General features: G+C 43.8%; 2 protein-coding genes across 6 annotated transcripts in view; both read left to right on the top strand.

Annotated features, from left to right (window-relative positions):
* The window catches only part of polr1a (RNA polymerase I subunit A), a 67,398-nt gene extending 58,112 nt beyond the window's left edge, over positions 1-9,286 (top strand). The window contains exons 30-39 of the mRNA XM_083786361.1: positions 230-384; positions 1,846-1,969; positions 2,930-3,040; positions 3,481-3,513; positions 3,556-3,637; positions 4,158-4,288; positions 5,689-5,889; positions 6,996-7,113; positions 7,873-8,037; positions 9,180-9,286. Of these exons, the coding sequence (XP_083642487.1) occupies positions 230-384; positions 1,846-1,969; positions 2,930-3,040; positions 3,481-3,513; positions 3,556-3,637; positions 4,158-4,288; positions 5,689-5,889; positions 6,996-7,113; positions 7,873-8,037; positions 9,180-9,280 (1,221 nt within the window). The 3' untranslated portion in view covers positions 9,281-9,286. The remainder of the gene's footprint in view (positions 1-229; positions 385-1,845; positions 1,970-2,929; positions 3,041-3,480; positions 3,514-3,555; positions 3,638-4,157; positions 4,289-5,688; positions 5,890-6,995; positions 7,114-7,872; positions 8,038-9,179) is intronic.
* Positions 9,287-23,798: 14,512 nt separating this feature from the next.
* On the top strand, positions 23,799-64,323 carry st3gal5 (ST3 beta-galactoside alpha-2,3-sialyltransferase 5). Of its 5 annotated transcripts, none has more exons than XM_083785538.1 (9): positions 23,799-23,922; positions 39,295-39,406; positions 50,945-51,062; positions 51,462-51,482; positions 55,601-55,813; positions 57,123-57,256; positions 59,234-59,420; positions 62,724-62,882; positions 63,976-64,323. In XM_083785538.1, exons 2-9 carry the CDS (start codon positions 39,375-39,377, stop codon positions 64,240-64,242), a joined length of 1,131 nt encoding a protein of 376 aa, XP_083641664.1. In that variant the 5' UTR covers positions 23,799-23,922; positions 39,295-39,374; the 3' UTR covers positions 64,243-64,323. The 5 variants fall into 5 exon arrangements, with proteins under 5 accessions (XP_083641664.1, XP_083641666.1, XP_083641663.1 ...); XM_083785540.1 differs by lacking the exon at positions 51,462-51,482 and adding an exon at positions 51,234-51,254; XM_083785537.1 differs by lacking the exon at positions 51,462-51,482 and adding an exon at positions 51,120-51,140.
* Positions 64,324-72,089: the final 7,766 nt, after the last annotated feature.

Here is a 72,089-nt window from a genome sequence, read left to right as displayed (position 1 = left end):
TTCTGTACCCGTGATCTGTATCTGAAGCACTTGTTGTAGAGTTTTCTCAAGTTTGCGCATCCACTATTGTTTGTGTTCAAGAGGTTTCTTGTAAAATGTGAATACAAATAAAGATGGTGTGTGTGTGTGTGTGTGTGTGTGTGTGTGTGTGTGTGTGTGTGTGTGTGTGTGTGTGTGTGTGTGTGTGTGTGTGTGTGTGTGTGTGTGTGTGTGTGTGTGTCCTGTCTAGGTCCTGCAGAAGGTGGAGATCTCGGAGAGGTTGAAGCTGGAGGGTTACAACAAGACCCGACTGTTCAACATCAAGTTCAGCTTCCTGCCTCCGGAACGCTACAGCGACGACAAGCTGTTAACACCACACAGGATCCTCCTCTTCATGGAGACCAGGTCTGTCTGTCTGTCTGTCTGTCTGTTAACACCACACAGGATCCTCCTCTTCATGGAGACCAGGTCTGTCTGTCTGTCTGTCTGTCTGTCTGTCTGTTAACACCACACAGGATCCTCCTCTTCATGGAGAACAGGTCTGTCTGTCTGTCTGTCTGTCTGTCTGTCTGGTGCTGCCGAATGCTTTGATAATATTTGGAATTCATCAATGTCACTCCAGTTTAGCCGCTTAGATCACTTAGACTTAGAAATCACACTCGCGATCAATGTTTAACTGCTGCTCTGAACAAACATTAAAAGTCCATAGACTTGGCTGCCATTCACTTTAGTTAGTCAGTTAGTTAGTTTAGTTACTTTATTGACACAAATGTATAAAACATTGGGTCCAAACAATAATCGAAAACCCATGACTAAAAACTTACAAAAAATACATTAAAATATACAACAAAATCAGGAGCTTTCTATTGCTCCAAAAGTGACAGGCAGGCCATGTAGCATACGCAAAGTCCCTCTGTTAGTGCCCACAAAGAGTGAGCTCAAATCAACACCCTCATGTCCATATTTCACTCTCTGTTAGTGCCCACAAAGAGTGAGCTCAAATCAATACCCCCAAAGTCCCTCTGTTAGTGCCCACAAAGAGTGAGCTCAAATCAACACCCTCATGTCCATATTTCACTCTGATGACGTGTGTGAGGTTAGAGGACACACCAGTATGTGCTGTTCGTTTTCTATACCAGTCTCACATTGACAAAGCCGCTGTTCAGGTGGTGCTGTATGCGGCTCCATCTTCCCATTTCCACACGCAGTCTATGAGCGGACAACCGGAAGCGTGTAAAGGTGATCCTCAGTGTAAGGTGTACTGCTGGTGCTGGTACAGAGTGGATGAACGGATAGGTCTGGGTTGATGGCCCTGGTACGTCTTATATCTTGTTCCCTCTTTGGATTGTAATTCATGAATCATGTCCCTTCGGTCACTCTCAATATGATCTTGTTTTTCCATTATCTCAGATAAATGAGAATACATGACTTGGTTGTCCTTCTTTAGCAGGTGAAGAACGTACCACTAGGGGGCATCACGCATGCCTTTTGGCTGCTGTATGTTGGTGAAGAACGTACCACTAGGGGGCATCACGCATGCCATGTGGCTGCTGTATGTTGGTGAAGAACGTACCACTAGGGGGCATCAAGCATGCCATGTGGCTGCTGTATGTTGGTGAAGAACGTACCACTAGGGGGCATCAAACATGCCTTTTGGCTGCTGTATGTTGGTGAAGAACCTGGCTGGCTTTTCTCTCACCAAAGCCCGTTTACATCAGTGGTTTTAAACCCTTTTCGTATCCAGTCCTGTTATTTTTGTTTTTTGGTATTTGAGCCACGGACCACCATCTCATGATGTCTCTCTCTCTCTCTCTCTCTCTCTCTCTCTCTCTCTCTCTCTCTCTCTCTCTCTCTCTTCTCCTCCAGGTTCTTTGACCTGCTTCTGGAAGCCATTAAGAAGCGCAGCGCCAAGCTGGCCTCCATCGCCGTGGAGACCCGGAGACAAGGACCCGGAGACAAGGACCACGACGGAGAGGCTGAGGCTGAGGCGGTGTGTGTGTGTGTGTGTGTGTGTGTGTCATTATTAACCCATTCTGACCTGAGATCAGATTCTAAAAATGTCTTCTACATCCCGACAGTTTTCTGAAAAAGCTATGTTTCTATGTCAGTCGCTCTTTGATTTTTCAAAAATAGCAGACCTACAAGCTCAAGCTCTGCTAAAGCAGAGCAATGCTTACACCAAAAGGGGTTCCCGCCAAAAGTGTAGGTTAAACATTTTAATCATCAGGTCATTATTACTTTTTAACATTTTAATTTCAAGAATGGAGCCCTAACAAGGGTCCATTTGGTTCTGTACACGCCCCTTTTCCACCAAAATTGTTTTAGTTATTATTATTTTTCTCGTTCCAGTTCTCCGTTTTGTTTCTGAAACAACTTTTAGGGTGTTCTGAAGTTGAACCAATTCATTTTCAGTGGAGACACTCCCACTGGTTTACAATTAGGCAGGAAAAGGCGGTTCAACCACGGTGGAGAAGTGCAAACCGAAAATTAATTCAACCTGTGGACATTGATTTATGTTGGTCTGCGTACAGCCAGAGTCTGGGTGCACCAGTGATTTATGTTGGCCTGCGTACAGCCAGGGTCTGGGTGCACCAGTGATTTATGTTGGCCTGCATACAGCCAGGGTCTGGGTGCACCAGTGATTTATTTTAACCTGCATACAGCCAGAGTCTGGGTGCATCAGTGATTTATGTTGGCCTGCGTACAGCCAGAGTCTGGGTGCACCAGTGATTTATGTTGGCCTGCGTACAGCCAGAGTCTGGGTGCACCAGTGATTTATGTTGGCCTGAGAACAGCCAGGGTCTGGGTGCACCAGTGATTTATGTTGGCCTGAGAACAGCCAGAGTCTGGGTGCACCAGTGGCTTTGTTGATTTGTTTGGAACCGACAAAAACGCCATTTACATGAGGTTTGATATGTTGATGATGACATGACATGTTCTTGACCAATAGGAGGCGGCCGATGGAGAGGGGGGCGGGGATAAGGAGGTGGTAGACGACGAAGGAGACGAGGGAGACGCAGACGCCTCTGACGCCAAGCGGAAAAAGAAACAGGAGGAGGAGGTGCGCGCACGCACACACACACACACACACACAGATACACACACAGACACACACACTGCCCTTAACCTCAGTTTGTCTATTGTATAGCCGTCACCGTTAGGCAGTTGTTCACATTTCAGTTTTTACACAATGCTTAACTCCGTATTACTTTAAGAGCAGGCAAACTCCTGCTCTTAAAGGGAACGCGTATGGTGGCACTGGGAACTTCATAAAATGCTAACAGCTAGCCAACAGAGAAAGAATTCAATAACATAACATTTTTACATTTCTTCATAAACTTTATCTTACTTTCATCTCTCTCTCTCTCTCTCTCTCTCTCTCTCTCTCTCTCTCTCTCTCTCTCTCTCTCTCTCCCTCTCCCCATATATCTCTCTCCCTCTCCCCATCTCTCTCTCTCCCGCTCTCTCTCTCCCTCTCCCCATCTCTCTCTCTCTGCGCAGGTGGACTATGAGAGTGAGGAAGAGGAGGAGGAGAAGGGAGATGAAGGGGAGGAGGGAGAGGGCCAGGAGGGAGGAGGAGTGGAGGGGGAGGAGAACAGCCTTGAAGACATCGTGGCCGCTGCTGCTACTGCTGCTGCTGCTGCTGCTGCTGCTGGAGGTATGAAAGAAATGCCCAATCTCTGCTATTTTATTTCTTTATTTTGCATAATTGTAACCCATTTAGACCTGAGGCCGATAAAAAAAAAGTCTTCTAAATCAGTGGTTTCTGTGTCAGTGGTGCTCAACCTTGTTCATGTCCTTGAAGGACCCCCATAATGATATGTATTTGACCACGGGACCCCCATCTGAAAATATGTTGTTCCAGAGACCCCCGACCCAGAAGCAAAGATTTGAGGCTCTGAAAGAATATATTCAAAGATTTGCCCCACATTTTCACGATATATATATATTTTTAAAGCAGATCTATAAGCTACGAGCTTGTAGGTCTGCTATTTTAGAAAAATCGTGAAAATGTAGTGCAAATCTTTGAATATATATTCTTTCCGAGTGAACGTTTTTAACTCAAATCTTTGCTTCTGGGAGGGTCCCTGGAACAACATATTTTCAGATGGTTACAATTGGAGGCCAAATACATATAATTGTGGGTGTCCTTGACATGATGACAACTGTGTCTGCAGGTGTGGAGGAGGAGCCAACGGGGGCTGCAGGAGGAGGAGCCATGGATGACATGAGAGTGAACGCCGTGCTGCTGTCTCACCCCTCCATACAGAGCTACTCCTACGACAGCCAGGATGGCCTGTGGTGTCAGGTCTGTCTCCTAGCCTATAGTCCTAAAGCCAGCATGGACTGTGGTGTCAGGTCTGTCCCATAGCCCTAGTCCTAAAGCCAGCATGGACTGTGGTGTCAGGTCTGTCTCATAGCCTTAGTCCTAAAGCCAGCATGGACTGTGGTGTCAGGTCTGTCTCATAGCCCTAGTCCTAAAGCCAGCATGGCCTGTGGTGTCAGGTCTGTCTCATAGTCCTAGTCCTAAAGCCAGCATGGACTGTGGTGTCAGGTCTGTCTCATAGTCCTAGTCCTAAAGCCAGCATGGCCTGTGGTGTCAGGTCTGTCTCCTAGCCCTAGTCCTAAAGCCAGCATGGACTGTGGTGTCAGGTCTGTCTCATAGCCCTAGTCCTAAAGCCAGCATGGACTGTGGTGTCAGGTCTGTCTCATAGCCCTAGTCCTAAAGCCAGCATGGACTGTGGTGTCAGGTCTGTCTCCTAGCCCTAGTCCTAAAGCCAGCATGGACTGTGGTGTCAGGTCTGTCTCATAGCCTATAGTCCTAAAGCCAGCATGGACTGTGGTGTCAGGTCTGTCTCATAGCCTATAGTCCTAAAGCCAGCATGGACTGTGGTGTCAGGTCTGTCTCATAGCCTATAGTCCTAAAGCCAGCATGGACTGTGGTGTCAGGTCTGTCTCATAGCCTATAGTAGGGCATTAACGGGATTTTTTATAGTCAACTCGACTACCATCAAAATCGATTTTATAGTCGATTAGCCGGCTGTAAAATATGATCTTTTTTCCATCCAATCAAGCATTAAAACATCGTGTTCTGAAACAGCCAGCGAGTGAAGGATTGACTGCAAAACAGAGCCGGTGAATGCAGGCCGAGTGGAATAGTAAGAGAGTGGCGACACACTTTGGGTACCTATGGGCTATAGTTCCAAACATTGGAACTATCCCATTGAGATAGAATGAGCACTTCCTCATTCCATTGTTACAGTGGGAGTCAACGCTAGTGTCGCTACTCTCTTACTAGAGTACGCTGAATGCCGCTCTGATTGGCCGAAATTAGTTCAGCTGTTTCAAATCAAAGTTGCAAGTCCACAATGACTCACGGATGGACGCGTTGTGAGCTTGTAGATCTGCTATTTTTTGATGCCCCAATCCTTTCTACGGAGCAGCATAGCATGTTTCGTTGTTCACAATGTTTGTTCAGTTGGAGACTGGAGCGGGGAGGAGGAGGAATGAACGATGCGATGTTTTTCATACGAACCCATTTGGTTTCATTTTACACTCAAGAGTTGAAGATCTAATAAGGGTCCATTTGGTTACCAACTCAACATTTAACTTGGCAACCAGACACCACGTCGACCCTATTCTGATTCTGGTATCGGGGATTAACATTTAGAAAGTAATTTAGTACCCCGCTGTCTGGTCTTCCTACAGGTGAGCCTGGTCCTCCCGGTGAGCAAGGTGCACTTTGACCTGACGTCGGTGATGGCGTCGCTGGCCCAGAACGCCGTCATCATGGAGACGAAGGGCATCGCCCGCTGCCTGCTGAGTGAGACCACCACCAGGACGGGAGCCAAGGAGACCCTCCTCAACGCCGAGGGCATCAACATGCACGAGATGTTCAAACACACAGACGTACGTTTCATTTCAACGTGCACGAGATGTTCAAACACACACACACAGACGTACGCATGGATTAAAGTTCCCAGTCGCCACGACTGATTTCAGTCATTTGAATTCCATAGAATAGAAGTGTCTTCTGTGAAAGCATGCTGCGCACCGACAATTACAATTTACAATTTAGGCATTTAGCAGACGCTATATGAAAAGTAGTTATCATGAAACATGTGTAAGCTAAGGACTAGCCCCCCCTTTTTGTTTCTTGAGGGGCGTCCTTGGAACAACATACTTTCAGATAATTCTGGGGGTCTTTGACATGAAAAAGGTCGAGCACCACTCACATGAAACATAGGTTTTTCAGAAAACTGTTAGGATTTAGAAGCCTCTTTTTTATGTTATACATGGATATATCATGTTGTTATACATGGATATATCATGTTGTTATACATGGATATATCATGCTGTTATACATGGGTATATCATGCTGTTATCATGTTGTTATACATGGATATATCATGTTGTTATACATGGATATATCATGCTGTTATACATGGATATATCATGCTGTTATCATGTTGTTATACATGGATATATCATGTTGTTATACATGGATATATCATGCTGTTATCATGTTGTTATACATGGATATATCATGTTGTTATACATGGATATATCATGTTGTTATACATGGATATATCATGTTATACATGGATATATCATGCTGTTATACATGGATATATCATGTTGTTATACATGGATATATCATGCTGTTATACATGGATATATCATGTTGTTATACATGGATATATCATGTTGTTATACATGGATATATCATGTTGTTATACATGGATATATCATGTTGTTATACATGGATATATCATGTTGTTATACATGGATATATCATGCTGTTATACATGGATATATCATGCTGTTATCATGTTGTTATACATGGATATATCATGTTGTTATACATGGATATATCATGTTGTTATACCTGGATATATCATGTTGTTATACATGGATATATCATGTTGTTATACATGGATATATCATGTTGTTATACATGGATATATCATGTTGTTATACATGGATATATCATGTTGTTGTTATACATTTTTCAGATCCTGGACGTCAACAGGCTGTACTCTAACGAGGTTCACACCATGGCCAACACCTATGGCATCGAGGTGGCTCTGAGGGTCATCGAGAAGGAGATCAAAGATGTGTTCGCTGTCTATGGTACGTGCACACGCACACACACACACACACACACACATACATGTGTGCACACACGCACATGCACAGACACACACACACGCGCCCACACACACACACAAATACGCGGTTCCGGAGGCACGGTGGCACAGTCAGTAGTGCTGTCGCCTCACAGCTAGAAGGTCCTGGGTTCGATTCTCACTGGGAACGCTGTGGGCTCTGGGGGCGTGTTCTCTCCTCCGCGTCATCAGTGCCCATACCCGAGGCGGGGTTGGCGAAAGGGCCTTTCTGTGTGGATGTGATGTTCTCTCCGTGTCCCCTAGGGTAGGTACCCTCACAAAAATCATGCAGTAATCCTGGTCACTAAACTACCTCCCCCTGGCCAGCCGGGGTCGCCTGATGGAGGGGAAGGGAACTGGTTGGAAATAATAACGTGTTCCTTCCACGCGCTACGTCCGGCTGGTGAAACTCCCCCATGTCAGGTGAAAAGAAGCAGCTTGGACTCCTCATGCATAGAAGGAAGCATGAGGTCAGTCCACTGCCCCCCCCTCCCCCCAAGTTGACAGAGGAAGTGTAGCGCCCAGGATTAAATTAGATAATTGACACTGGGTGAAAAAATGGGTTGCAAAATTGTGGGATATGAATAAAATAATTTAAAAAACACACGGTTCCATGTAAATGCTGACCCTCTGTGTGTGTGTGTGTGTGTGTGTGTGTGTGTGTGTGTGTGTGTGTGTGTGTGTGTGTGTGCGTGTGCGTGTGCGTGTGCGTGTGCGTGTGCAGGCATCGAGGTGGACCCCAGACACCTGTCGTTGGTAGCAGACTACATGTGTTTCGAGGGCGTCTACAAGCCTCTGAACCGACACGCCATGACCTCCAACGCCTCTCCTCTGCAGCAGATGACCTTCGAGACCAGCTACAAGTTCCTCAAACAGGCCACTATGTTGGGTATGATAAGAATACATTAAACTGTACTGTGATGGGTATGATAAGAATACATTATACTGTACTATGATGGGTATGACAAGAATACATTAATGATGGTTGTATAATTGCGCCCGAGCAGGGAGAAAAATGTAGCAGAACCGAACGCCAATATAAAATATTATATGCACACTTATATTCTCATTCTATAATAATATTTGTTCAATCTATTTGTGAGTTATCTGACTGAACAATAACATATCAAGCATTGTGAGCTGGTAGATCGATCAGCTAGCTGTGTGTGTGTGTGTGTGTGTGTGTGTGTGTGTGTGTGTGTGTGTGTGTGTGTGTGTGTGTGTGTGTGTGTGTGTGTGTGTGTGTGTGTGTGTGTGTGTGTGTGTGTGTGTGTGTGTGTGTGTGTGTGTGTGTGTGTGTGTGTGAAGACAAAGATAACACATAACCTCCCACTTCCGTGCTGAGCAAAACCACAGTCTTTTAAAATGTAACAAATGGTTATTTCCAACCGCAGCAGACAATAATAGGAACAACACTTCGACCTTGTGGTCTTTGTTAAGTGTGTTTTGTTTAGTTTCGTTTATTTGAGGAAGAAAAAAAGGTTACAGCATTTCGAAGAGAGCAGTCCTGAGAATTTCTGTATATCAGGTGTGGGCAACTTTGACGATGGAGAGGGCCACTATATTTCCACACTCACTCCCTAGGGCCATATATTACTGTCGTAGCAAAAATAGCCGATCTACAAGCTCAAATCGCGTTTTGAGCTTGTAGATCGGCTATTTTTGCTATATTTGAATTGAAATCTTGAAATTTTTTTTGCTATTTTTTAATTGGAATCCTGAAAATTTACATTTTTACGTAATTTCAAATACCTTTAATTATACTTGTGTTGAGCAATGAGCTACTAATTTAGCTCATTGCTAAAGTAATTAAAGCAGGTCATGTTTGCATGTTGTGGAATTGTAAACAGCTGAAACCAATATTATATCAGTGTTCTGACATCGACCTGAGGGCCACATTAAGTGAAAGTGGGGGCCATCGTGGTCCTCTCTGCTCTCATAATGACGGTGACAAACTTTCCACCCCTAAACCTTTTACAAACTAAGGAACCTCTTCTAAATCGTGTTTCCGTGTGGTTTGTCTCCCCTCAGGGTCTTACGAGAAGCTGTCGTCCCCGTCGGCCTGTCTGGTGGTGGGGAAGGTGGTGAGAGGAGGGACGGGCCTGTTTGAGCTGAAGCAGCCTCTGAAGTAGACCCATTCTGACCTGAGATCAGATTCTAAAAATGTCTGCTTGAAAAGGACAGTTTTCTGAAAAAGCTATGTTTCTATGTCAGTCATCCTTCGATTTTTCAAAAATAGCAGATCTACAAGCTCGTAGCGCGCCACTCGGTGGCGCGCTATGAGCTTGTAGATCTGCTATTTTTCAATAGCTAAAGCATAACACGGTGCTAACACCAAAACGGGTTCCCGCCCAAAATGGATTAATTTAGAAGGAAAATAAACTGTCTTCCAGGCATTGAAAATGGTTTGGAATTAACCAAAATGTTTTGGAAATGTTTTGTTTATACATATATATATATATAGTTTTTGGCTATTGATTTTGTTCCGTAAAAAAAGAAAAACGTGTCCCAAGTCTTAACACATGTGAAATATTGATGTAACGGTAGAATGTAGTGCTGGTGGCGCAGCAAAGACAACCAACAACCTCAGACTTCCGTGCTAAGCCAAATTTGCAAAGCCAAGCAAAACCACGCACAGAAAAAAGGGCTCGCAAACGCAACTCATTTCTAAGATGAAATGAATGGTTATTTCCAACAGCAGCAGCAGGAAGTAAGTGTGTTGCACGAACTGTGAAAATGCATTGTTTAAAATGTGTGTAAATCCAGAGTAGCTATAGAATCCATGCCGCTGCGTCTCTGTCGGACGGAATCATTCTTGTATCTCCATATTTTAACTTTTGTTTTTGTTGTTTTTTAGAGTGTCGTGCAAAAAATGGCCAAGTTGTGTGCTTGTTTTTTTTATTTTTTATGTTTATTCTTTTTGTCGGATTTCGCCTTTATTTTATATTTTTTATAGAGGGACAGACAGTAGGCTGACAGGAAATGAGGGAGAGAGATGGGGGGGGGGAGTGACATGCAGTAAAAGGCCGTCGGGATCGGGAGTCGAACCCGCGGCACACTGCCAGACTCGGACCACCGGCCGAAGGTGCCTGGACCGCTGAGCCACGGCCCAGGACGGCAATTCTACTTTTTAAAAGTGAAAATGGTGAATTATGTCTGTGGGTTGTTTGCACACATCCAGTCCCTCGCTGGTGCTGGACAAAGGTTGATACAATGTAGAAGAAGAGGACGTCCGCACAACACCTCAGCTCCAGTCTTTTAACCCATTCTGATCTGAGATCAGATTCATACGAGGTTTCCACACTGGTCTGATTAACCCATTCTGACCTGAGATCAGATTCTAAAAATGTCAGTCGTTCTTCGATTTTTTCAAAAATAGCAGACCTACAAGCTCGTATCGCGCCACTCGGTGGCGCGATATGAGCTTGTAGATCTGCTATTTTTCAATAGCTAAAGCATAACATGATGCTAACACCAAAATGGGTGCCCGTTCAGAATGGGTTAAAACAGACCGAGGCAGCGGTGGCCGAACGGTTTGCGGAGCGGTCTTGATATCGGAAGGTTCGCTAGTTCATATCCCCGGACCGGCACGTTAAAATTACCACCGCTGAAGTGCCCTTGGACAAGGCATTGAACCCCTACCATGAAATGTTCTATGAGCAGGGCCTGCAGGCTGTAAACAAGTTCTTGAACTTAGTCCAGTTACCCTGGGTAAACATAGTACCTTTCCTTTCCTTAGTCCAGTTACCCTGGGTAAACATAGTACCTTTCCTTTCCTTAGTCCAGTTACCCTGGGTAAACATAGTACCTTTCCTTTCCTTACTTACAAGAATGACTCGACGTTTCGGCCATCGCTGGCCTTCATCAGGTGTCAATAGTCACCTGATGAAGCTGAGCTGTTGTGCGGACTTGCTCTTCTTGTATAACTATTGAACACGTTATAACAAACAAGAGCTTGTGACTAAATTATAACTAGTTTTTTTGTGTTTTTTTTATTTTTTTTTACTTCCGATATATCGTTGCTGTCGGCCGGAAACCTTTTATCTCCATATTCTCATTTTTTTTTCCCCGTAAATTAAATTCCCCTTATTTGATCATACTACATACAGCGCCACACACAAGCATGGAAAGCAGCAGATCCACAAGCTCCAAACAACCTGGTAGATCTGCAACTTTTGCTATTGATTATAATTTGAATCGTGAAACTGGTGCTTTCCACCCGACAGGGACAATGCCATATATCGCTCCATTGCAGATCGGTTATGTTCACAATGTATAAATGAAAGGGAACACGTGTCCGCGACTTTACAGAGCATAATACTTCTTGTTTATTTTCATATGTTTTTGTATATTTCAACCACCTTGTGACATATTTGACTCTGGGACTCGTATTACAGCACATGGGCTGACGACAGTGATTCGGAGTTGACATTGAAATATATATGTTCCATTAGTCATATATATATATATATATATATATATATATATATATATATATATGGCACATTAGTCAGACGCAAGTTTTGAAATTAAAAGTGTTTTCTTTGCTTGTTGTACTGTAAGAACAGTTTGTACTCTTCTCTTTATTATAGTGTGTGTGTGTGTGTGTGTGTGTGTGTGTGTGTGTGTGTGTGTGTGTGTGTGTGTGTGTGTGTGTGTGTGTGTGTGTGTGTGTGTGTGTGTGTGTGTGTGTGTGTGTGTGTGTGTGTGTGTGTGTGTGTGTGTGTGTGTGTGTGTGTGTGTGTGTGTGTGTGTGTGTGTGTGTGTGTGTGTGTGTGTGTGTGTGTGTGTACGGCCTTCAGACACTGTTGGGTGGAAACCTGCAAGCTTGTTCGTCCAAAACGGTTACTTTGCATAAAATGGAAGAAAGAACCTCTAGTGGTGTTCCAATGGGTCTAATGTAGTTATTATTTAGTCACAAGTTGTTGTTGATACAGTACTTTTCATTGGTTCAATATTCATAAAAACACACATGCGCGCACACGCAATTTAACATTAAAAAAAAACAATTTGCTAATAAATACAAAATTGTTGATCTACAAGCTCACAGCGTGCACTTTCTTTGCTCTGATACAGTATGGCGTTCATTTTCACCCAAAAAAGTGAAAACATGGAGATGGGGGGTTTCTACACCAACAGCAATGATATGACACTTACAGTACATGTAGGCCTATGCATATAAAGACCAAATGAACCACACCAATGCAACTCCTTTCAACTGCAATTGGAGATAATGGCATTGGTTGCAAGGAGTCGCATGTTGCAAGGAGTTGCATATTGCAAGGAGTTGCATGGAGTCGCATATTGCAAGGAGTTGCATGTTGCAACAATTCAGTGTTCACTGACCACCCTTTGAACAGGACACTGCTCTGACATCTCTTCAACACTGTGAAACAGGTATATATGCTTTAATTCATTGTCTTTATTATCTAGACAAGAAATGATTGCTATCTAGAACATAGGGCTAATTAAGTCATTAAGACCTAGCTGCCGATTCAACAAAAGGCCTTCTAAATCAGTAGTTCTCAAACGTTCCATCACAGTCACACCGTGGCCTTTTTTGATTTAAACCTTTATTTCAGGGGAATCCAATTGAGACCATGAAGGGTCTCTTTTTCGATGGCGCCGTGCCTGGCCTGTATACAACAAACAAGAACATTTACAACAATGCCTTCCTTTCACTTGTGACCATCGATCTACTGCCCCCCCCCCCCCTCTTCCTTTCCTCCGTATGTTAATCTAGAGGAGCTCTGTGTCCCGTTCAAACCCCCCACTCTCTCATCTCTCTTTCTGTCTCCACCTTCCGGGTGGGACCTATACTGTATGACTGATTGTTAATATAAACCCATGCCTTGTGTACCTGTCGTGCGATGCCTGCTCTTGAGATTCGCCTATGCTGTGCAGCATTCGTGTGCAGACTGTGCACGTTGAATAAACCTCATAAAGACAGTGCTCGCCTCGTAATTCCTCGCGCTTTATTAGTGCTTAAAATTGCCACATCAGCGTGCGTGCGGGGGCCTGCCCAACACCCTTATCAAGAAGAATATTTGATGTCACGACTCACTATCATAAATGTATGATGAATTCTTTGATGTATTTAGAGCTAAGTTGTGATTGCCGCACCATGCCACCAATCCCTCGACCTCACTCCTGTATAAGGTCTCATCATTTCCTGTGATGAGGCCTAGTACTGTTGTGTCATTGCAAATTTGACTGAGGAGGAGCAGCAGTCGGGTGTGAAGAGTGTATAAAAGTGGGCTAAGCACGCAACCCTGGGGGGGGGGGGGTGCTAATGGGCAGGGTGGGGGAGATGTGCTTGCCAATTTTGACATGTGTATGGTTAGTTAGAAAGTCCAAGTCAAGACCCAATTACATAGTGTAGTGTTCAGTCCAAGTTGGTGTAGTTTGCTGTGGAGTGCACTTAGGCAGGATAGTGTTGAAAGCCGAACCAAAGTCAATAAAAAGGAGTCTCCCATAATGTGTTCTTATGCTCTAGGTATCGCATGTGGTCCCCGACCATGCATATAGTAATGTAGCAAAGTGAAGAGTTTGTATTTTCTTCCACGGAACAGAACAGTGCACTAAACCGTCTGTGCACTGTTCCGTGGAAGTGTGTCAATGTTGTCAGAATTACTTTAAAGGTATATTCAGTGATTTCACTTAATTCAAATATCACTTATTTTTTTGTTTTGTTGTGATAATCCTCCCTACTATAGAGTGTGCTGGCCATATAAGGAGTTCCTCCCTGTCCCCAGTTAACCCCTGGGGGTCAAAAAACCTTAGGTTTAGTTTTTGACTCTCTATCCTGATTGGACGAAAGGCTGGGTCCCACAGCCAAAAACGAAACTTAAGGTTTTTTGAGTGAAATCACTGAATATACCTTTAAGACATTCCACAGAAAAGGGAGATAGAATCTCAAGAAGGGTGGAGAAGTGGTGAAGCTTGCCTGATTGAGTCATCATTATTAGGAAATGTGCTCATATAATCATGTCATGTGCTATATCTTGCACGCATTTGCCATTTTTACTATATTATATATATATATATATATATATATATATATATATATATTACTATTATTAAAATAGTTCAAATAGCCAATCTACAAGCTCATAATGTGTGGATGTAGATCGGCTAGTTGAACTATTTTAAAATATTTTTCAAGATAGTAAAATATGGCAAAAAAGTTTAGGGATAAAGGTTAAGGCACGCCCAAGACGGGGCCACATGTGTCAGTACTGTACATCAGTTAAGTCCGTGGACCATCGTTTGAGAAACAGTATAAGACATGGGATGCATTCCATAACAAGTATTACGAAAGCACTGATCTTAGCCCAGATCCCATTGCAACACAACAGTGGTCTCCAGGTTGATTCTTAGTCAAGGTGGTGGTCCCTGGTTCACAATCAGTTGAAAACCCCTGCTCTAGGAGGTGTTCTAACAGAGTGTGTAACACAAGGGCTATGGCATCCTCTGTTGACCTGTTCCTCCTGTAGGCAGACTGGTAGTGATCTAATGTTGGCGGTATGGCAGCTTTGATGTGTGTCATAACCAGTCTCTGGAAACATTTAGCGACAATAGGGGTGAGTGCCACAGGCCTGTAGTCATTCAGGCCTGTGGTCATTCAGGCCTGTAGTTATTCAGGCCTGTTCAGGCCTGTAGTCATTCAGGCTTGTAGTCATTCAGGCCTGTAGTCATTCAGGCCTGTAGTTATTCAGGCCTGTAGTTATTCAGGCCTGTAGTTATTCAGGCCTGTTCAGGCCTGTAGTTATTCAGGCCTGTAGTCATTCAGGCCTGTAGTCATTCAGGCCTGTAGTTATTCAGGCCTGTAGTTATTCAGGCCTGTAGTTATTCAGGCCTGTAGTTATTCAGGCCTGTTCAGGCCTGTTGTCATTCAGGCCTGTAGTTATTCAGGCCTGTAGTCATTCAGGCCTGTAGTTATTCAGGCCTGTAGTCATTCAGGCCTGTAGTCATTCAGGCCTGTAGTTATTCAGGCCTGTAGTTATTCAGGCCTGTAGTCATTCAGGCCTGTAGTCATTCAGGCCTGTTGTCATTCAGGCCTGTAGTCATTCAGGCCTGTTGTCATTCAGGCCTGTAGTCATTCAGGCCTGTAGTCATTCAGGCCTGTAGTCATTCAGGCCTGTAGTCATTCAGGCCTGTAGTCATTCAGGCCTGTAGTCATTCAGGCCTGTAGTCATTCAGGCCTGTAGTCATTCAGGCCTGTAGTTATTCAGGCCTGTAGTTATTCAGGCCTGTAGTCATTCAGGCCTGTAGTCATTCAGGCCTGTTGTCATTCAGGCCTGTAGTCATTCAGGCCTGTTGTCATTCAGGCCTGTAGTCATTCAGGCCTGTAGTCATTCAGGCCTGTAGTCATTCAGGCCTGTAGTCATTCAGGCCTGTAGTCATTCAGGCCTGTAGTCATTCAGGCCCTTGACATTCGGTTTCTTGGGAACCGGGACTATTGTCGCTGCCATGAGACCCAGCATGTATGTATGTTTTCTAATCAAAATTAAAATCGCCAAAGTAACTAGTAACTAAAGTTTTCAAATAATTGTAGTGGAGTAAAAGTACAAATGTTGGCTCTGAGATGTAGTGGAGTAGAAGTAAAAGTACTGGAAATTGGAAATGCTCAAGTAAAGTAGGCCTACAAATGCCTCAAAATTGTACTTTAGTACAGTACTTAAAGTAAAAGTACCACTGAATTTGAGCCTCTTCATTGTGTCACTGGATGGCATTGTCAATTTGTCAATCAAGGCCTAGGTTACCATGGTTACGGGGAGGGTATTTAACCCTGGCCCTAATCAGGTGCAGGTGTTGCTGACGGGGGGGCAAACGGTTTTTAGACTGTGATTGTCTCCACCAGGCCGAAGGCATGGGGAGAGAGTGAGAGAGTGAGTCTGACCACAATACCATTCTCCTAGTCCCCAAGTATCGCCAGAAACTAAAGGTGGCAAAACCAACTGTTAAACTATGTAGGAAATGGTCTACACAAGCCATAGATACATTACAGGACTGTTTGGAGTCCACAGAATGGATTAACCTCTTGACTGACGGTCAGGATATTGACACGTACACTGACACTGTTACATCTTACATCCACTTCTGTGAGATTGTTTTTATTCCCACAAGAACCATTACGGTTTTTAACAACAGCAAGCCCTGGTTCAATAATGAAGTGAGATCGCTTTGTAGAGAGAAACATGCTGCTTATAAACGTGGAGATATGGGGAATTATAAGAGACTGAAATATGAATTTCAGCGTGCTGTTTCTAAGGCTAAGGCCTCCTACAAAGTGAAGCTTGAAAACAAACTGCAAGCAAATGACATCAAAGGTGTATGGCAGGGTTTACAGGACATCACTGACTATAAAACCAAACACCATGTTCCCTTCCTGGGAGGCTTAATGATTTTTATTGTCGGTTCGATAGTGAAAACCATCAGTCCCCCTCTTTTCCAAGAGAGCAGGGTGACTCTCCACCCAACATACATGAACATGATGTCAGTCTGTTGCTCCATCAGCAAAACCCCAGAAAGGCGGCAGGGCCTGATGGCGTGTCGTCTGCCACACTAAAACACTGTGCTGACCAACTAGCACCTGTCCTCACTTCCATTTTCAACTGGTCACTTGAACTCTGTACTGTGCCTGCTTGCTTTAAATCTGCGGTTATCATTCCTGTCCCAAAGAAAAATAATATCACCTGTCTTAATGACTATAGGCCTGTTGCCCTAACATCTGTCATTATGAAAGTCTTTGAGCGACTGGTCTGTAAACACCTGTCCAGCATAGCACTAGACCCCACCAATTTGCCTACAGAGCAAATAGGAGTGTAGATGATGCAGTATCCCTCTGTCTGCACACTATTACCCAACACCTAGAATCCAGATCCACCTATGTATGCTCGTGTACTTTTTGTTGACTTCAGCTCCGCATTTAATACAATAGTGCCTGGGAAGCTGATCTCAACCCTACAGGAGCTAGGCGTCAGTACATATCTATGTAAATGGATCTTTAATTTTCTATGTAACAGGAAACAGGTGGTCAAAATAGGTGATCTCGTCTCACTGTCGAGGCTCCTAAACACTGGGGCCCCCCCAGGGGTGCGTCCTTTCTCCACTTCTCTACTCATTATACACTCATTTCTGTCAATCTCACTTTAGTACAGTTATGATGTATAAGTTTGCTGATGACACATCCTTAGTAGGTCTTATTAACGAGGTTGAAACCGACTACCGCAGAGCAGTAGAGGAGCTGGTGAGATGGTGTGAGAGTTGCAACTTGATTCTAAACATCTCTAAAACCACAGAGATGTTCATAGATTTTAGGAAAAATAAATCGAGTCCCCTCCCCCCCTCTTCATCAATGGGGAAGAGGTAGAAAGAGTTTCCTCCTTCCGGTTCCTAGGGACCACCATCCATGAATCCTTATCATGGGATCTTAACACCAGTCTCATAATAAGTAAATCACACCAGCGTCTCTATTTCCTGCGGCAGCTTAAGAAGTTCAAAGTCAGCCAAGCAGCCATGACTCACTTCTATAGGGCCACTATTGAAAGTGTTCTTACCTTCTCCATGCTTGTCTGGTTTGGTCACACAACCTCTCAAGACAAATTAAAGCTTGAAAGAGTAGTACGTCGCGCATCAAAAAACATTGGATGCAGCCTCCCTACACTTTCCTCACTCTATTCCACCAGAATAATTAGGAAGGCAAATAAAATCATTGCAGACAACTCCCATCCTGCACATCACCTCTTCAATCTCCTCCCATCAGGCAGGAGATATAGAAGTATCCAGAGCTCAACATGTCGCTTCAGGGATAGCACTTACCCTGTAGCCATTAGACATCTGAACTCATAGTATATACATATAGAACTTTAAAAGAAACTGAATGTAATTTCCTATGCTGCTGGTTTCTGTTTTTGTATTGTACTGTCCTTCTTGTTTGTGTATCTATGGTTGTCTGTATATGTTGAGTATGAACCAAGACAAATTCCTATCACTTGTTGACATGGCAAATAAATTATTGAATTGAATTGAATTGAATTATTGTCTCCGCCAGGCCGAAGGCATGGGGAGAGAGTATGTTTTATTGTCTCCACCAGGCTGAAGGCATGGGGAGAGAGTATGTTTTATTGTCTCCACCAGGCCGAAGGCATGGGGAGAGAGTATGTTTTATTGTCTCCACCAGGCCGAAGGCATGGGGAGAGAGTATGTTTTATTGTCTCCACCAGGCCGAAGGCATGGGGAGAGAGTATGTTTTATTGTCTCCACCAGGCCGAAGGCATGGGGAGAGAATATGTTTTTTGTCTCCACCAGGCCGAAGGCATGGGGAGAGAGTATGTTTTATTGTCTCCACCAGGCCGAAGGTGTGTCCATCCGTCCGTCCGTCCGTTATCAGCTAATCTCTGCCACCGTTGGCCCGATCCATGCCAAACTTTACACACACACTCCCTGGATGCCAACGACAACCTCTGCCCCAAATATTCCTCAACAGCCTGTTATAGCGCCACCATGAGGCCGATTTAGGCAAAACACATTTCTGTAGATAACTCATACACATTGTATCCACGCATCACACAATTCGGTATACACTATCTCCATAGTCATGTGATCAACACAGATCTGCACAATTTCCCCTCTTCCATCCTGATTGGCTAAGATTGGCTTCCAAAGCTCACATGATTTGTCCGTTTCGAACAAAATGCAACAAATCACAAACACGGTGTACAATTTCCATGAAATTATACACGCACATTTCCACTAGGCCAGGACGACATGCCACTATTAATTTCCCAAATCAGCCTCACGGTGGCGCTATAACAGGCCAATTCCTGTTTTATCTATAACTGCATCGATCTGTATACAACTTATGTATGTGTACTCCCTAGAGGCCATGGAAAAACATTGTCCCTGCATCCCTCCACATCTGCCGGTTATAGCGCCACCATGAGGCCGATTTCTGCAAAACACATTGTTTATGTTAGTCGCACAGATTTCATCTAAATCTCACACAAATCGGTACACATGATCTCTAGTCATGTGATCAAGACGAGCCTGTTGGATTTCTCAGACTCTACACTGATTAGCTAAGATTGCCTTCCAAAGTTTTCAGGAGTAGCCTGTTTTGTACAAAATGCTGCACATGTCCTGCTCATCCAGAATTCTATCCTCAGAGATGCTATGAGTGATCTGGATCTGCATTTCCTCAACAAAATGAAGACAATTGTTGCAAGAAACAAACAAACAAAAAAACATGTTTATATTATATATATATATTACTCACTTGTTCTAGTTCAAGGCTGATTATCTGTGTTTGAGACTATTTTGTTTTTTTTATTTTTTATTTTACATTATAATCAGGCAGCGATTCAAGGATTTCACAGTAAAGTCCAAAGACTTATTTCCACTGTGGTCCTCTCACACTGAACAATACTTTAAAATACATCACAAATACATAACAGTACATACACAACACAACACATCCCTATCCATCCCTCTAAGATGACCCTTTATAGGGGGACCTTTTCCAGTAGCCATTGTTTAGTCTTCTGTTTAATATCGAGGCTACTCTATGCACATGTTTGGCCATCAGTTTCTGGAGCACACGTCATTACATCAAGCTGGCTGTCGGTAACCAGTAACGCCTAATGATGGGCTTTAGGAGCTACACTGGATGTCTGGTCCCTTAAGCCATTTGGACTGATTTAGAACTCGAAAAAGTGCCCTTCTGGGCACAGGTCTCCACCAGGATTCTTCCTCAGCCTAGTGGGAATATGCGTGCACAGTTTCATCGCAATCGGACGCTGCGTTGAGGAGTTGTGGCGATTTGTACAAAGCGGGCTACTCCTGAAAACTGTAGGAGCCAATTGTGGCCAATCAGGATGAAATATGAGAAATCAAACAAACCTGTCTTGATCACATGACTATGGAGATCATGTGTACCGATTTGCGTGAAATTTTGATAAAATCAATAGAAAATGTGTTTTACATATGTCGGCCTCCTGGTGGCGCTATAAAGAGCAGATGTGAAAGATTCCAGGCAAAGGTTTTTCCTTGGCCTCTAGGGAGTTGGCATAGAAAGTTATCCACAGATCCGTGCAGTTAGAGGTAAAACACTTTTCGGCCAGTTATAGCGCCACCTTGAGGCTGAGTTGAAATTGTTCATGTGGCATTTCGTCCTCGGCCTAGTGGGAATGTGGGTGCACAATTTCACGGAAATCACGCGATGTGTTCATGATTTGCAGCATTTTGTTTGAAACTGAGCACTCCTGTGAACTTTGGAAGCCAATGTTAACCAATCAGGATGGAGTCTGAGAAATGTGAAAGACCGGTTTGGTTGAATGGCTCTAGAGAGACTGTGTACCAATTTGCGTGATGTTTGGACAAAATCTGTAGGTGTACTGTGCAAAAACTTGTTTTGCACAAAGCGGCCTCCTGGTGGCGCTATAACAGGCCGTTGTGGAAAGTTTGGGGCAGAGGTTCATCGTTGGCATCCAGGGAGTGTGTGTGCAAAATTTGGCATCGACCGGGTTAACGGTGGCCGAGATTAGCTGCTCACGGACGGACGGACGGATGGACGGACGGACACACGGACGGACGGACACACGGACGGACGGAGTGCAAAACATACTCTCCCCCCATGCCTTCGGCCTGGTGGAGACAATAAGGCTTCTAAACCCTAATAGTTTTCTGAAAAACCCATGTTTCTATGTCAGTAGTGCTCAACCTATTTCATGTCAAGGACCCCCATAATTATCTCTATTGGGCCACGGACCCCCATCTCAAAATACAGTATGTAGTTCCAGGGACCCCCCCCAGAAGCAAATATTTTAGTTAAATATATTCGCTCGGAAATATATATTCAATGGTTTGCGCCACATTTTAACGATTTTTCAATATCTAAATTATAACATAATGTTTAAAACACCAAAATGGGTTCCTGCCCAAAATGGATTAAGCCCTATCACCACACCAGAGTTGCAACAACTTGCAAACATTATCCCCATTGGCATGTTGCAAAGGAGTTATGGAGTTAAGTGGTTGCTCAATCAAACTCATTTGTATTTCTTGATGCATATATATCAACTTCTTTGGTGTGGCTAGTGAAAGATACGGCAATGTGTGTGTTGTGTAACTTACAGGAAGACTGGTTGCAGTCAGTAAACCCGTGTGGAATGTGGTTGAAAGATGGTGACTAAGATCATGTGGAGGTTTGGCAGTGGGGGCCGGGGAGGAGGAAGCTGTTAGCACGTCTGAGGTTGCGGGTGGATGTTTGTTTGTGGAGTAGGCTACTAGGCCTAATGGGTGTAGATAGGTGGGGAGGGTCATGTCCGTTTATGCAGTTTCTCTTTGATTCCTAACAGTTTATGTGTTTTGCATACTATTGTTTGTCTGTCATTAAATGTTTCTTTTAGATCAGTGGTTTTCATTTTCAACCCTTTTCATATCAAGGTCGATTATGCATTCTGCATTTGAGCCACGGAACCACCACTTTAAATACGATAAGGTTTATAGCCTCTCGGACCCAAAACTAAAGACTATTTTGTTAACTTATCGTTGGATGAGATGCTGCCCACATGTCCATGCTGTATTGACGTCGGCACCATTAGGAGAGATAACAGGCAAACGATCAAAATAACAATTCTTCTACATTCTCTAATTCTGTAGACTTCTTGTAAATTAAGTAATGACGATGTTTAACAATCATTTACTCTTGAGAGTGTGAAATTTACACTGTCAAGAGTTAAACGATCTAACAGGGTCCATTTGGTTTATACCAACTCTCCATCATTTAGCAGCAGGAGCTTGTAGTGGACACTGGCTGAAACAGGGAGCCAGTGCAACGAGAACAGGATGGGCGTTATCATGTGTTCATGCTTACAGACTGACTTGCTTACACTTGACTTGATATCTTTATAAATGGTTTGAAAGTCCAGTTCTTGTTTGACTGCAAGAGTCTTTCCGAGTTCTCTTTCTTCACCATCACTGTTCAGTTCTTGCTGATGAGACAAATGCTTACAGTTGAGTAATGATGACAAAAGCTGTAGCTAATTTCAGTTCCTTATTTATTTTTCCCAGTTCTCTGTGTGTGCTGGAAAGGTCCAGTCAAATGATATGCGGTCAGAAAGGCTCTTAAGAACAAGTTCCCTTCCTTCACTCTCACTGCATGGGCTAGTTGCTGCAATTAATTCTCCCATCAAAGATCATTTATTGTATATCTTTTGTGTCATGCCCTCTGTTCCCATTTCCCAAACTCATTCAACTGCATGTCTATTATTGTCTCATAATTGTGGTTGAAAAATAGTAGTATAGCTTTAGATACTATTATAGAGACCTTATTGCTTAGATTAGCTGGTATAGAATTCCACAGAGCTGATCACGTACGGTTTTTTATGTATTTGATAGACTGACTCATCTGCTGATTGATGTGGCTTCACTCATTTATTATTTTATTTTTGAGTGGTGCAACCACTCCTTTAGACAGCTGTGTGTGTCCCTGGGTCTGTCTGTCCAAGCACGAAAATAGCTTTATAGCGTCTGTTCACCACCAAGTATCACTGTTGCACAGCCTAACACACAGACACAGACACACAGTCTAGGGAGGAGGGCTTGTACAGTAGCCTACAGTACAGTACAGTACAGTACAGTACAGTACAGTACAGTACAGTACAGTACAGTACAGTACAGTACAGTACAGTACAGTACAACACTTCAGACGATAACGAATATGTACTGTAATTTAAATTCCCAGGCTGATTTTCTTCTTGCTGTTTCCACTCCACCTCTCTGAGTACCATTTTTGTTGGCCCTGGTTTCCTGACCTTTGACCTCGACCTCCTCTCTTATCTTTGTATTGGCGTGGAAATCCTTGCTTTTGGTGTTTTAAGCATTATGTTATACTTTAGCTATTGAAAAATAGCAGATCTACAAGCTCATAGCACGGCCCTGATTGCCGCACTATGAACTTGTAGGTCTGCTATTTTTGAAAAATCGTGAAAATGTGGCACAAATCTTTGAATATATATTATTTCAGAGCGAACGTTTTTAACTCAAATATTTGCTTCTGGGGGGTCCCTGGAACAACATATTTTCAGATGGCGGTCGGCGGCCAAATACATATAATTTGTGGTGTTCTTTACATGAAATGTTGAGAACCACTGAAAAAACAGGTATTTCAGAAAATGATTTAGAAGACATTTTTTTAATTTCGATGTCAGGCCTAAATGGGTTAGAATGTATGGACTCCTCATTCGTAATTTTTACATTTTTAATAATAGGCCTATAATACAAAAATTATAGGCCTATTTTTATAGGTTTTATAGGTTTATAGGATTATACTCTAATCGTGACCCAATTAAGGTTGACTCACAAATGGGTATGACGTATGAGTATGTACAGTTCAAACGATAGTAGTCTACATCATAATGTCAATACAACTGCTACGAGGATAAAAACAGAAATAGCACTAAAAGACTTGTCACTTGGGTCCGGACACGTCACCTACAGACAGTAGACCCACTGTTTCGGAACCAAACTATAGTAATTAAGCCTATAAATCTGAGCTTTTATTGTGAAGGCTGCGGAAGACGTGACGTCTCCACTCCAGTACGGCTGAGTTCATCTCGCTGGTGGATTCAAAGATAATGCTGCTGCTGCTGCTGCTGCTGTGGAATTGATGAAAACAACGGAGTGAGATTCGATTCCCAAATAAATGACCGTCCAGTCTGCAGTCAGAGAGAGCCACCATATGGCGGTGCATTCACACCTATACGGACGGGTGAGTGAGTGCTTCATCTGTCAACTATATAGATGAACATGAGCAAATAAGACAACGGGCAAGAAGAGACAGACACGGGACCTTTTTAAAAATCTGTACTCGACCGCAATCCGCTATCCGAGCTGCTGTTACACCGACATGTGTGACTTAATGTAGCCTGCGACGGACCGCAAGCGTTGCCATGTCTGATTAGTATAAGCGACTTTGGCCTTATTATTATAATTGTTTTCTTCCTGACATGTACAGTCCAATTGTTGTAAATGTAAAATTCTATACCAATATTGTTAGTTAACAGGTTGCGGTTTTCTTTTTTCTTCTTATTCTTAACAGTTTGCAGAAAACAGCACAGGGTCTTTACACTCAGTAGCCGACTCAATTAATCTCTAAATCTCTTTTCAACCAGTGGTCCGGGGACCACCAGTGGTCCTTGAGGGCGTTCCAGCCAGGTGGTCCCCAGCTAAATGATGGAGAGTTGGTAAACCAAATGGACCCTATTAGATTGTTTAACTCTTGACAGTGTAAAAAGAAAGCACTTTCATTTTACACTCTCAAGAGTAAATTAAAGTAAAATTGTTTGTAGATCTGCCCTTGATTGATTGAATTATGTATTGATTAACACTCACTAACAGTTTACAGTGACGAGAAAGAAAGGTGTGTGTGTGTGTGTGTGTGTGTGTGTGTGTGTGTGTGTGTGTGTGTGTGTGTGTGTGTGTGTGTGAGAGAGAGAGAAATGGGACATTCTGCATATTTATTGAGTAGCCTACTTTCTACTTTTGGTACTTTAAGTAGCCTACATTTTGATTTACTTTTACTCAAGTAGGCTAAATTTTGAATTCGGGACTTTTTGAGTATATGTACTTTTAATTATTATTATTATTATTATTATTATTATTATTATTATTATTATTAATTTAAGAATAATATGACTAGTAGCCTACATTTTCCACCACAGATGGCTGGTCCGTGTCCTCATGTTCTTGTGGACATGGCAACACTGACTGATTTATTGCATCGTGATTCTGAATGGCAACCATCACATTTACTAGTGTGTGTGTGTCCCTGTGAGCACACCAGGAGCTTCAGACGCGTGAACTTGAAGCTCAAGTATTCTTCTTCGTGGGTTTTTTAGACAGCTGGTGGATGGAAAATAAGCTCCACCTCCGCGTCCGACGGACGCTACGGACAGTCTCAAATGGACGCGACGGACAGACTCAAATGGAAGCCGCGCACAAGCGTGAAAATGAAGCGTGTCACCCGGCAGTGATAGGCACTAGCCAATGGAACAGATGCAGCCTGCAGCCCATCCACTGGGAGGAGTTATACTTGTAGTTGTCTTCTTTCACGCTGTCAAACGCCCCCTGGGAGGGAATTGTGAAGCCATGTCAAGGGATACAGGAAGACATCTGGGCAGTGGGCAGCTCGAACTGCTCGAAGTAACATTATGTCCAAATTGTTAACAAAACATTGAAAAATCGTCTGAAGAAATAAAGTAAAGCATTGGTTCTCATGTTTGCTTCAGATCACCCCTGTAATCTTTTCATCCATGGCACCCCTGGCTGAATTACATTGTCATTTACTGTAACCCTGATCCATGACATCGAAAATAACTTTTTTTTATACTTTATAAAATAGCCCGTTCTCTTCACCATGTGCTGCGCTTCTCATCATCATTATCCATCTCCGTGGTGGTCTAGTGGTTAAGGTGCTGCGCTCTCACCGCGGCGGCCCGTGTTCGATTCCCGGTCAGGGAACACTGTTTTATGATGAATTCCTGTTCTGTTCTTTAACTATATAGAAGTGTCTATTTGTACGTCTTTAATGTTTTGATGAATTGAACAATGTGGACCCTGTTGTAAACAAGTGTAATGCTTAATTGGTTCGTCCACTCACAGTTAACATGCAGTCTTTGTATTGAGTTTGTGCTTGAAATGTATTGTAATTCTGCAAACTGTTAATAAATATTTAAATCAATCAATCAAAAATCTCCTTCTCCTTCTCACCGCCGGGTGACACACGCTTGTCGGCAGCTTACATCTGACGCCGCGCGGAGGAGAGCGTCAGATGTAAGTTGTCCGTCCGCAAGTCGTCGGCGAAAACAAAACTAGTTTTAAAACTCCTCGGCCGGGAGGCGTACCCGGGTCCCCCGTTCCAAAGGCACGTACGTTAACCAGTCGTCTAAACAGCCATGACAGCGAAGTAGCAACAGAGCAACTTATAGCCTACATTAGAATGCGCCTTTGTCTGTGTCAACATCTTGTCACTCAAACGTCCCTCTCACGCCCACTTCGCTAACGAAGAAATAGAGGACTACAGGCGTTTAAATAGGCTTCCGTGTGCGTCTCCTCTAGGAACCGCCCAAAGCCCCGGAAGGATTTAAAGTGAGACCTGACGCGACGGACTTCTGACGCTTCACGCCTGCCTAGTGTAGCCACAGCCTGTGTGTGTGTGTGTGTGTGTGTGTGTGTGTGTGTGTGTGTGTGTGTGTGTGTGTGTGTGTGTGTGTGTGTGTGTGTGTGTGTGTGTGTGTGTGTGTGTGTGTGTGTGTGTGTGTGTGTGTGTGTGTGTGTTTTGATTGATTGATTGAAATATTTATTAACAGTTTGTAGAATTTACAGTACATTTTAAGCACAAACTCAATACAAAGACTGTCAACTGTGAGTGGACGACCCAATTAAGCATTACACTTGTTTACAACAGGGTCCACATTGTTCAATTCATCAAAACATTTAACGACATACAAACATTTAGAGACATACAAATAGACATTTCTATGTAGCTAAATTCATCATATTAGTGTGTGTGTGTGTGTGTGTGTGTGTGTGTGTGTGTGTGTGTGTGTGTGTGTGTGTGTGTGTGTGTGTGTGTGTGCGTGCCGTGCGTGTGCCTTAAATTAATTAAACATGTTAATACACCAAGCAGTTTAATTGCTTTCAGGCTCGCTTGTTTACCACAGTCTGTCGGTCACGTAATTCGATAGGTCACTACAAGCGATGTAACCGCTAGCGTCATTTTACATCATTACATGCACTGTTAGGTTTTCTAGTCGTCAGTAAACACACAGCGATATGGACCTTAAGGCAGCGCGCCGTTCCATCATCACTTCATCAGCTTGTTTATAGTTTTGATATAAATTGTTATTCAGACGTCTCTGGTGAGTTTTTCTGTGCTCCTTTTTCCCTCATAGATGTAAAGCTGTGCTGTTTGTAGATTAAGAGGAATGCGAAGAGAAAACAACCGCATTTTGTAGTGTAGGCTATAGTGTTGTGGCGTTGATAGAATGATATAGTTGATACTATCATTGTGATAATAATATGAAACACATACACAGTCAGACATGCGTTCTCTCTGACTGTTATGCTATACTCAAAGTAAAAAATTACTTAATTTACTAAATAATTATTTATTCGTTAATTTACTGCAATCGAAAATATATGTCTGTTATTTTATAATCGACGGAAGCATTTTTTGTGAGCTTATGTGCACCTGCTGCTATTTTCATGTTTATTTATTTTGTAACTTTTCACCTAGAATGACATAAACGCAAATAGCTTAATAATCGATTTTCTTAGAAGCGGTGGCGACATGCCAACTATAGGGTTCAGTTGTGTGTGTGTGTGTGTGTGTGTGTGTGTGTGTGTGTGTGTGTGTGTGTGTGCGTGCGAGATATTAAATTGATTAGTTGGATTTAACTGTTGCAACCTTTTTCTGCACCACACACAAGCTATAACACAGTATTATAGCATACACAGTAACAGTAACATATATATACTTGCCATATATTGCCATAATATGTTAGTATATTTAAAATAAAACCATAGCACCACGATTAGCCTTTTCATGCGCGCACCCGCCTAGAAGGCGCCCGTGCACCACAAGGGGTATAGCCTACACGCACCGGGAACCGCTGCATTAGATAATTGAATTCAGTTTGACATGTCAGCATAACACACGGATGACCTGCTGCAAAGTAGAAGTGACCTCTCTGCTGATCTCTCTGTGTGTGTGTGTGTGTGTGTGTGTGTGTGTGTGTGTGTGTGTGTGTGTGTGTGTGTGTGTGTGTGTGTGTGTGTGTGTGTGTGTGTGTGTGTGTGTGACGTGTGACGTGTGTGTGTGAGATAGTGTTAGTGACCTCTCTACTGATCAGTGTGTGTGTGTGTGTGTGTGTGTGTGTGTGTGAGGGCGTGTGTGTGTGTGTGTGTGTGTGTGTGTGTGTGTGTGTGTGTGTGTGTGTGTGTGTGTGTGTGTGTGTGTGTGTGTGTGTGTGTGTGTGTGTGTGTGTGTGTGTGTGTGTGTGTGTGTGTGTGTGTGTGATAGTGTCAGTGACCTCTCTACTGATCAATGTGTGTGTGTGTGTGTGTGTGTGTGTGTGTGTGCGTTTGTGTGTGTGTGTGTGTGTGTGTGTGTGTGTGATGTTAGTTAATTATTTAGGAATCCAACATGGACAGAATACTGTAGTGATGATGTCATACAGTACCATCATCACAGTCTGGTAGGAAACCATTATAATAACCTTATATAAACCTTATCCTATCCGTATCTCCATGATAATTATTAATAACCAACCAGACAATTATGTGTCACACTGGCCTGAAGTGCAGGGGCGCACGCAACGAGGGCATTATTTACTGCCCTAGTATTAGCCTAAACACACATTGTCTATAGACTTGGCTGGCACAAATTACATCACAATTTATAACCCTAAAAAAAAACATTAAAAGTCCATAGACATGGCTGACGCACATTATATTTTATTTTACCCTAAACAAACATTAAATTCCATAGACCTTTGCAGCCGGGATGGGAAATGTATAATTAGGCTCTTGACAAACATTAAAAGTCCATAGACTTGGCTGGCCTATGAGGTAATTTCGGATTATTTTCGGAGGAAGCCTGGTGGAGAGGGGCAGATGAACAGAAGGTCGCCCCATGGTGCAGAGCTTGGCGGTTAGTGTTGTGGAGGTTGCGAGTGGTGGTGGGTTTTGTCTAACTTGACTCTGTTTTGTCAGTTTGTGGCTCGAGCAGGGAGGCGTAGATGCATTGGTAGGTTACAGTAACTATAGGGAGATATCCTGCACTCTGTCCTGGAGGAGATGGGAAGCCAGTGGAGGATGGGGGTGATGACGTGCTGCTCGTATGCAGGGACGTGCAGCGCGACGCTGAAAAGCCAAAGAGCTTGTAGATCAGCAATGTTTTGGACCTGAATGCTGCCTTCCGGTATGGCATGGAAAGGAGGGGCATGTGCATTTCTTCCACCATGCTGCATTCATGGTCTGGAGAGGGCAGTTGTTTATACCAACGGGTAAAAGGGCAGGGGCTGAAGCCCTGTTGATGTCTATGTGTGGGCGTCCCTGCTCGTATGTGTACACTCGTCAGGACTGGATGTATTGGATTTGGATCCCAATGAGAATTAAGGGATTCTATTATTCTATGTATTAATGCTGTGTAGGTAGTGTAGCTCTTGATTGTTTTATTCATTGACGTACTGTTTTACCTGTATGTGTTTTGTTGCAATGCCGTTTGTCTCAAACGGAGGAGCGCAGTGAAAATAAGTCAAAATTCTTTCCTGTGGTTGTATCCTTGACGCTTCCTCGATGAACTTGTTTTTCCTGCACGACGTCTAATCAAATCAAATCAAATCAAATAAATCAAGTGCGTTACAGCAGTCTGGCTTTTCGGCATCAGACAGTGCGAGGAGTGCTATAGGGCTAGGAGATCTGTTCTGCCTGCAGCAAATAAGATTGTAATAATAATATAACTTGGATGGACATGATGTTGAAGTCAAGCCATTGGACTCTTACTAGTGTTTGTTCTGTTGCTCTTTTAAGCCCCTGAATATGCCGAATCCCCTGAGATTGTACCTGCTCTCTCTCGAGCCTCGAACAACTCCTGGACACAGGGCGGAAGCAGTCTGTTATGTGCTTTATACATTATAACGGCTGTTGAGAGGTCTACCACATCATGCAATTTTAGGGTGTGTGACTGAATAAAAAGTGGATTTGTTGGTGCGTAATAATCAGCGTGATTTATAATTCGGATTGCTTTCTTTTGGAGAAGAAATAATGGGGTTGATGTTTGATTTATAGTTGCTCCCCCATACTTCCACACAATAACTGATGTGCGGAAGTACGAGGGAGCAATACAGTAAGTACAGTGATTAACGGTCCAAAATGGGTTTAATCTTATACAGTATTGCGATAGTTTTAGAGACTTTGGTTCTTAAATTGTTTATGTGTGTTTGCCAGTTAACCCATTCTGAACGGGCGCCCATTTTGGTGTTAGCATCATGTTATGCTTTAGCTATTGAAAAATAGCAGATCTACAAGCTCATAGCGCGCCACCGAGTGGCGCGCTACGAGCTTGTAGGTCTGCTATTTTTGAAAAATCGAAGAACGACTGACATTTTTAGAATCTGATCTCAGGTCAGAATGTTTGTTAACTGGCAAACACAAACACACTGTGGGTCTTCGTCAGACCCACCGTATTGTAGGTTGACTTACTATGCTTGATGCACAGTTAGTCTGAGATGTTTTATGATGTGTTTTTATTGGTGTCTCTATGAGAGCTGCATGCTGTAACACATTAATGTTCCCTCAGGCATGAATAAACTACCTACTTAGTTAAGGTTTATTGGTGTCTCTATGAGAGCTGCATGCTGTAACACATTAATGTTCCCTCAGGCATGAATAAACTACCTACTTAGTTAAGGTTTATTGGCGTCTCTATGAGAGCTGCATGCTGTAACACATTAATGTTCCCTCAGGCATGAATAAACTACCTACTTAGTTAAGGTTTATTGGTGTCTCTATGAGAGCTGCATGCTGTAACACATTAATGTTCCCTCAGGCATGAATGAACTACCTACTTAGTTAAGGTTTATTGGCGTCTCTATGAGAGCTGCATGCTGTAACACATTAATGTTCCCTCAGGCATGAATAAACTACCTACTTAGTTAAGGTTTATTGGTGTCTCTATGAGAGCTGCATGCTGTAACACATTAATGTTCCCTCAGGCATGAATGAACTACCTACTTAGTTAAGGTTTATTGGTGTCTCTATGAGAGCTGCATGCTGTAACACATTAATGTTCCCTCAGGCATAAATGAACTACCTACTTAGTTAAGGTTTATTGGTGTCTCTATGAGAGCTGCATGCTGTAACACATTAATGTTCCCTCAGGCATGAATAAACTACCTACTTAGTTAAGGTTTATTGGTGTCTCTATGAGAGCTGCATGCTGTAACACATTAATGTTCCCTCAGGCATGAATAAACTACCTACTTAGTTAAGGTTTATTGGTGTCTCTATGAGAGCTGCATGCTGTAACACATTAATGTTCCCTCAGGCATGAATAAACTACCTACTTAGTTAAGGTTTATTGGTGTCTCTATGAGAGCTGCATGCTGTAACACATTAATGTTCCCTCAGGCATGAATAAACTACCTACTTAGTTAAGGTTTATTGGTGTCTCTATGAGAGCTGCATGCTGTAACACATTAATGTTCCCTCAGGCATGAATACACTACCTACTTAGTTAAGGTTTATTGGTGTCTCTATGAGAGCTGCATGCTGTAACACATTAATGTTCCCTCAGGCATGAATAAACTACCTACTTAGTTAAGGTTTATTGGTGTCTCTATGAGAGCTGCATGCTGTAACACATTAATGTTCCCTCAGGCATGAATAAACTACCTACTTAGTTAAGGTTTATTGGTGTCTCTATGAGAGCTGCATGCTGTAACACATTAATGTTCCCTCAGGCATGAATAAACTACCTACTTAGTTAAGGTTTATTGGTGTCTCTATGAGAGCTGCATGCTGTAACACATTAATGTTCCCTCAGGCATGAATAAACTACCTACTTAGTTAAGGTTTATTGGTGTCTCTATGAGAGCTGCATGCTGTAACACATTAATGTTCCCTCAGGCATGAATAAACTACCTACTTAGTTAAGGTTTATTGGCGTCTCTATGAGAGCTGCATGCTGTAACACATTAATGTTCCCTCAGGCATGAATAAACTACCTACTTAGTTAAGGTTTATTGGTGTCTCTATGAGAGCTGCATGCTGTAACACATTAATGTTCCCTCAGGCATGAATGAACTACCTACTTAGTTAAGGTTTATTGGTGTCTCTATGAGAGCTGCATGCTGTAACACATTAATGTTCCCTCAGGCATAAATGAACTACCTACTTAGTTAAGGTTTATTGGTGTCTCTATGAGAGCTGCATGCTGTAACACATTAATGTTCCCTCAGGCATGAATAAACTACCTACTTAGTTAAGGTTTATTGGTGTCTCTATGAGAGCTGCATGCTGTAACACATTAATGTTCCCTCAGGCATGAATAAACTACCTACTTAGTTAAGGTTTCCACTAGACAGCAACCATACTGTACATGCAGTCCTTTTCACTCTTCACATCATGACAATCTCACTTTTAAAGTTTTTATTAGGCATAGAAGAGGGGTATGGACAGGACAAAATACAGTACATACAGTATGTTATGCTTCTTTTTCTATTTTTGTACATAGACAGAGAACAGACAGGAAACAGGACGGTTCTGCTACTACAGTACATGGACAGAATTGTTACTTTTTGAGTTGGTTTGAGTGGTCACAAAACTGAAACTGAAACAAAACTAAAACTTAACTAAACAAAACAAAACGAAAGACAAGACGAAAACAACCCCCCACCCTCCCACTTGGAACTTTGACACCTTCTTCTTTCACCGTATAGGGTTTTTTTTTAAATAAAATAAATAGTAGTAATAGCCAGCAAGGATTTCATGAGCATAAGAGAAGAGAAGAGAGATATGAGAAGTAGAAAAGAGAGAAAGTGAATGGTGAGATAAGGACTCCATGGTGTTGTAGGAGAGAGTGGCAGAAAGAGATAAGGGCTCCTGATGTTTGCTTTGGAAGTAGATAGGAAGAAAGTAAGAGAAGAAAGGAAAAGAGTGAGAGGGTTAAGGGTGGAGTGGGGTTGGTGTGCGGAGTAGGAGGGGAACACCATGGTTTATAACCATTGGCCTATGCTGGGGTGTTCAGAACACCATGGTTTATAACCATTGGCCTATGGGGTGTTCAGAACACCATGGTTTATAACCATTGGCCTATGGGGTGTTCAGAACACCATGGTTTATAACCATTGGCCTATGGGGTGTTCAGAACACCATGGTTTATAACCATTGGCCTATGGGGTGTTCAGAACACCATGGTTTATAACCATTGGCCTATGGGGTGTTCAGAACACCATGGTTTATAACCATTGGCCTATGGGGTGTTCAGAACACCATGGTTTATAACCATTGGCCTATGGGGTGTTCAGAACACCATGGTTTATAACCATTGGCCTATGGGGTGTTCAGAACACCATGGTTTATAACCATTGGCCTATGGGGTGTTCAGAACACCATGGTTTATAACCATTGGCCTATGGGGTGTTCAGAACACCATGGTTTATAACCATTGGCCTATGGGGTGTTCAGAACACCATGGTTTATAACCATTGGCCTATGGGGTGTTCAGAACACCATGGTTTATAACCATTGGCCTATGGGGTGTTCAGAACACCATGGTTTATAACCATTGGCCTATGGGGTGTTCAGAAGACTTGACAGATTCTCGAGGTTATTGTCGGACCCCAGGAGGAAGTGAATCCTCCTGGAGAGAAACGTAGATCGTATTAATTTTTTTTCTAGATTCAGGAATAACATGGTATCTTTCAGCCAATGGTCTGATTTAACATGAATAACATGGTATCTTTCAGCCAATGGTCTGATTTAACATGAATAACATGGTATCTTTCAGCCAATGGTCTGGTTTAACATGAATAACATGGTATCTTTCAGCCAATGGTCTGGTTTAACATGAATAACATGGTATCTTTCAGCCAATGGTCTGATTTAACATGAATAACATGGTATCTTTCAGCCAATGGTCTGGTTTAACATGAATAACATGGTATCTTTCAGCCAATGGTCTGGTTTAACATGAATAACATGGTATCTTTCAGCCAATGGTCTGGTTTAACATGAATAACATGGTATCTTTCAGCCAATGGTCTGATTTAACATGAATAACATGGTATCTTTCAGCCAATGGTCTGATTTAACATGAATAACATGGTATCTTTCAGCCAATGGTCTGGTTTAACATGAATAACATGGTATCTTTCAGCCAATGGTCTGGTTTAACATGAATAACATGGTATCTTTCAGCCAATGGTCTGGTTTAACATGAATAACATGGTATCTTTCAGCCAATGGTCTGGTTTAACATGAATAACATGGTATCTTTCAGCCAATGGTCTGGTTTAACATGAATAACATGGTATCTTTCAGCCAATGGTCTGGTTTAACATGAATAACATGGTATCTTTCAGCCAATGGTCTGATTTAACATGAATAACATGGTATCTTTCAGCCAATGGTCTGATTTAACATGAATAACATGGTATCTTTCAGCCAATGGTCTGATTTAACATGAATAACATGGTATCTTTCAGCCAATGGTCTGGTTTAACATGAATAACATGGTATCTTTCAGCCAATGGTCTGATTTAACATGAATAACATGGTATCTTTCAGCCAATGGTCTGATTTAACATGAATTACATGGTATCTTTCAGCCAATGGTCTGATTTAACATGAATAACATGAGGTTTTGGCTGAGACCAGAATGCAGGTCATTTTGTACCAGCTGTAGGCGGTGAATGAGGTTTTGGCTGAGACCAGAATGCAGGTCATTTTGTACCAGCTGTAGGCGGTGAATGAGGTTTTGGCTGAGACCAGAATGCAGGTCATTTTGTACCAGCTGTAGGCGGTGAATGAGGTTTTGGCTGAGACCAGAATGCAGGTCATTTTGTACCAGCTGTAGGCGGTGAATGAGGTTTTGGCTGAGACCAGAATGCAGGGCATTTTGTACCAGCTGTAGGCGGTGAATGAGGTTTTGGCTGAGACCAGAATGCAGGTCATTTTGTACCAGCTGTAGGCGGTGAATGAGGTTTTGGCTGAGACCAGAATGCAGGTCATTTTGTACCAGCTGTAGGCGGTGAATGAGGTTTTGGCTGAGACCAGAATGCAGGTCATTTTGTACCAGCTGTAGGCGGTGAATGAGGTTTTGGCTGAGACCAGAATGCAGGTCATTTCGTACCAGCTGTAGGCGGTGAATGAGGTTTTGGCTGAGACCAGAATGCAGAATTCTGCCAGTGCCATCATGATAATTTCACTGTACCTGTATCAGTGAGTGACAAATAAACCCTCTACAAAGGGTTGTGTAGTTGTCTGTTGGTTTGTATCATTTATGTTGTTCTGTAAAAGTGGTGGTATTATTAATAGGGCTTGTTTGTTTGTGTGTGCCGCGACGGAGCGGGCGGTAGAGTTTCTGCTATCTGCGTGCTGGTTGTGGTGGGCCGGTCTGGGCCAAATTCACGCGAAAATGCCCGGGCCGAATTTTTGTCCCAGTCCAGCCCTGGTAACTAGGGAGATATCTTATCTGTCCTGGAGGAGATGGGAAGCCAGTGGAGGATGGGGGTGATGTTGTGCTGCTCGATCGTATGCAGGGACGTGCAGAGAGTGTTATGGCTCGTACACACTGGGTGTGGGTTGCCTGTATTGCAGCCAATTGCAGCCAATGAGAGCATAACAGTATTATATAATTACACAAAATATGATACAAATAAGTGCTTCTACCTGACTTAATTCCCCATGGTTCATGTGTATAGGAATACACCTTTTGCCCCCTGTATAAATGTCCTCCACCTCTTCCTTCTGTACTTCCGTCTTGGAACGAGGTGGGTGTCTTTGTTGACTTCTCTGTATAACAGAATAAGAATTGTACTTGCAAATCGATTTATACAGTGTTTGTTTCACTCTGTTTAGAGAGGAGTTGTTGCACTACTAAGAACTAACGTGGAGACGTGTCTGTTGTTGTTCTTTGTCAGAATAAAACGTGGTTTCCAACGAGAGTTCTGGGTCCGTCTGTCCATTCAACACAACGCAGAGAGAGACAGATTACACCGGTTACACTTGCACTGACTCTGTCTGTCTGTCTGTCTGTCGGTCTGTCGGTCGTCGACTGTATCGATAGATGATCAGATGATAATAATATATAATATATATTATTATCATCTGATCATCTGTCGATATGACAGGTATTTACCCAAGGAATAAAGGTTATATATATTATATATAACCTTTATTCCTTGGGTAAATACCTGTCATGTGTCGTACAATAATGGTAGCTATATTAGCCCAATGTTTGCTGTTAAATAGTGTATAAAACCCAACTCATTTCACTTGAATAATGTTGATAAAACCGCAGAGCAAACTTTTGGACCTGTGTGTGTGTGTGTGTGTGTGTGTGTGTGTGTCTGTGTGTGTGTGTGTGTGTGTGTGTGTGTGTGTGTGTGTGTGTGTGTGTGTGTGTGTGTGTGTGTGTGTGTGTGTGTGTGTGTGTGGCGTGCACAGAGAGACAGAGAGAGGCAGGCGTCCTGTGTCGGTCTCGCGCTCGTATCACGGCACCCTGCATGTGCGTGAGATGTAAAAATGAATACAATAAAAACAAATGAATATCGGGTCTGGATCGCATCTTGGTGAACTCTCGCAGTGTGTGATGCCTACAGTCTGCGACCAATCGTTTAGTGTGAAAGCCACAACGATATAATGACAGACGATTAAAAAATAAGACTCCTGCAGTGTGAAATACACAACGATCTGATGACTCGCCGACAACTTTAAAACTCCTACAGTGTGTAGGACTTGGAGAGGCTGGGGCTGGAATTCCATAAGAGGGCACTTTTGGACAAAAATAGCAGATCTACAAGTTTGTAGATCTGCTAACGACATGTAACGACATGGAGATTTCTCAACGCAAAATGCAGTGTTCAAGTTCAGGAGACTTAGGAAAAGAAAGCCACAAAACTACATTGTTCTCGCTTCACTCTCCTTCTCACTTTCTCTACTTATGTGACTAATATCCAGTATCCACTGTGCTTGTCCAGAGTTCATGTTTCTCACTTTCTCTCTCTGTCTGTGTGTGTGTGTGTGTGTGTGTGTGTGTGTGTGTGTGTGTGCGCGTGCATGCGTGCGTGAACAGGGTCAGTAGCCTCAGTGTCAGCGTGCATATAGAGGAAGAGAGTTTCTGTTCTATGTTAGTTTATGCTGGGATGAAAAAGGAAGGGATGTCCGCACACTGAATTGTAGCTCCCAGGATATATTTGTTTTGTTACGTCTTCGTCAGGTATGAGTATACGACACCAAGAGGTGTATTTATATACAACAGCATATGGGCAGGTCTACAAGGAACACGCAGCTCTGTTGCAATGAATGAATGAATGCATTTTATTTGTATAGCACCTTTCCAAATAGTTTTATAGTTACAAAGTGCTTTACAGACAGGTTATAAAACAGTAATCATAAAAACATAAAAACGATCATCAAGCATCAAAACATCAGACAAGAGTTTCTGGAGATGTGCGTGCTTCCTGTCGGATCCTAGTTCATGCTGGGATGTCATCATAGCGGCTCGGCTTATTATTAGTGTCTGTTTTTTAACCCATTCTAGGTGGGAACCCCTTTTGGTGTCAGCATTATGGTATGCTTTAGCTATTGAAAAATAGCAGATCTACAAGCTCATAGCAAGCTCATCACGAGCTTGTAGGTCTGCTATTTTTGAAAAATCGAAGAACGACTGACATAGAAACATCGCTTTTTCAGAAAACTGTCATTTTTTTTTTTTTTTTTAAGATATTTTTTTGCGGCTTACGCCTTTATTGATTTTTTTTTAAGGGATAGAAAGTAGGCTGACAGGAAACAGGAGAGAGATGGGGGGATGACATGCGGTAAAGGCCGTGTCGGGTCCGGGAGTCGAACCCGCGGCACACCGCGACTGGATCACCAGTCCGGTGCCCAGACCGTTACGCTACGGCCTGGGCCTGAAAACTGTCATTTTCAAACAGACATTTTTAGAATCTGATCTCAGGTCAAAATGGGTTAAGCTGTCCTAAGATGTTGCTGTCCGGACCTCTCACCACTGTGGTAATATTTGAGGTGTGTGTGTGTGTGTGTTTATTTCTATAAATATAAGTTAGAATTGGTCGGCTGATCCTCACCATGATCTGTATGTTTGTTTTATGCTTTAAAACATTTTTAGAAATACATTTACAATTACAAAAACATTCAGGTTGGTGTTTTTAGGTACTAGACTACTAGAGATGGGAATTATCAATTAATTCACGAATTGATGATTTGATAACCCTATGGATCGATTAATAGCCAGTTAGTTGATAATATAAGCCGTGTTTGCCGAAGTTCCCTCAATGTCTAACAAAAAATCTACATTTTACTGATATATACAGAAAGAATACAATATGCATATTATGTTCCTTAATCAAATATGTATTTGACCATGTGAGATACAGGGCCAGACAATGGCATCTTTGTATGAGGAATAAAATGAATTGTCACATGCAAAAGCAGAGACGTTTCTGTGGCTACCAAGGTGGGGGGAACTCTGTTTAACCCATTTTGGGGCGGGAACCCATTTTGGTGTTAGCATTACGTTGTGCTTTAACTATTGAAAAATAGCAGACCTACAAGCTCGTAGCTTGTAGTTCTGCTATTTACATATTTTTGAAAAATCGAAGAGCGACTGACATAGAAGACATTTTTTGAATCTGATCTCGGGTCAGAATGGGTTAACCGGCCCACATGTGCGTTCCTCGGCCAGGCCAGGCATTACAGTCACAGAAAACGCCCAATAATATTATTATTAATATAGTTAATAGTATTATTAACCCATTTAGACCTGAGCTCGATTCTACAAAATGTCTTCTGAATCATGAGTTTTCTGAAAAATAAGCTCCACCCCCTGCGGCTGACTGCCGCGGAGGAGAACGTTTCCTGGGAATCTGTCCGTCGCGGCAGTCAGCCGCGGAGGTGGAGCTATACTTTTCCATCCACCAGCTGTCGGAAAAAAAACTCGGAAAAGACGTAAAACACAGCTTCTTCTGTCCGCGGCTGTCGGCTCAAATGTGCCCATGGGGGAATCCCATTGTTCTAACCCTCTGAAGCGTTGATGACAAGGTTTTTCACTAATCTACACTTTGTTTTTAGAGAACATTATTCTTCCCTATTTTGTTAGGTTAATCAGTGTAAGGAAATTACACGACATCCTCATAAGTATAGTACTAAAACCCTATCTCTGTGCGTGTGTGTGTGTGTGTGTGTGTGTGTGTGTGTGTGTGTGTGTGTGTGTGTGTGTGTGTGTGTGTTTGTTTGTGTGTGTGTGTGTGTGTGTGTGTGTGTGTGTGTGTGTGTGTGTGTGTGTGTGCACGTGCATGCGTGTGTGTGTGTGTGTGTGTGTGTGCATGCACAGTGCCAGTAGCATGAGAGGCAGGGTGCAGCGGAGAGGAACAGAGTGGCGTCGTCTCCTCACAAGAGCACAATAACAGCAACATGAGGCTGCCCAAAGTCTTCAGAGCTCACAGGTAATGCCACACACACACACACACACACACACACACACACACACACACACACACACACGCACAACTAGTTGCATTGGTGTGGACTTATTTCCACACCATCCACAGCATGCTATTGTGTTCAACTCTTAGAGGCTCTCCCCCGAGATCATCCATACTGTTTGTTCCGTTCTGCAAAGCTCAGCCATCACAGCACAAAGTCACACAACACAAATACTCAATCTCAAAACTAACAATCGAGTATTTGTGTGAGAGAGAGAGAGAGAGAGAGAGAGAGAGAGAGGTTACTAGATATGAAAGGATTGCATTGTTACGACTAGTTTGATGCGAGGGCTCTTCTTTTTTATTTTTTTAAGATATTTTTTTGCGGCTTACGCCTTTTATTTGTTTTTGAAGGGACAGACAGTAGGCTGACAGGAAACGGGAGAGAGATGGGGGGATGACATGCAGTAAAGGCCGCGTGTCGGGCTCGGGAGTCGAACCCGCGGCACACTGCGACTGGATTACCAGTCGGGTGCCCAGACGGTTACGCCACCGCCTGGGCAAAGCGAGGGCTCTTAAACTTTATCAGAGAGGTGACCTTTTAGGTTGGCAAACCCTTTTTGATCCAGGCCTATACGTTTGAGATTAGAGCCTTTTTGATCCAGGCCTATACGTTTGAGATTAGAGCCTTTTTTTCCCCATTACAGCAGTGCTGGGGACCCCCGAAAATAATGATAATTGAACTGGGGACCCCCACACCCTATTGGACGTGTAGGAGTGGAGGCATTACATGTTGTTTGTCATTGTTCCTGCATGTGACTCTGATCCGCCATTTGATTGGCATGGTGTCCGATCGTCCGTCACCTGCAGGCGGGAAAATGATCCAGATAATAATCAATCATGCTTTTCATATCGTCGGAATAAGAGAACTCACAGCTCAGATTGTCGTTCACAACTCAACGGGAATATTTCATATCAATGGTCTTTTGTCAGGTGTGCGCTGTGAACAACAAGTGTGAAAAAGATATATATATACAAGGAACAAGGAACTGAAAAATTATACTCTGGGAAAAACGAAACAATAAAGTTCCTTTAAGGACAGTTCCGTGAGTGCTGGTAATCTCTTGTTTAACAGGTTCTTCCCAGACCGTGCACCCGATAAAAATCAGAGACATTAAGATTAATTGCAGTCGTGCCTGCTTCCTTGATTTAGATGCGTGGTGACGCCTACTGACTGGCAAACTGGCAAAAACCTCAGACAGCGATTACAGTTGAACGATACGGACTACCAACAGTCTGCCTGTGGTTGTTTTAATCGGATAGGTCCAGAGATCATGTGTACCAATTTCTGTGATATTTGACAAAATCTGTAGGAGGAGGAGCAACAAATGTGTTTTGGAGAAAATTAAAAATGGCAGAAAATGTATCCTGACGGAAATGGGCGTGAGATGCGTCATGACCCAAGGAATCCAGGGGAAAATAAATTGAACCTACGGTTCAAGAGTTATAAGCCAATACGTAAAGTGGGCTGTTATAGCGCCACCATGAGGCTGACCGATATAATTATAAGAAATTATTCTGAACCTATTATTATGACGAGACGAGAAAAAAGGACGAGACGAGAAAAAAAAACGCGACGAGAAATAAAAGACGAGATGAGAGAAAAAAGACGAGACGAGAATAAAAGACGAGACAAGCTGTTTTTTTGGGGGGGGGGAAATGCTGTCTGTATTACTCTTATTACACTATTATACTTATTACACTATTACACTTGCACTTATCGGATTGAGGGAACATAGGGCTGAGGGAACATATAGGGTCTGTTTTGAAATGGGAGAACATACTAGGGCTGAGGGAACATAGGGCTGAGGGAACATAGGGTCTGTTTTGAAATGGGAGAACATACTAGGGCTGAGGGAACATAGGGCTGAGGGAACATAGGGTCTGTTTTGAAATGGGAGAACATACTAGGGCTGAGGGAACATAGAGCTGAGGGAACATAGGCATGACCCCAACTCGACAACACACATTCTAAACAAGTGGTTTATCAAACCTTTAATTTCACGTCAAGGACCTCCAAAATTGAAATGTATTTGAACGCGGATCGGAAAAAAGAAAAACCATTCCAAACATTTTCAATATTTTGCAGGAAATGTTCAAAAATAGAAGATGTACAAGCTCACAGCGTGGCATGAAGGGAAGAGCTTGTAGATCTGCAAGTTTGATTAGCCAACGTATGAATGGATAAAGTGTTTACAATGAGGCGGGGTTGGCGAAAGGGCCTTTCTGTGTGGAGTTTGCATGTTCTCCCCGTGTCCCCTAGGGTAGGTACCCTCACAAAAACATGCAGTAATCCTGGTCTCTAAACTGCCTCCCCCTGGCCAGCCGGGGCGCCTGATGGAGGGGAAAGGAACTGGTTGGAATAACGTGTTCCTTCCACGCGCTACGTCCAACCAGGGAAACTCCCCCCTGTCAGGTGTAAAGGAGCAACTTGGACACTCAGGCATGAAGGAAGCATGAGTTCAAGTCCGTTGCTCTCCCCTCGTCCCCCATATATGGGGACTAGGTTGGTGGAGGGTGTGTAGAATCCAGGATCACATTAGATGATTGACACAGGGGTGAAAAATGGGTTACAAAATCGTGGGATAAAAAAATATATAAAAAAAAAAATGATTGTGGCGCTGTCGGGAGGTATATAGTCTAGTTGCCAGCCCATATAGTGCCCCATTGTGAACCCGGACATGTTGAGTACGTCAAAGTCTTATGTTATGTTTGTCCAAACTACTGTAATGAAGTAATTGTTAGTTTTATTGTGCATGGTCAAAGGACGGCAGTGAAGCAATACTTTTATTGCAGTGAATGGAATGAAGTTGGCACGGACGATCACCTTTTAGGGAACTGTGTTGCTGTTGGACAGATTAATATATACTGCATAAACAATATAAAAGCATGATTATCAAAAGCACAAAGGACACTGTACTTTAATCATCTGCAATAAACGCCCTTTGACCGCTGATATTCACCGTACTTGATTACAGTTCGGCCTGTTTTGGCCTCGCATTAACTTTATGCACCTCACAAGACCGCCTGGGGAGACAGAGCACTGGGGTTGTCCCAGGTGCGATTCCAGGCCAGGACAGCAGTGTATCATATGTGTGTCCCTGAGCAAGACTCTTAACCCCCGAATTGCTCCAGAGTGCCATAGAATGGCTGCTCACTGCTCCTAGCTGTTATAGGATGGGTAAATGTGCATATATAGTATAAAACTATAAATACATATAATTAAAAATCAAATAAAACAGAGGAGTGGGGGACTTTTTTCTGCAGGGAAAAGGTTCCCTGTGTCTCAGACTCTCTGACGGGAGAAAAGAAACAACACATTCCGTGAGTGTGTGAGCGAGTCACGTTTCCTTCTTGGCATCATGCCAACTTACCTCAAACGGTAACCTTCACCCTGTTTGCCTGAAAGCTGCCAGTTCTCCCTGCTGATCTGAGCAGGACCAAACAAAGACTTCAATTGTCTTCCTGTTTCCGGGGGAACGGCTTGCGGCTTCTCAAACCTTTGTGTGTAAGGACTAGGTTGATGTTTTATGATTGATGCATTTGGCTGCAGACCCCACCATCTGAAAATACGTTTGTGCGCTAAATAAAATTGTTGCAGTGTGACGCGTTTTGAGCTTCGGCTATTTTTGCTGCTTGCGTGTGACATAGAATGTCATAAGTAGGGCATTCATTTACAAATCTATAATAATAATTTAAAAAGAAACCCAGAGATAAGAGGTTTCTCTGCCTGAGTATATGCATTGTGGCCCTCTGGAGTGAGTGTGGAAATATAGTGGCCCTCTGGAGTCAGTGTGGAGCTATAGTGGCCCTCTGCAGTGAGTGTGGAACTATAGTGGCCCTCTGGAGTGAGTGTGGAACTATAGTGGCCCTCTGGAGTGAGTGTGGAACTATAGTGGCCCTCTGGAGTGAGTGTGGAACTATAGTGGCCCTCTGGAGTGAGTGTGGAACTATAGTGGCCCTCTGGAGTGAGTGTGGAACTATAGTGGCCCTCTGGAGTGAGTGTGGAACTATAGTGGCCCTCTGGAGTGAGTGTGGAACTATAGTGGCCCTCTGGAGTGAGTGTGGAACTATAGTGGCCCTCTGGAGTGAGTGTGAAACTATAGTGGCCCTCTGGAGTGAGTGTGGAACTACAGTGGCCCTCTGGAGTGAGTGTGGAACTATAGTGGCCCTCTGGAGTGAGTGTGGAACTATATTGGCCCTCTGGAGTGAGTGTGGAACTATAGTGGCCCTCTGGAGTGAGTGTGGAACTATAGTGGCCCTCTGGAGTGAGTGTGGAACTATAGTGGCCCTCTGGAGTGAGTGTGGAACTATAGTGGCCCTCTCTATCATCAGGGTTGCCCACCAAAGTTAACCACAAGACCGCTGAGAGTTGTTGTTGTTGTTGTTGTTGCATGGTTCCCTTATAATGCTGACACCAGCATCAGACATGCCTCCGTATTATAAAACAGCCTGATGGTTGCAGGCAAATAACATTTGCAACATTAGCAGCCAGATTGTGTAACGTCAGACACACAGCCACAAAGAATGTCAGCATTCTGCCAATATCTTTTTACATTGGAAACTCCCCCCGCAGTGAAACAGTGTATGAGGGGCAGTCTACAGCTCTGTTACTCAACCTGTGGTTCCGGGGACCTTATTGATGGACCACGAGGATACTGCATAATGAGACGCCCAAAACATTGACAGTGATATTTTCATAATATAAAGTTTAACCCATTTAGACCTGAGTATGCAAAAATCTTCTAAATCCCGACAGGTTTTCTGAAAACCCCATGTTTCTATGTCAGTGGTTCTCAAACATTTTCATGTCAATGACCCCCAAAAGTATATGTAATTGGCTGCCGACCCCCATCTGTTGTTCCAGGGACACCCCAGAAGCAATGATTTGAGTAAAAAAAACGTTGGCTCTGAAATAATATATATTCAAAGATTTGCGCTACATTTTCACGATTTAGCAGACCTACAAGCTCGTAGCGCGGCACTTGTAGATCTGTTCTTTTTCAATAGCTAGAGTATAACGTAATGCTTAAAACACCAAAAGGGGTTCCGCCCAAAATGATGTCATTTTCCTCTTCTGCCCCAAATTTGAACCCGGTTTTCTGCTTTTTGCCAGCTGCTTGAAAAGCATTTAGTTTAGCCTGACACACACACACACACACACACACACACACACACACACACACACACACACACACACACACACACACACACACACACACACACACACAGCAACGATTTAATTAATATGTCACCCTGATGTAGCGCTGATGCATCACTTGAGCACGGGAGAGAGAGAGAGAAGTTATTATAATCATTAGCTACAGTACATGCCTGACAACACACCTACTGTATAAGTTATTATTATAATCATTTCCTACATGCCTAACAGACGTACAGTACTGAATATCTGTGCTCTGCTTGGTCAAATGTCAAAACTGTGTGTCTTGGTGTTTCACAAAAAGACAATCTTTGATTTAATTCCCAGCAAAACAATGAATATGACATCGCTTTAACCACCTTAAATTGAGCTGTTTTCTTTTTTTTTTTAACTTTGTTTTTATTCAAAAGTTTTCTTTTTTTTTACACCAAATAATAAGAATGATCAAACACGATTAAAACATACGAATCAATGAAAACAAAAAACTGAAGAAAGAAACAAAAAACATACATAAAAAAGAACAGAAAAACAGCTTGACATAACTACTATAGTACAGCATTTCCAAGTTGAGTTAGGCAGGAGAGGAACTGGAGACATGACTCACAGTACACTTCATCAATTATATAAAAGCATTTTTGTTTTGTTTTGACACAACCACTTCATGACACTTTTACAGACACAACAACCTCTACACATATATTGAAACACCCAAATACAATATCACAGAAGTCCATCTAAGTATGAAACTGTCCATTTTTAATTGTAACCTTGCGGTCATTTCTTCAATTATATAAACCTGCTTTAGTCTCTGCTTCCATTGGGTTATAGTAGGTGGCTTTATTTCCTTCCAATTTACTGTTATCATCTTCTTAGCAATCAGTAAAAGTATCCTTAATATGTAACTCCATGCACGCGCCTCCTCTGGTATAATACCAAGCAAACATAACTCAGGACCAAAAGGAATATTCAACCCTAAACATTTTTCGATTTCCTTATTAACCTTTTTCCAAAACCCTGAAATTATTGGACAGTCCCAAAAAATGTGTGTATGGTCCCCGATTTCCCCACAATTTCTCCAACACAATTCTATGGATGGTGTTTTCACATATGAGGAGATGACCAGAGGAGTATTGAAAAACCTAGTTATGAGTTTCCAATCGAATTCCTTCCACATCTGGCTATGTATTCCCTTGTGGCAGCCTTCACACATATCCTCCCAGGTTTTGTCTTCAATAATTATATTTAGTTCCAATTCCCATTTATCCTTAATATACCATGTGTTTTGAGAAACATCATCCAGTGCTTTATATAAAATGTTTTTTAGTCGGGAATTTTTTTTCTGCAATACCAATGAAGTACATCTCAATATCATTTGGAGTCTTACTAACCAGCTCTCTCTCTCTATGGTCTGTGTTATAGTGTCTTATCTGGAAGTACCTGAACAAATCACTTGAAGGGAGTTTAAATTGTGTCTGGAGTTGAGCAAAAGATTTAAAGATCGTTCCGTCAAATAACTGATTTATGGTTTTAAGCCCCTTATCAGCCCAGCGACTGAATCCAGTATCGCTTATGGATGGCAAGAAATCAATATTACCCACTATTGGCATTGCCCTTGAAACTGACCCTGGTCCCCACAATGTTTTCTTAACTGCTTCCCACACCTTTAACGTATGCTTTATCCATTCATTTCCTATTTTAATTTTGTTTTTATCCATTGTTTTTTTATCAAGGAAGGGTAATGTTGACAGAGACACCCCTTTAATTGTGCTCTGTTCTATTTGGTTCCAAACTGTCTCTTCATCATTACTTATCCATGCTACAATTGCAGTCAACTGAGCCGCCCAATAGTAGTGCTTTAGATTGGGAAGGCCTAGGCCTCCCCTATTTTTTGGCAAAATGAGTGTTTTGAGCCTTATTCTGGGCTTTTTATTTTGCCAAATAAATTTAGAAATCATTCGGTCTAGCGCCTTGAAGGTGGAGATGGGAACTCTGACAGGCAGGGACTGAAACAAGAACAGAAGTCTAGGCAATACGTTCATTTTCACCGTTTCAACTCTACCCAATAAGGAGAGAGGAATAAATTGAGCTGTTTTCAAGAAAAGTCTTGGACATTTTTTAACCAATCTTGGTTGGGAGTCCATGGTACAAAATAGATGTTTCTTCCGGGCAGCAATGATGATACAACAACAACAACAATAATATGCTAAAATACAATTATGTATAATAATGACATGCTCTAATATACTGACAACTAACTGAAGGGATAATCAAATCACATTAAAACAGTATATACTCCTGGCTGATCACATTAAAACAGTATATACTCCTGGCTGCTCTGTAGAACTGATCTGTCTGTGCATGAAAATACATTCCATTGGTATTGTGTAATCTGTCATGTGAAAGGTATGCATGCACGTGTGTGTGTGTGTGTGTGTGTGTGTGTGTGTATGTGTGTGTGTGTGTGTGTGTGTGTGTGTGTGTGTGTGTGTGTGTGTGTGTGTGTGGTCAAACTCACGTTGTTAAGGTCAGGGGAAGGTGTCTCTTTCTCTCTCTCTCTCGTGCGTGACCCGTAGAACCACACCTGGGGGCTGGCAAACTTTGGGGCATATTTTAATCCAGAAATGATGGATGTCACCAGGGGCAACATACTGTACAGTATGTTAGAGTTGTTTCCGATACCGATACTGGTATCAGCCACCCTCAAGTACTCTTACTCGGATACTCTGACCCGAGTACCAAAACATTCAATTGACGCTATAGGCTGAACCATCAATGCAACGGGAGCAGCAGATGGCCCAAAACAGACGATCTAAAAGCATCAATGACAACTGTAGATCTGCTATTTTTCAATAGCTAAAGCACCAAAATGGGTTCCCGCCACAAATTGCTCTGCACACTTTTTTCACTTGAGCACCTGCCCCTCTAAATGTCTGTGCACGCCACTGGCAACGGGAGCAGCAGATCGCCCAAAACAGCCGATCTAAAAGCATCAATGACAACTGACAAGTCGGAGATCCATCTGCATTTATGTTCATATTCGGCGGGCAACACTATTAGATGAATAAATTAACATTTTAAATAGCTTATAGATAGAGTTATAGTTATAGTTAGTCCTTTCTACTCGTAGTAGGAGTACATTAAAAAACAAGATATTTACATCAGAAAAATGTAAATAGCAAAAAACGTACTCCATGAAGTGTAGATCTGTGTGTCTGTCTATGTTCTGAGGACTACAAATGAAGTACTTGTTAAAACAAAATGGTATCGGGACAACTCTGCACTATACCAAACAAAACAAAGACACAACATTCAAAAGGGCAGGTGCTCTAGCACCACCTCATCTGTAATGATGACTCTGTAATGATGTCTGTAATGATGTCTCATCTGTAATGATTATAGAAGTTTTATTTAATCTGTACTCATGTTTTGTATGGTTGCCTGGTACAGTAACCTGACCCTAGCAGACGAGAACAGGCTCAGCAGCCTCGTCAAAGTGGCCAGTAAAATCTCTGGGAGAACCCAAAGCCCAACTTATAGATCTGTACAAGAGGCAGATGCTTAAGAGAGCCTCCTCCCTCCTGGAGGTATCGGATCACCCACTTCGGTCTGAGTTTGAACTGCTGCCCTCAGGTCGTGGGCTGAGGGTGCCCGCCACAAAGACTAATCGGTTCAAACTATCCTTTGTCCCGGCTGCTATTCAACTGCTGAACAGCAGATAGCACTTTATTCTTGCCCTTTTGCACATACTGCCCACTAATGCACTTTTGCTGACTGTATGTCATGAATTCTCTGCCTCTAGTGCCCTGTTCTTAGTCCTGTATTGAATGTTGTTGTTGTGTGTATTTTTACTATGATCTGGCTGCAAACCAATTTCCCGCAAGGGACAATAAAGCTAACCTTGAACCTTGAACCTACTGTCTATCTGTGCACGACCGCTCTGAGGTCGCCAGATTTGACCTGGGGGGAATTTGTTTTGGTACGAGCGTGTTTTTTTTAATTTGCAGACAGATGCTTGTCAGTTTTTAATGTGAACAGGGAATGGAGACGTTTATTGTCTGGTACGTAGGTCTAGTACGTTCCTATGTTCATATTTTAACTTTTAGTGTTTTTGTCTTCATAAATGAATGTAAGTAAGTAAGTACATTTTGTTTGCAATCGAAATCGAATAAAATAAGTTTTTAGCAACTTCTTGAAAATGTCGGCAGACTCTGCCTTCTTTATAAAAAAAGGGGGAAGGCATTCCACAGTGTGGGAGCAACCACTACAAATGCCCTTAGTCTCCCTTAATTACCAGTTTAGTCACCGGAATGTTCAAAAGGCCCTTATCTGAAGACCGGAGTGATCTTGAGCAAGATCAAAGTAGCAGATCCACACAAGCTCGTGTACTTTTGCTTGTTTTGACCTGACGCGATTTGCGAGCAATGTTGTGGAACCGGAAAGCCTCCACCAAGCTCCACCCCAGTGAGCAGATTTTGGACAGATTGCTATGGGTGACCGGCTGCCCCTGATCCGGCTGAGCAGCATCACTGAAATATAAATAGGGAAACAGGAACAAGACACCCATCGTGATCATGTTGTTCAAGCTACAGACGAGGAGCGTGGTGAGGATATGGAGGATACCGAGGGGGCTTCTGAGGATGAGGTAGGCCTGCAGGGTGTGGATATGGAGGTTACCGAGGGAGGCTTCTGAGGATGAGGTAGAACAGGGTGAGGATATGGAGGATACCGAGGGAGGCTTCTGAGGATGAGGTAGGACAGGGTGAGGATATGGAGGATACCGAGGGAGGCTTCTGAGGATGAGGTAGGACAGGGTGAGGATATGGAGGTTACCGAGGGTGCTTCTGAGGATGAGGTAGGACTGCAGGGTGAGGATATGGAGGATACCGAGGGAGGCTTCTGAGGATGAGGTAGGACAGGGTGAGGATATGGAGGTTACCGAGGGGGCTTCTGAGGATGAGGCAGGACAGGGTGAGGATATGGAGGTTACCGAGGGAGGCTTCTGAGGATTAGGTAGGACAGGGTGAGGATATGGAGGATACCGAGGGGGCTTCTGAGGATGAGGTAGGCCTGCAGGGTGTGGATATGGAGGTTACCGAGGGAGGCTTCTGAGGATGAGGTAGAACAGGGTGAGGATATGGAGGATACCGAGGGAGGCTTCTGAGGATGAGGTAGGACAGGGTGAGGATATGGAGGTTACCGAGGGAGGCTTCTGAGGATGAGGTAGAACAGGGTGAGGATATGGAGGATACCGAGGGAGGCTTCTGAGGATGAGGTAGGACAGGGTGAGGATATGGAGGATACCGAGGGAGGCTTCTGAGGATGAGGTAGGACAGGGTGAGGATATGGAGGTTACCGAGCAGGGTGAGGATATGGAGGTTACCGAGGGGGCTTCTGAGGATGGGGTAGGCCAGGGTGTTGTTTGGGGCAGAGGATTAGTGGAGTGAGGATGCGATGGGTGGACTATCTGATCCTGATTAGAGGAGAGAGGATGGGTGGACTATCTGATCCTGATTAGAGGAGAGAGGATGGGTGGACTTTCTGATCTGATTAGAGGAGAGAGGATGGGTGGACTTTCTGATCTGATTAGAGGAGAGAGGATGGGTGGACTTTCTGATCTGATTAGAGGAGAGAGGATGGGTGGACTTTCTGATCCTGATTATGAGTGGGATTACTGTGATTATGAATTGGAGCATAATATACAGATGCTTAATTTAGACTGATGATTCTTGGTTCACCTATGATGACCTTGTGTTGTCCTTGCTTACTGTAAATAGCTCTGGATTAAATGCCTAAATTGTAATTTGCAAAAGATAAAGATTATCATCTTTTTCTTTAATTTTTTTCTCTTTTTTTTCTTTGTATACTTTTACAGAAAATTGCTTTTTGGGCAACCAAGCTTAAATCGTTCTTGGTCCCCATGTGAATGAATGCCAAAATAAAAAATAAAATAACACTTTACCTAAAGGTTGGATTTATAATGCAGTATATAATGCACATTTATAATGCATTGCATGCAACAATCGTCATCATAAGCCTTATACTATAACGAGTGTTAAGTGCATCATTATGCATTATAAATGCAATTATAAGGCATTATAGACCCGACCTTTGGTAAACATGTCACCAAAAACCTGTTGGGAAAGCACGCTCCAACGTCTAGTATCGAAACAGATCGAAATCTCAAATGGACTCTAATCTCTCTCTCTCTCTCTCTCTCTCTGTGTGTGTGTGTGTGTGTGTGTGTGTGTGTGTGTGTGTGTGTGTGTGTGTGTGCGTGTGCGTGTGCGTGTGTGTGTGTGTGTGTGTGTGTGTGTGTGTGTGTGTGTGTGTGTGTACAGGCGTGTGCTGGTGCCTCTCATGGTGGTGGTGGGTGTGGTGAGCCTGGCGGTGGTGTCTCTGCCCCTCTTTGATACGTCGGACTCGGAGACCTCCAAACCCCTGGCTCTGCATGTGGAGGTAGACCCCGTACACAGACAGGTAGGAGACACCAAACCCCTGGCCCTGCATGTGGAGGTAGACCCTGAACACAGACAGGTAGGAGACACCAAACCCCTGGCTCTGCATGTGGAGGTAGACCCCGGACACAGACAGGTAGGAGACACCAAACCCCTGGCTCTGCATGTGGAGGTAGACCCTGAACACAGACAGGTAGGAGACACCAAACCCCTGGCTCTGCATGTGGAGGTAGACCCAGTACACAGACAGGTAGGAGACACCAAACCCCTGGCTCTGCATGTGGCGGTAGACCCCGGACACAGACAGGTAGGAGACACCAAACCCCTGGCTCTGCATGTGGAGGTAGACCCCGGACACAGACAGGTAGGAGACACCAAATCCCTGGCCCTGCATGTGGAGGTAGACCCCGGACACAGACAGGTAGGAGACACCAAACCCCTGGCTCTGCATGTGGAGGTAGACCCTGAACACAGACAGGTAGGAGACACCAAACCCCTGGCTCTGCATGTGGAGGTAGACCCTGAACACAGACAGGTAGGAGACACCAAACCCCTGGCTCTGCATGTGGAGGTAGACCCCGGACACAGACAGGTATACGACTGCAATTCAATGCATTAAAACGCTGGTTTTCAACCATTATACAGTAGATTAAAACTGTGGTTTTCAACCATTATACAGTAGATTAAAACTGTGGTTTTCAACCATTATACAGTAGATTAAAACCCATTTTGACCTGAGATCAGATTCTAAAAATGTCTTCTACATCCTGACAGTTTTCTGAAAAAGCTATATGTTTCTGTCAGTCGTTCTTTGATTTTTCAAAAATAGCAGACCTACAAGCTCGTAGCGCGCCACTCGGTGGCGCGCTACGAGCTTGTAGGTCTGCTATTTTTCAATAGCTAAAGCATAACATAATGCCAACACCAAAAGGGGTTCCCGCCTAGAATGGATTACCTCTTGAGAGCGTAAAATGAAACCAAATGGACCCGTACATTTACACTCTCAAGAGTTATAATATTGTTAAATAACTGCATTACAGATATTTAGTCAGAAGTCTACACAATTTGAAGAATTGTTACTTTCATCAACGTTTGCCTGTTATCTCTCTTAAACACCATAGAATACAATAAAACGTTTCTGTCCTGGAACCTTCGTCACTGCTATCATAGCACTGACGGTCCCAGGAGGACCAGTGCACCTGCACTCCGCCGTTTCCACTCTGCTTTGGCGTTAATTTGGATAGCACAATGAGCATCCAGTCAAGGTGCTTTGAATAGAACATCGTGGTCGTTTTCACATGGTCATCTTGGACAATCCAAATGAAGTTGATTTGAATGGACAGTCAAATCCAATGTATCAAGCTGTGTGATGTGAGCCTCATGTAAATGATCAGTTGAACATTGTGTGTAGGAGGATGACCGATTTGATTTGCTTCTCAAAGCCAAGGACCTGCATCACCATCAATACTGCATCAATTTAGAAATACTTGTAAAAGTTCTGAATATAAAAATTACATATTGGTATCAAAATGTACCATAAGTATAAAGTACAGACCCGGTTCCGACATTGCGGATCCGGAGCTGGTTCCATCGTTTTTGTATTAGCGGTTCCCAAAAACGGATCTCATCAGTCGTCATTTAGCTCCGCTGTGTCTGTGCATGCATGTAAGCAGAGCCATGTTACTGGGGTGACGTCACCCAACCTACATGAGTGAGTGAGTGAGTGAGTACGTGAGTGAGTACGTGAGTGAGTGAGTGAGTGAGTGAGTGGTGTCGGGGAGGATACCACTGTTCTGTGCATTCAGAGACCGCTCACCGCCGCGGAGCGAGTGTGGTTAACAGAGAGGGAAATGACTCTGAGGCTGAGCACGCAAAGTGCAATGAATGCAATGAGTTCCCTGCAAAGGTTGTTGCAACTTGCACCAGTTGCACCACGTCCACATTGAGGAAACATCTCAAAATCAATAGGCCTTTCACGAGTCCACGACTCACCAGAGATGCAAGACTGGTTCACTTTCCCAGGCTAGTGACGTTAGTGTGGTAACTTTTCAATCGTATCGATCCGGCTATTACACCGCCAGATAAATAGTTAAATAGTATAAATAGTAGGGGTGTCAAAAAAAATCGATTCGAATTAGAATCGCGATTCCCGTTATGAACAATTCAAAATCGATTCATAATTTCCAAAAATCGATTTTATTATTATTATTTATTTATTTATTTATTTATTTATTTATTTATTTATTTATTTATTTATTTATTTATTTATTTATTTATTTATTTATTTATTTATTTATTTATTTATTTATTTATTTATTTATTTATTTATTTTTATTTGATTTCTGGTTAGTTACAGGAGTTTTCACTACATGGTGTTTATAATATGAAATGTAAGCTCACCCTAACCCTCACCCTTACAGTAAACATCATGTCTTCAGTCATATCACTACATGGTGTTTATAATATGAAATGTAAGCTCACCCTAACCCTCACCCTTACAGTAAACATCATGTCTTCAGTCATTTTCAAGTTAATCACTTCAGTTGGCTGGAGTAGATTGTGATGAAATCCTATGTATTGAATCAAGAATCATTTTGAATAGAGAATAGTTTCGAATCTGGAAAAAAAATCTTTTGAATAAAAAAAAATAATCGTTTTTGGAGAATCGAGAATCGTAGAATCGAAAAAATCGATTTTGAATCGAATCGTGACCCCAAGAATCTGAATCGAATCGAATCGTGGGACACCCAAAGATTCACAGCCCTAATAAATAGTTTCTTTACAGAAACATCATCATCCGACATATTTTACCGTTTTTTTTTTACGTATTTTACATGCTATAGTAGTGCTCGTTGACAGTACTTTTCTAACAGACGGCAATTTACCGTTTTACCTTTTTTTTAAGAAACTGTTAAATAGTTCATGCGTTTACCGTCACTTTTAAAGCGTAATTTTGTTTACCCGGGTAGCGCTGGTTCACTTTAAGACCGACAGGTTTGCGCCAGCATGGAGGAACAGATATAGATTTCTTGATCGCCTCTTGTCTTGATTGTTTAACCCATTCTGAACGGGCACCCATTTTGGTGTTGGCATCATATTATGCTTTAGCTATTGAAAAATAGCAGATCTACAAGCTCATATCGCGCCACCGAGTGGCGCGATACGAGCTTGTAGGTCTGCTATTTTTTTTTAAATCGAAGAACGACTGACATTTTTAGAATCTGATCTCAGGTCAGAATGGGCTGATCAGACCAGTGTGTGTCCAGCGGAAACCTCGTATGAATCTGATCTCGGGTCAGAATGGGTTAAACATGACGTCATGGGCCGCTATATGCTGGATAACAGGCTTGATAAAGCCTGTAAAGTTAAAACTATAACGTTTTTTTTCGGGTATCAGGTTTTCGAGCTCCATCACTATTCCTGACGCACAGATTGAGAACTACTGGGTTTACACCACTGTCTGTCACTGCATTGCATTGATCTGTGTACTACTGTTTTCAGCTCGTGCACACGTACGTGCACAGCGTGCATTGACCTGTGTGTGTGTACTACTGTTTTCAGCTCGTGCACACGTCGTACGTGCACAGCGTGCATTGACCTGTGTGTGTTGTCAAGGAATTTGGGGTTAAACATTTAAGAAGCACCTCAAGGCAGCAGGAAAACACAGCTGTGGTTTACTGTGTTTTCTTCCCTCTTATTATAGCTGTTGTAAATCCTTTCTCATGAATGGGCTAGGAGGGGTTGGACCTTCTCTTGAGTATATCTAAACTGCCTCCCCCTGGCCAGCCGGGACGCCTGATGGAGGGGAAAGGAACTGGTTGGAATAACGTGTTCCTTCCACGCGCTACGTCCAACCAGGGAAACTCCCCCCTGTCAGGTGTAAAGGCGCAACTTGGACACTCAAGCATGAAGGAAGCATGAGTTAAGTCCGTTGCTCTCCCTAGGTTGGCGGAGGGTGTGTAGAGCCCAGGATCACATCACAGGATGATTGACACAGGGGTGAAAAATGGGTTACAAAATCGTGGGATAAAACAAAAAAGAAGTATATCTACACTGTCTTTTCACATGTGTGGTGTGACACACGGCTGTGGGTTTCCATTACATGTCAATCGTGGATACATTGAGTGTAAGTTGTGTGTTCTCCTTGATGGTACCTCAATAATAATTACTCAATCTTTAAAACGCTTCTTTGCCTCAAATTGATTGTCTCTTCCTCTTTACTGACTGAGTTCCCGATACAGATTTCATGGACAGTGTGTACTACTGTTTTCAGCTCGTGCACACGTACGTGCACAGCGTGCATTGACCTGTGTGTGTGTGTACTACTGTTTTCAGCTCGTGCACACGTACGTGCACAGCGTGCATTGACCTGTGTGTGTGTGTACTACTGTTTTCAGCTCGTGCACGCTTACGTGCACAGCGTGCATTGACCTGTGTGTGTGTGTGTGTGTGTGTGTACTACTGTTTTCAGCGCGTGCACACGTACGTGCACAGCGTGCATTGACCTGTGTGTGTGTGTGTGTGTACTACTGTTTTCAGCTCGTGCACGCGTACGTGCACAGCGTGCTGCAGGCAGAGTGTCAGCCCAGCTACACCAGGCGGAGCCTGTTGGCGCGACTTCCTGCCTCCAGCCTGGAGACCACGCCCTTCCTGTCCAGCAAGGACACGCCCCTTCCCAACCACCTCTTCCTGTACCCGCCCCCTTTTGGCTTCAGAGGGCTGAGGCGCAAGCTGGAGGAGCTGCTGAAACTGGTGAGTTATTATTAACCCATTCTGACCTGAGATCAGATTCATACGAGGTTTCCACTGGACACACACTGGTCTGATGAACCCATTCTGACCTGAGATCAGATTCATACGAGGTTTCCACTGGACATGGACACACACTGGTCTGATTAACCCGTTCTGACCTGAGATCAGATTCTAAAAATGTCAGTTGTTCTTCGATTTTTCAAAAAATAGCAGACTCGTAGCGTGCCACTCGGTGGCGCGCTATGAGCTTGTAGATCTGCTGTTTTTCAATAGCTAAAGCATGACATGATGCTAACACCAAAATGGGTTCCCGTTCAAAATGGGTTAATAGTAAATGTTACAACAATTCGTTTCTCAGCACAACTTTATTGTCGGCACCACGCCATATACCAACTTCACAACTGCAACACAGTATCACAACATCCGGTCCCCCCCCCCTTCCGGTCCCCCCTTCATAAACGTCCCCCCGTTGCCTCACAGTGCATAGAGAACAGGAAACATACAGTATTAACAAAGTCACTGTCACAAAGCGGCGCCACTGATTGATCACTCCGTAGCCAATCGGAAAGGCAATTTGTGAACTCTGAAACATATACTTTGTGACAACCCAAGACAACTACAGAGATAATGTATTATGTATACTCATATGCGTTTGGGCAAAGTCTCTAGGAGTAGCAACAAAAACATGTGTTTTGCTAATACCTGCCACATTTGGAACCAAATTGACCCTTATAGGTCATTTTGTTCCATTTGTACACCGGGGCGGCGGTGGCTCAGGGGTAGAGTGCCTGGATGGTAACCGTAAGGTTGCCAGTTCGAACCCGGGCTCCCCCAGAGTTAGTGCCGAAGTGTCCTTGAGCAAGACACTCAACCCCTAATTGCTCCCGATGTGCTGGTTGGTGCCTTGCATGGTTTCCGCTGCCATCGGTGTATGAATGGGTGAATGTAATGCACAATCTCTGTAAAGCGCCTTGGATAAAGGCGCTATATAAATGCACCATTTACCATTAGAGTTAAATTAACATTAACATTATTTGTAATATAAATTGGAGGTCTCAGAGATATAAATGCCATTAAATGGGTGTCCGTAGACTAATGCATGTCAAACTGGGGGTCCTTGGGTTGAGAATCACTGCTAGAGCCTTACAAATCTTATGTTTTGGAACCACTGGTGTAGTGTACCCAGGCAAACCGGAATGGAATCTGAAACATCTGACAGATACATACAGATACAGTACATCCTGATAACAATGAGGTACAGTTAATTATTATGAATAATTGGTTATCCTGTGACTGATTCCTCGTCCAGCTGCCAGACTCGGACGCCACGCCTCCACTGGACACGAAGCAGGAATGCCAGCGCTGTGTGGTGATGGGGAACGGAGGCATCCTGAGAGGCCTGGAGCTGGGTCCGCTTATTGACCGCTTCGACACCGTCATCAGGTCAGCTCAAAGTCCACTTATTGACCGCTTCGACACCGTCATCAGGTCAGCTCAAAGTTCACTTATTGACCGCTTCGACACCGTCATCAGGTCAGCTCAAAGTTCACCACTTCACACTCGCTGTGCCCAACGCGTCCCCACACCTCTTTAGAATGACTCTCTGTGCCCAACGCGTCCCCACACCTCTTTAGAATGACCCGCTGTGCCCAACGCGTCCCCACACCTCTTTAGAATGACTCTCTGTGCCCAACGCGTCCCCACACCTCTTTAGAATGACTCTCTGTGCCCAACGCGTCCCCACACCTCTTTACAATGACCCGCTGTGCCCAACGCGTCCCCACACCTCTTTAGAATGACCCGCTGTGCCCAACGCGTCCCCACACCTCTTTAGAATGACCCGCTGTGCCCAACGCGTCCCCACACCTCTTTAGAATGACTCTCTGTGCCCAACGCGTCCCCACACCTCTTTACAATGACCCGCTGTGCCCAACGCGTCCCCACACCTCTTTAGAATGACCGGCTGTGCCCAACGCGTCCCCACACCTCTTTAGAATGACCGGCTGTGCCCAACGCGTCCCCACACCTCTTTACAATGACTCGCTGTGCCCAACGCGTCCCCACACCTCTTTACACCCGCTGTGCCCAACGCGTCCCCACACCTCTTTACAATGACTCTCTGTGCCCAACGCGTCCCCACACCTCTTTAGAATGACCCGCTGTGCCCAACGCGTCCCCACACCTCTTTAGAATGACTCTCTGTGCCCAACGCGTCCCCACACCTCTTTACAATGACTCTCTGTGCCCAACGCGTCCCCACACCTCTTTACAATGACCCGCTGTGCCCAACGCGTCCCCACACCTCTTTACAATGACTCTCTGTGCCCAACGCGTCCCCACACCTCTTTACAATGACTCGCTGTGCCCAACGCGTCCCCACACCTCTTTACAATGACTCGCTGTGCCCAACGCGTCCCCACACCTCTTTAGAATGACCCGCTGTGCCCAACGCGTCCCCACACCTCTTTAGAATGACTCGCTGTGCCCAACGCGTCCCCACACCTCTTTACAATGACTCTCTGTGCCCAACGCGTCCCCACACCTCTTTAGAATGACTCGCTGTGCCCAACGCGTCCCCACACCTCTTTAGAATGACTCGCTGTGCCCAACGCGTCCCCACACCTCTTTAGAATGACTCGCTGTGCCCAACGCGTCCCCACACCTCTTTAGAATGACCCGCTGTGCCCAACGCGTCCCCACACCTCTTTAGAATGACCCGCTGTGCCCAACGCGTCCCCACACCTCTTTACAATGACTCTCTGTGCCCAACGCGTCCCCACACCTCTTTAGAATGACTCTCTGTGCCCAACGCGTCCCCACACCTCTTTAGAATGACCCGCTGTGCCCAACGCGTCCCCACACCTCTTTAGAATGACTCTCTGTGCCCAACGCGTCCCCACACCTCTTTAGAATGACTCTCTGTGCCCAACGCGTCCCCACACCTCTTTAGAATGACTCTCTGTGCCCAACGCGTCCCCACACCTCTTTAGAATGACCCGCTGTGCCCAACGCGTCCCCACACCTCTTTACAATGACTCTCTGTGCCCAACGCGTCCCCACACCTCTTTAGAATGACTCTCTGTGCCCAACGCGTCCCCACACCTCTTTAGAATGACCCGCTGTGCCCAACGCGTCCCCTCACCTCTTTAGAATGACCCGCGTAGGAAGCCCATGATGTCTGGGGACGTCTTATAGTACTGACTAATCAATATCAGCATATTGGGGAGGACGATGCGATAAGGAAGGAAAGGATGAAATATTGAGGGGCACGAGTCGGTAGTGCTGTCGCCTCACAGCTAGGAGGTCCTGGGTTCCATCCCCGCTGGTGGGCGCTGGGGGCGAGGGTAGTTACCCTCACAAAACACATGCAGTGATCCTGGTCTCTAAACTGCCTCCCCCTGGTCACTGTTTACTCCCCAGGTTGAACAGCGGTCCTCTGGGGGAGTTCAGCGTGGACGTGGGCAACAGGACCAGCATCAGGATGAGTTACCCAGAGGGCACGCCCCACCAGTGGCCCGACACGGACCCCCACGCCCTGTTCGTGGCCGTGGTCTATAAGGCCGTGGACCTCAGCTGGATCTCTGCCATCGTCAACAGACACGCTGTGGTGAGTGGAGTACATGCGGCTCCCTGTGTGTGTGTGTGTGTGTGTGTGTGTGTGTGTGTGTGTGTGTGTGTGTGTGTGTGTGTGTGTGTGTGTGTGTGTGTGTGTGCGTGTGCGTGCGTGACTGTGTTGTGTGTTGCTATCTTCTTGACTCTGTAATAATACTAATAATTGCATAGCGCTCACACACACTCCATACAATTATCTAGGCTCCAGTGACATGCTGGGTCTTAAGGGTCAACTGACACACACACACACACACACACACACACACACACACACACACACACACACACACACACACACACACACACACACACAGGGACAAGGTGACACCCACAGGTTAGGGATGTATAAGATGGGACAGAGAATCAGTTAGAACTGAGAGTGAGAGACAGCAGAGAGAGACAAGGGGGAACCTAGGCGCTCTGCCTGGGACGAGGGCCTCAATATGCTGTAACCATGGAACCAATGCTTGTAACCAGCTGTAACTGATTGCTAACCAATAAATGGAAAGAAGGAAATGTGCCTGCTTGGATCTCCTATTCATTTCAACAGCAACTTCAACAAAGGAATTAGGTAAGTTAATCCACAGAGCCCTGTAAGAAAAGACACATCACTAGGCACTCGACAGAGTGCGCAGTTCTAGTTTGATATGTGCTCAGATAGGGCCAGGAATGCAAGGAGTCCCAGCTGCTAGGCAGCAGATAGAGTGAGCCTTTGTTTCATGACAAAAGTTTTATTGTCTTCCCGTAGCCAAAGGCTGGATGACTGGATCAATGGTCCATGCCAAAGGGACAACCCAATGTAAACGTATGTTTTCTCATGCCAATAAAGCCCTTTGAATTGAATTGAATTGACTTAATCAATGGTCCATTGTGTGACCTGCTAAGCGCTGTACGTGTAGTAAGTATAGCCTGGTTAATAAACCAGACTAATATCGCACAGACCGCGGGATATTAGTCTGGGGAGGCTCAGCTTGGTTGAAACATTTTCTCTTTGACGCAATTGGTCAGAGCTACTGTCAGTCAAAGGTCTCAAGCATTGAAAGTCACTGTACCAAAGCCCGCCCATATTGCATACCGTGTCCCGAAATCTTAAAACGTCAATCAACAATCAATCATCCCGTCTAATTATTTAAAAAAAACATCCTGTGGAACTCGGTTCCACAGATATATATTATGAAAATAGCTAATCTACAAGCTCATAACGCCTTGCGAGGCATTGTAGATCGGCTATTTCACATTTTTTGCGTCTCTCTTATATTCAGATCCACAGACCTTGAGCTTCTAGATGTCCCGAGTTGAGGCTTAGAGCATTCTGGGTTGGAACACCATCCCCTACTCCATCAGAACCTCCCCCTCCATTGACGTTTTTAAATCCAGACTTAAAACCCTGTTTTACTCCCAAGCATTTGATTTTCTTCTTGTGACCTTGTTTTTAAACCAGTATATTTGTGCTTCTATTGTCTGTAATTGTCTTTTTGCTGTGTTCTCACTATCCGTCGTTCATGTTGATGAAATGTCTGTAGTCTGAACAGCACTTGTGTGCTTTATAAATAAAGGTGATTTGATTTGATATTATTTGACAATTTGGCCAATGGGACTGGCTCTAATGGTCTGTCTGTCTGTCTGTCTGTCTGTCTGTCTGTCTGTCTGTCTGTCTGTCTGTCTGTCTGTCTGTCTGTCTGTCTGTCTGTCTGTCTGTCTGTCTGTCTGTCTGTCTGTCTGTCTGTCTGTCTGTCTGTCTGTCTGTCTCTCTCTCAGCCCCTGTTGGACTGGCTCTATTGGTCTGTCTGTCTGTCTGTCTGTCTGTCTGTCTGTCTGTCTGTCTGTCTGTCTGTCTGTCTGTCTGTCTGTCTGTCTGTCTGTCTGTCTGTCTGTCTGTCTGTCTGTCTGTCTGTCTGTCTGTCTGTCTGTCTGTCTGTCTGTCTGTCTGTCTGTCTGTCTGTCTGTCTGTCTCTCTCTCAGCCCCTGTTGGACTGGCTCTAATGGTCTGTCTGTCTGTCTGTCTGTCTGTCTGTCTGTCTCTCAGCCCCTGTGGGACTGGCTCTAATGGCCTGTCTGTCTGTCTGTCTGTCTCTCAGCCCCTGTGGGACTGGCTCTAATGGTCTGTCTGTCTGTCTGTCTGTCTGTCTCTCTCTCAGCCCCTGTTGGACTGGCTCTAATGGTCTGTCTGTCTGTCTGTCTGTCTGTCTCTCTCTCAGCCCCTGTTGGACTGGCTCTAATGGTCTGTCTGTCTGTCTGTCTGTCTGTCTCTCTCTCAGCCCCTGTTGGACTGGCTCTAATGGCCTGTCTGTCTGTCTGTCTGTCTCTCAGCCCCTGTGGGACTGGCTCTAATGGTCTGTCTGTCTGTCTGTCTGTCTCTCAGCCCCTGTTGGACTGGCTCTAATGGTCTGTCTGTCTGTCTGTCTGTCTGTCTGTCTGTCTCTCAGCCCCTGTGGGACTGGCTCTAATGGTCTGTCTGTCCGTCTGTCTGTCTCTCAGCCCCTGTGGGACTGGCTCTAATGGCCTGTCTGTCTGTCTCTCAGCCCCTGTTGGACTGGCTCTAATGGTCTGTCTGTCTGTCTGTCTGTCTGTCTGTCTCTCAGCCCCTGTGGGACTGGCTCTAATGGCCTGTCTGTCTGTCTGTCTGTCTCTCTCTCAGCCACTGTGGGACTGGCTCTAATGGTCTGTCTGTCTGTCTGTCCGTCTGTCTCTCAGCCACTGTGGGACTGGCTCTAATGGTCTGTCTGTCTGTCTGTCTGTCTGTCCGTCTGTCTCTCAGCCCCTGTGGGACTGGCTCTAATGGTCTGTCTGTCTGTCTGTCTGTCTCTCTCTCAGCCCCTGTGGGACTGGCTCTAATGGTCTGTCTGTCTGTCTGTCTGTCTGTCTGTCTCTCAGCCCCTGTGGGACTGGCTCTAATGGTCTGTCTGTCTGTCTGTCTGTCTGTCTGTCTGTCTGTCTGTCTGTCTGTCTCTCAGCCCCTGTGGGACTGGCTCTAATGGTCTGTCTGTCTGTCTGTCTGTCCGTCTCTCTCTCAGCCCCTGTGGGACTGTCTCTAATGGTCTGTCTGTCTGTCCGTCTGTCTCTCAGCCACTGTGGGACTGGCTCTAATGGTCTGTCTGTCTGTCCGTCTGTCTCTCAGCCCCTGTGGGACTGGCTCTAATGGTCTGTCTGTCTGTCTGTCTGTCTGTCTGTCTGTCCGTCTCTCTCTCAGCCCCTGTGGGACTGTCTCTAATGGTCTGTCTGTCTGTCCGTCTGTCTCTCAGCCACTGTGGGACTGGCTCTAATGGTCTGTCTGTCTGTCTGTCCGTCTCTCTCTCAGCCCCTGTGGGACTGGCTCTTCTTCTGGCAGAAGGTTCCAGAGCATCTCCCCCTGGATCGCAAGAAGATCCGCATTCTGAACCTGGAGGTGATCAGGGAGACGTCTGTGGACCTGCTACAGTTCCCCCCGCCCAAGTTCCGCCTGTGGGGCTGGGACCAGGTAATTAACCTGTGGGGCTGGGACCAGGTAATTAACCTGTGGGGCTGGGACCAGGTAATTAACCTGTGGGGCTGGGACCAGGTAATTAACCTGTGGGGCTGGGACCAGGTAATTAACCTGTGGGGCTGGGACCAGGTAATTAACCTGTGGGGCTGGGACCAGGTAATTAACCTGTGGGGCTGGGACCAGGTAATTAACCTGTGGGGCTGGGACCAGGTAATTAACCTGTGGGGCTGGGACCAGGTAATTAACCTGTGGGGCTGGGACCAGGTCATTAACCTGTGGGGCTGGGACCAGGTAATTAACCTGTGGGGCTGGGACCAGGTAATTAACCTGTGGGGCTGGGACCAGGTAATTAACCTGTGGGGCTGGGACCAGGTAATTAACCTGTGGGGCTGGGACCAGGTAATTAACCTGTGGGGCTGGGACCAGGTAATTAACCTGTGGGGCTGTGGGGCTGGGACCAGGTAATTAACCTGTGGGGCTGGGACCAGGTAATTAACCTGTGGGGCTGGGACCAGGTCATTAACCTGTGGGGCTGGGACCAGGTAATTAACCTGTGGGGCTGGGACCAGGTAATTAACCTGTGGGGCTGGGACCAGGTAATTAACCTGTGGGGCTGGGACCAGGTAATTAACCTGTGGGGCTGGGACCAGGTCATTAACCTGTGGGGCTGGGACCAGGTAATTAACCTGTGGGGCTGGGACCAGGTAATTAACCTGTGGGGCTGTGGGGCTGGGACCAGGTAATTAACCTGTGGGGCTGGGACCAGGTAATTAACCTGTGGGGCTGGGACCAGGTAATTTTACCATTTACCATTTAGGCATTTAGTTAAATGTCAGATAGACATCATAAGCGTGCTGACTTTTCTCTTCTGTTTGTAATCCTATTTACTTCCGTCGCACGGCAAAAGATACGTCAAAAGACGATCTGGGCAGTGGGTGTGTGAAAGAAAAACTGAACAAATGTAACCACATTTGTTCCATTTGTACACTCTCAGAGTTACATTAACATTGATTTTACTATATAAATTGGGGTCCCAGAGATAGAAATGGGTCAAGTAAAAGTACTTAGTTACTTTCCTTCCTTGCAGAACGTGCCCACGCTGGGCGCCACGGCGCTCAGCCTGGCCAGCCTGCTGTGCGACGAGGTCAGCCTGGCGGGGTTCGGCTACAACCTCTCCCAGCAGGGGGCGCCGCTGCACTACTACGACCGGCAGCCCATGGCCGCCATGCTGGGGCAGACCATGCACGACGTGGACAGAGAGAGGGCGCTGCTGAGCGGCCTGGTGCGCGAGGGCGCCGTCAGCGACCTGACGGGAGGCCTGCACTGCTCCTTCTGCAGCGGCAACGCCAGCTGAAGAAGAAGAAAGACCACCCACCACCATTTTTGTTTTCTTTTTTTTGACAAAAGGATCCCTAACTAATAAGCCTTTTTTTTTTTTTTTTTTTTTTTTTAATTTTTATCCCACGATTTTGTAACCCAGTTTTCTTTTCACCCAGTGCCAATTATCTAATGTAATCCTGGGCGCTACACTTCCTCTGCCAACCTGGGGGGGCAGCAGACTGACCTCATGCCTCCTTCTATGCATGAGGAGTCCAAGCTGCTTCTTTTCACCTGACAGAGGGGAATTTCCCCGGCCGGACGTAGCGCGTGGAAGGGACACGTTATTCCGACCAGTTCCTTTCCCCTCCATCAGGCGCCCCGGCTGGCCAGGGGGAGGTATTTATTTGTTTTTTTTCATAAATTAACGCTGTTCATGCCTTGGTCGAGCTCTGGCCTCTGGACCACAAGGTCATGGGTTTGATCCCGGGCGCCGCCAACTCAGCGTATGAGCAGCACGGCTTGAGTGAGGCAAGTTGTGCCGGAAGGAAGTACTGGGAGCTGATGGTAGGTGTGGCGCTCCACCTCTCCCAGGGGTCTATAGCGCATTGTAACGGGGACAGAGCTTGTAGATCTGATATTGTTGCTATTTTTCAGTGGTGCAACCACTCCTACAACCAGCAATGTCCGTGTACACCTATGTATGTGTGTATGTGTACACCTATGTATTTGTTCACCTATGTATGTATGTATGTATGTATGTATGTATGTATGTATGTATGTATGTATGTATGTATGTATGTATGTATGTGTTGATGAGCACCAGTATGAGTACCAGTAGGGGCGCTGTTGTGCCATGCAGAAACAGAGAGAGAGAGACAGTGCTGACAGACTGTTGCCTGCTAATGAGAGAGAAAGAGAGAGAGAGAGAGAGAGAGAGAGAGAGAGAGAGAGAGAGAGAGAGAGAGAGAGGATGGGGGGGGGGGGGGTGAGGGGAGTTGCACCACTCAGTTCACACAGGTGTGATTTTTGAATTCGTTTTGGGTATATGAGAGTTCCACCCGACAGAGACGATGTCTTGTTCCAATTGATTCAAGCCGGAACATGATTGATTGATTGATTGATCGATCGATAAACATGCTCTGAAGACGCCCACGGCCCACCCATCTGACCTTAGACATTTTCAAGTGGGCCCTGATATACAAGCAGAAAGGGTCGAGAACCGCCGGTCAATTCAAGATGGCCGTCTGAGTGTCATGCCTGCATGTTTTTGTATTATTATTTTTTTCGTGTGCCTAAAGGCCTTCCTCAGCTCTACTTACTCTACCTACTAATAAGACAGTCTAAGTCTAAGGGCTTAAACTAAAAGTATTGCAATTCGTGCATTGTCCCTCTTGCTGCCGCCGTGGTTCTCAGACGTTTTGAAATCCCAAAGTGTAGCAGAGTGCAGTCTCACCGCCTCAGCCTGATGGCCTCCAAAAGTCTAACATCTCCCCCAGAGTCACAGGGATATCCCTTTGGGTTAGCGGTTAAGATTTTGGCTTTCCACGCGGGAGACCGGGGTTCGATTCCCGGACCCCCCGTAACTCTTGAGAGTGCACAAATGGTTCCGTTTGGGGGACCGCGCATTAGTCCGACATCCTGTTAGGCTGTCTACGGGCTAGTGAGCGGTCGTACCAGCGCCACACTATACCTCCATTTGTGCCTCGGCTGAGATTTTCCATCTAGAGCGATGATATACCATGAAGGCGCAGTTTGTTTGCCTCGTTCAAAAAAACGTCACATCAAGTCACGTCTTTGCATTGACTTTGTATGTATTTTTCTGCCGCCCCGAACAAATACTTTATCTAACGAAACCTTAAAGGAGAATAGAGGGTATGCGCGTGACATGGTCATCATACTCGGAAGTTACGCGGGAACGCCTCCTGAGTGGCAAAAAAAAAGAAAATGGTTTAATTTCTAATTGTCCTTTAAGGGTCCAATTGTAGCCCCTGAGCCTGTATATATACTGTATAAGCTTAGCAACGTTGTGTTGATATAGCATGAATGGTTGTAGCGATGTAAAGCTAAACCCTTATGCATCCATGTTGTATCCACTAACATCCACTGTAAAGCTAAACCCTTATGCATCCATGTTGTATCCACTAACATCCACTGTAAAGCTAAACCCTTATGCATCCATGTTGTATCCACTGACAACCACTGTAAAGCTAAACCCTTATGCATCCATGTTGTATCCACTAACAACCACTGTAAAGCTAAACCCTTATGCATCCATGTTGTATCCACTAACATCCACTGTAAAGCTAAACCCTTATGCATCCATGTTGTATCCACTATCATCCACTGTAAAGCTAAACCCTTATGCATCCATGTTGTATCCACTAACATCCACTGTAAAGCTAAACCCTTATGCATCCATGTTGTATCCACTAACAGTAACAACCACTGCTGGTTGTCACTATTTGGGAGCATGTCATTATTCTACAAATATAGCCTAAAGGCCTTATTATTATTCCGTTTGCATTATTCATACATCTCGCGGCAAGAAACGGAAGATCTACAAGCTCACGACGTGCCCACGTGCTGACGCGTCCTGAGCTTGTAGATCGGCTGTGTCTTGCCGTTGTCGGGCGAGGAGATGCAGTGCACAAACCGTGTCTTTATCTCATGTCATTTGCTTGTGTTCCTTGGAGAGGTAGTAGGGCGGTCCAATCTGTTCTGTGGACGCAGCATGGCTTACAATTGTGGTACTGTGGTGAGAACTTTTACTTTGGCAATTAACGCTCAATTAACACTTATTTTAGCCTTGGCTATCCAAAAATATCAGATACACAAGCTCACAGTGCATCACTTTGTGACGCCCTATAAACTTGTACATCTACTATTTTTGAACACTGTTTTTGAGAAATCTTGAAAGTGTTTTTCCTTATTTAAAAGTTATTTAATTTAACTAAAAAAGTTTTGTTGAGTTTTTTGTGGGTTTTTTTTACCACCGCCACTTTGTTAGTTTTAGTTAATTATAATAATCTTGGTATACCCACAGCAATGAGTGTGTGATGTTGATTAGATCAGGCCTCACACTTCTACTAACAATCCAAAACACGGCAAATTATTATGTATTCTTTCACCGCTTTCGAATATTCCGAGTAGTATATAGGCCTTTTAGTTGTTTGTTTGTTTGTGGGGGGGGGGGGGGGGGGGGGTGCTTGTTGCTTGTTGCTTGTATTGTTTGTTTGGGGGGGGGGGGGGGGGGGTGCTTGTATTGCTTGCAAATAGTAAAAGCTGCTAATTAAGGGTGAATTAATGCTATTCTTTTTTTTTTTAAGAATTTGACAAAGACGTTCTCTTATATGATTACAGTTCATGTAGTTTGCAAACACACGGAACTGTGTCAGTTAGTTATTTTTATTGTATTTTCTTTATTTATCAGTTGTTCTGTTTGTTGACGCCTCTCTGCCTATGATGACCAAAAAAGTCCAATATCTGCCCCGGCCGGGCCGGCCATATTGCTCTGTCTATGCAGCAGCCATATTGGAAAGACATCGGGCCTCTTCCAGTGTTGTTTTTGGCAGGAAATTTCTATTTTAGTTTAGTCATAGACTTCAGAATGAAACTAAAATTTAGTTTTAGTCAAATTTTAGTCACCTGAAATGTTTTAGTCTTAGTCTAGTTTTAGTCGACTAAATCTACAGTTGATTTAGTCGACTAAAATGTGTTTTGTCGGGCATTGATGCCGTTTCACTTGCTGAAAATAGCCCATCTATAAGCTTGTAGATCGGCTATTTTCAGCATGGAACCAATTATTGTAAAATGAGTTCTACTGGATCTCTAGTCCCTTCCTAACATTTTAGTCTTGTTTGCATTTGTTGACGAAATTGTCAGTATATTTAGTCATAGTTTTAGTCATCATAGCTTAGTTTTTATTTAGTTATTGGCTGGGCATTGCATAACGTGTGTGTCAATTTCTTTCCAATATTAGCTGCTGTGCAAATGAGCCCATTTATTGGTTATTGGCTAGTGGTTAAGATGTTGGCTTTCCACGCTGGAGATCCGGGTTTGATACCTGGGCGTCCCACACATGAACGTCAAAGCCCAGCTGCACGGGGTTTCCCGGTCATGAATCCACGGGTCCCCCTGCAGTTCACACTCCTACCACTAGGGCCGAGTGCTTCAACGCTGGACAGCCTCACTGGGGGCTTGGTTACGCACCATCTCATTTCCTGAATTATGTTTATTATTTTTTTGTACTGTGAATCTCTGTGCCTCTTTCTGTCTAGTGTGTCTAGTTTTCATGACCATCAGTGTTGATTTTGACAGCAAATTCAGCCAAGTTTTATGTTTTGTCATCTGAAATCAGTGAAATGTCTTACCCTTAGTCTAGTTTTAGTCGACTAAATATAACATAAGTAAATAAATATCATAGTTGACTAAATCTACAGTTGATTTTGTCGACGGAAAATTATTTTGCCATTGATGGCCTCATTTTACACTTGGTTGGCCGAAAATAGCCGATCCACAAATTGTATTTAGTCTTAGTTTTGTCATCATAGCTTATTTGTTATTTAGTTTTCGTCAGTGAAAAAAGGTAGTCGACGGACATAGTTCGTCATAGTTTTAAGTCGACGAAATCAACACTGATGATCATGCTGCGTTACTCATGTCATTCAAATCAACACTGATGATCATGCTGCGTTACTCATGTCATTCAAATCAACACTAATGATCATGCTGCGTTACTCAAATCAACACTAATGATCATGCTGCGTTACTCATGTCATTCTTGGGTTTGTCTCCTTTCCCACGCTCCCACCGGGAGGAAGAAACTAAGAACAAAGACTGGAAATGTAGTCAGCTTAATTTCCTCTTTAATTGGCTTCATCACCTTATTGGACTTAATTACATAATTCCACAAGACTAGGGTCAGATTTCATGTTATTAAGCACTTAAAAAATGCCGTCTGGTCGACTTTGCTTTATTCCTAATTGTGTTGTTGTCGTCGGGGGAGAAACCTTGTACTGTATCTCCATATTTTTCAATTTTCAGCTTTCAGAACAAAAATTCGGAGGAATGCGTTTCAGAAGTTGCAAGTGACGTCATGTTGTAGTTGTACCGGAGCTTTCCGATGAAAGGTTCGATGGTCGGAGACAGTATGGAGTATGGACTGCCCTTCAGTCTTAGAAATGAACGGGAGCGAGTCAGAGAAATGTTTATATTATGGCCACAATTATGATGATTGAGGTTTTGGGGGTAAGTCAGAATGCAATAAAATAAATTTCTGACTGCCATAGAAAATCATTTGGTCATTATTTTCTTTTTTTTTATGGACAGTGGAGAATAGTTTGTTATATTATCCCTTCATCTATAGTCAGACTGTATTAAACAACACATGCATTTTATATTGATGAAAATGCTGATTGATATGTTTGGTAATATCACAATGTATCTATGTTCGCCACATTGACCCTGGTGTCTCTATTTTGGGAAACAAATTGTTTTTTTTGTTTGTTTTTTATTCCACTGTTATTATTCCACATTTAGCACTGTATTGTTTGTTTGTTGCTTTGTGTTTTGAATTGAACAAAGACCAACCTCTGTTAAACTGCTTAGACGCACTATAGTCTTAATGCAACTTAATTACAATTTTATACTTTTTTCCATTTACACACCAATTTTATTATTATTATGTACAGATATTATTAAGATGAGTTGACTCATTTTACACTGAGGTTTTTTGTTATTGTGTACAGATTATGATAAATATTGTTTAAACACACACAACAAAGCGAGTGAGTCTGTGTTTGTGTCCACTCCCGTTATCAATCATCACCCATCATTCGGCCTGTCACAATTATTAAGTTATCGTCTAATTGCAACTATTTGAGATAACAATTATTCCTGCAAGAATCGTCAATCGTTTCCATGTTGTAAAATTTACAAACATTTTCCAAAATATAGCAAACATCAGCAGCTTACAATACATCACGTGACATGCTATTTTTACACAAGTAATTAATTATTACATTTGTCAGTAATTTCTTCATATATTCAAGTTGTTTGTCATATATTTGCCTTGTGATATTTGTGATTACGAAGCCAAACAGAAATATAAATTCTATTCATATTGTTCGATGCAAAAAGAACCCCCACAAAATTACATTGTTAATTATCATTTTTTACTACGTTATTTGGATGACCCTAAGGATCATAAAAAACTATTACTATTTAATTTTCTTTTGGGTCAAATATTTTAGATTGACTGGCATAATCTGCTCTACACATAATACTGTGTGTTGTTTCTCCTGTGTGACAGTGCCCCCTAGTGGACTGCACTCATTCCTAAGTGAAAATGTGTCTCGACTATCAAGCCAATGTGGTTATGTGGCGCATAGACATTAGACAGCCGAGCACTCGTCATTTAATCTGAAGCGATTTTTAAAATTCTGGAATTTCAGAATCAACAGTTTGGTCAGATGTAAAATAAACAAGAATTCTGCACGTTTCGCTATGGAAGCAAACGTTCAGTGTGTTTATTATATATCACACATTTATTTATAACATATAATACAACCCACAATGTAGGCCTTCTATAGCAGTGGACAGTGGTTCCCAAAGTGGGGTCCTGAGGAAGTTCTAGCCTGGCTAATGAACCAGACCGAATTGTGTGATTTGAGTCTGGGTTAATAGCCAGGCAGCAGGCTAATTATAATAGTGCATGTATAAAGAGGTTTATCGCTCGGTTTTTAGCAATAGCAAGTTTTCAGAGGGACAGCCTTGTATCTGTCCTTGGTGGTCTAGTGGTTAGGATTCGGCGTTCTCACCGCCGCGGCCCGGGTTCGATTCCCGGTCAGGGAACAAGTCTTTTTCATTAGGGCTTGGTTATTATTATTTTTTGTCATCAAAGTTTTTTAATGATTTTAAATAAAGCATACAAAATCCACATGACTTACACAAAAGAAAAAGACAAGAAAAAACAAACAAACAAAACACACCTAGCAGTCAAAAAAAAGAAAACCCCTGGACAACACCCCTCCACACTCTGTTGTTGACACTCGTGGTTATATCCTTTGATATACAAATAAAAATAGTCCCATATCTCATGAAACTTCCCTTTGACGTTATTCCTCCTGGCAATTGAGTATTCAAAGGATACGAGCTTGTAGGTCTGCTATTTTTGAAAGATCGAAGAACGACTGACATTTTTAGAATCTGATCTCAGGTCAGAATGGGTTTCAGCCTGTTATATATTGTTACCGTAGATTAGAATACTCAATAAAAACAAAACAGCTGTGGAGATGCCGGGGATTGAACCCGGGGCCTCATACATGCAAAGCATGCGCTCTACCACTGAGCTACATCCCCTACATACGGCACAGAACAGGAGGAGTGCAATATATAGGTTTTTCCTGCTCCCCTTGCGCAAATGACACGTCTGACGTCTATATATTAGTAATGTTATTACTAAGCAGTAACGACACATATATTACATGTTTACGTTGAGAACATGAATATAAATATATTAAAGTAAAAAATAAATTAATCTGATGCAACCCATACAGCCATCAGACTACTACATCCTGTAGCCTGAAGGGACGGCCGGTCACGCTGTGATTGGCTAGGTAGGTAGGTGGTTTATTTTATTTTATTTTATTTTATTTTATTTGTATTACTTCCCTTATTATAAAAAAAACATAATGTGGACATTATTATCACCCTGACAACCATCCAACTAACCAATCGCCACGTAGAAGTAGAGTAGAGTAGAGTTTATTTATTTTGGTGATTAAAACAAATCAATACAGTGCCTGCTTTTTTTTTTTTTTTGCAAAAGAAACATTGCCCAAAAAGGTGTAGGCTGAAGCCTAAGCTTATAGTGCCTATAGG

The sequence above is a fragment of the Protomyctophum parallelum genome (assembly GCF_964188405.1).
Source record: "Protomyctophum parallelum genome assembly, chromosome: 16".
In the NCBI taxonomy this organism is placed as follows: domain Eukaryota; kingdom Metazoa; phylum Chordata; class Actinopteri; order Myctophiformes; family Myctophidae; genus Protomyctophum; species Protomyctophum parallelum.
This window is presented reverse-complemented; position numbering and strand designations above follow the sequence as displayed.

Coding starts and splice junctions, on each gene's coding strand:
- st3gal5 (XM_083785538.1), top strand. CDS start 39,375: ATGAGGCTGCCCAAAGTCTTCAGAGCTCACAG. Junction 51,063..51,461: donor CCCTGGCTCTGCATGTGGAG/GTAGACCCCGTA, acceptor CTGCATGTGGAG/GTAGACCCCGGACACAGACA. Junction 57,257..59,233: donor CGCTTCGACACCGTCATCAG/GTCAGCTCAAAG, acceptor TTTACTCCCCAG/GTTGAACAGCGGTCCTCTGG.